At 45.4% G+C, this 72,089-nt stretch overlaps 1 protein-coding gene across 2 annotated transcripts; it reads right to left on the reverse strand.

Moving 5' to 3' along the window:
- Positions 1–4,812: 4,812 nt before the first annotated feature.
- On the reverse strand, positions 4,813–49,881 carry MSANTD4 (Myb/SANT DNA binding domain containing 4 with coiled-coils). Of its 2 annotated transcripts, none has more exons than XM_088456743.1 (4): positions 49,529–49,881; positions 32,107–32,706; positions 28,965–29,066; positions 4,813–9,318 (listed from the first exon to the last, which is right to left on the reverse strand). In XM_088456743.1, exons 2-4 carry the CDS (start codon positions 32,584–32,586, stop codon positions 8,746–8,748), a joined length of 1,155 nt encoding a protein of 384 aa, XP_088312869.1. In that variant the 5' UTR covers positions 32,587–32,706; positions 49,529–49,881; the 3' UTR covers positions 4,813–8,745. The 2 variants fall into 2 exon arrangements, with proteins under 2 accessions (XP_088312869.1, XP_088312870.1); XM_088456744.1 differs by lacking the exon at positions 49,529–49,881 and adding an exon at positions 49,192–49,386.
- Between the last annotated feature and the right edge of the window lie 22,208 nt (positions 49,882–72,089).

Consider the following 72,089-nt stretch of genomic DNA (forward strand, 5'->3'; position numbering starts at 1 on the left):
ACATGAGAGGATGACCCGGTGTCACTGGGCAACAACAGAGCTGATGAAGCTGCAAAATGGGCAGCAGGGTTAAAAATGTTTTCTCCAACTGAAACAATGTCATTTCAAACTATTGATATGCTGAAATTAATTGAGATGCAAAATTTGTGTTCAATTCAGGAAAAATCCATTTGGAAGTTCAAGGGATGTGGGCAAGAGCCCTATGGGCTCTGGAGGGACGGACATGGTAAGCCAGTAGCCCCCAAGGCATATTACCCCAGCCTGGCTGAGGCAGCACACGGTCTGACTCATCTGGGTAAACAGGGTATGTGCAAGTTGGTGAGGGCATACTGGTGCACACCAGGTTTTTCTTCACAAGCAGAAAAGATAGCAATGTCCTGTTTGACCTGCTTGAGAAAGAACATAGGGAAAGCGATCCCTACCGAACCGTCCCACATTCCACCGACTGATGGACCTTTCCAGGTGATACAAATTGATTTCATCCAATTACCACCCTGCAGGAACCTTAAGTATGTATTAGTGTGCACAGACGTATGTTGTAACTGGGTTGAGGCCTACCCAGCGGCCACTAATACTGCTGCGTTTACTGCCAAGAAAATAGTTCAGGAATTTGTATGCAGGTACGGTATCCCTAAAATCATCGAGAGTGATAGGGGTACCCATTTCACAGGTGATGTTTTTCAAAATATGTGTAAGCTGATGGGTATTAATAGCCAACTTCACACCCCCTACCGACCGCAAGCCAGTGCAAAGTTAGAGAGGATGAACGGGACTATTAAAAATAAGCTAAGTAAAATCATGACTGAGACTGGACTAGGATGGCCAGAAGCGTTACCTTTGGTCCTACATAGCATAAGGACCACTCCTAGACCTCCTCTGAATCTGTCCCCATTTGAAATATTGTTCGGTAGACAACCTCATTTGATTATAGGTCCACAGGAAGATCTAAAGGGTAACAACGAGGTAACTGTGAAGTATCTTATATCAATGAGTAAGCAGTTAAAGCAACAGCAGCAGAAACTGAAATGGTTGTCTAATGATATGCCTGAAACGAACTGTCATGATGTTGAACCAGGAGAATATGTAATGATCAGAAATTTCTTGTGTTCAGGTTGTTTGACTGATCGGTGGGAAGGTCCGTACCAGGTGCTGCTGACGAATACTACATCTTTGAAGGTGGCTGAGAGAGATACCTGGGTCCATTCCACTCACTGCAAAAAGGTCAATCAACCGGTGGAGAAACAAGTCGGAGACAAAGCTGATAGCGTGGACCTGTCGCTCGCGAGCTTGTTCCGGGAGGATTGAAAAGGTCGTAGTAAGATACCTGAACTGAGAGAAATTTGCAGGTCTTGTTGTGACAATGGATGGGCCTGCTGTGTTCATTTTCATATTCTCTTTTAGAGTGTTCACCATCCTAGTCAGTCCGGGGATATCCAGTGTCTGTGATGGGCGACCGATTGAGGAAACGGGAGCTGATGGCAGTGTTGATGGAGTGGAGTCAGGAGGAGTGCAATGCCAATCAGGGGAGTGTCTGACCAATCTTAGTACTGTTATTGTTAAGAGAACTGTCATTCCAGATACTCGGGGAAGGTGTGGAGGTTTATCGTCTGAAGATTCCTGTATTTGTGAGCTTTGTGGGTCCCTAGTTGATGAGAAGTGTATCCAACGGTGCCAACCTAGATATAATCTGTACTGGGGTGGGTATCCTCTAGAGGATTATCATAGCATGGTAGGCAAGGTGTTAAATCAAACCGATTGCTGGGTGTGTTCACATGTGCCACATAGACAGCATAATGTAGGGTTGGTGCCATTTCCGCTGAATATCACGGAAATTTTGGAATTGCAAAAAGGGAAAACATTGGATGGAAAATTCCTCTCATCCAAACCACCTCATTTCAAACTCCATCAATTCCAAGTAGATAGATCACTTTTGTGTCTAAACATAACCAACCCCAATAAACTCGGGAGTTGGGAAGTGACGGGGAATAATCAGACGATGACCTTCTCACAAAGAGCTGATAATGAGTCCATAGACCATGACCTGCTGCGCTCCATTAAGTCTGGTGGGAAACATTTTAGGTATCGGTATACATTGAGTTCCACCAAAGAAACTATTGGTAAGGTGCCAAATGGTTATTGTGCTAAAATAATACAGCCAGAAACTTGCATGTACCAGATGGAAGAACCAAAAATAGGATTGTTTGCAAGGGAAATGTGCTTAATGATAATGACCGGAAGATGGATGAAATTCTGCAGCTAAAATGGGAATTTCGTAAGAACCATAATGCTTCAGTGGCTGAAGTAGGGGAAAAGATATAAGGATGGGTGTCTTGGCTGAACCCAGTGAAATGGTTCTCAGGTCTAGGGGAATGGGTCCAGGAAGTGATCACCAGCATAGGCAAATTCTTAATCCTTATACTAATTGTCATCATAATAATTGGCATATGTGTCCGGTGTGTTCCTATGGTGTTGAAGTGTGGAAAATGTAAAAACAGAGTGAAACGACAGAATGAAACTATGATGGTGGTCAGTAATGACAATATGTATACCGAGGTAAATATAGAACTGCATTACAACTCTGAACTAGGAAATACAATCGTTTGATGTATTATATTTAGACGTGCATAGAATGTATTATTGAAATGTTATAGAGCACCTCAGATAATGTAAAGTCTCAACTCCCCCTCAAGACTGCTATTATAAGACTGGTGCATTCCCACACCTTTCACATGATCTTCCAAGATCTGCGGTGTGCGTATAATAGTAGTTATATGTCCCCACCCAGAGACACATTATTGATGGATTAAGAACCACCTTGTGCCATCCCATAACACCATATATTATGTAAATGTAAGCCTAAATTAAATTCGAATAGCAGATTGTGATAGCATGTTGTTTGCTATCAAAGGGTGGACTGTCGAAGCTGAATAATTGGCTGAGACAAGTTCAGTTTAAAATTTAATCGCGATGACGCCATCTTGCGACTGGCCGCAAGACACCATCTTGAAAATGAGATCGCAAGACGCCATTTTGCGAATGGCCGCCTAAGCGCCGTTTTAGATAAACTCACATTTTAGTACATGTGGCGATGATACTATTAGCACCATGCGATTGCATTTTTCACCATTTCTCATACACACATTAATACGCACAATTGCGCTGTTAACTAGTCGCATATTAGCGAATGCATAGGACTTTGTATGAAACCGCTGTTTTATTAGTTTTATGCACACGCATCTGCCCCAAGTTAACTAGAGTCCTTATATCAAACCCTGAATACCCACACATTACATATTCACACATAAGGTTCAATAAGCTTTAAAGTGTATGATTTAAGTTGGTTCAGTTAGTTTAAATGCTGAGAAATAAAGATATTTGATAACTAAGGTATTATACATGCTAAACAAGTCGTGTTTGGTCTTGTACTGATGCGTACTCTTTTTACAGTATTCCGGTGTTATCGGTGGGGAGGTCGCATCATGCAAACTCAAGTTATGGATCGCTGAGCCTACAAGCAACAAAATGTATATTTCATGAACAACTGTTAGAATGTTGCAGGGGGCGTGAAGAGGAAGATCCCCAGCTGTTAGAGGCAGGGAGAGTCTATTTGAACCAGCCTGTTAAATGTGCTGTAACAGATGCTTCTCCCCTGGGAACCAATGACATCAGCAACAAACTTCCCTATTGTCCTGTTTATTCTGGGGGGGTATAAATATGTGTGCACGAATGCTGGTTCTCAGTCTTCGTGCTGAACGCTGTATGACTAGGGGTCTCTTGCTGATGACCTATCTCCGGGTCCGGAAGCGCCTGCGTATGTATACTGTACTTGGGTCTGTATAATTTTCCTTTTGCGCCTAAATTGTGTCTAGATCAATTGCGTGTAACTGTCTGAACTTTTACCTGAATAACACTTGTGCTTTGGAACCACAGATTCCACATCTAAGTCTTTATTTATGATATGACTGCATACGCAAATTAGCGTCATCCTCAGAAGGTATAGGCAGGATATTAGAAGGTATAGGCAGAACATTAGAAGGTATAGGAAGGTGTGTATAGAGGTTCTGATCCAGTATCGTTAGACTTTACATGCAGTCGAAAAGCATTGTGTCCGACTTCCAGAGACAGAGACTACCTGGATTTTCAAATACTTGATTAGTTTTTCATTTGAATTTCCTCCCCTCTGCTTGGTCTGCCTTTCCTGACGGAATCGGTATGAAATACCGCCGGACGATTCCCGGCAGCTCCTGGCCGACAAAAGCAGAGTTCCCGGCAGTGGAAGCCCGACAGTGCTGGAAATCCTGATTGTCGATAGGTAAGTACTTACTAACCTAACTCCCTAACCCTCCTTAGGGGTGCCTAACCCTAATCTCCCCCCAAGTGCCTAACCCTAACCCCCCCCCCTTCCCCGCTGCCTAACCCAAAGTCCCCCCCGGGGGTGCCTAACCCTCCCGGGGGGGGGGTGCCTAACCCTAAGTCGGTATTATGGCAGCCAGCTACCCAATTGTATACCTTCCTGACACCCCCCTACCCCCTCCACTATGTCCTGCCTCCCCTCACCGGTGTATATACTTAAGCTTCTTGGAGAAGGGCAGTGCCCTGAATAAGGTCTGTCCTGTCGCTCGCTGCAGTGGGAAGGTGCGGCCTACTGCGAATGCATGTAGGTGACAGATTATCGTATAGATATATACTGTGTGTATACATACATACATACATACACATAATAATAAACATAACATGATCATACATGTCTTAGTCATCATTGTAATTCACAGACAATATTGATCAGGCATGTGCGTTTGTTTACATTTTTTTATTTTTCAATTTCTAAACAGAACAGGTGCACATTATTACAGAACATTCCATGGTAGTAAGCTTGCATCTATTATACTGCATGATATCAGTCTACAGATGAGGATACATTCACAGCTTAGAAAGGTATAATAACTCTAACAAATTCACAACTCGGAAGGTTTAGTGTTCTAGTCAACATATACATATATATGTACATATATATATATATATATACATACATACGTATATATAATAATCATTCACCACATGGAATACTGCACCCTTATCAGCTTATTGGTTAATACTAATGAAAACACATATCGTGGTGACATGTTTTGGCCTGGCTAAGATGATTATCTATTTCGCAACAAACGACGCGCATCATTTATGACTTTCAGCTATGTCAGTTATCCACGGTTGCTGCAAAAGGTAATCTATCTAGTTTTCCAAACAGTCTTATATTAATAATAAAATACTCTAAAACAAAATAATTCCTAAACTAAAAGTATTGAGGCCAACTGCTCAGTGAAGTTGCACACCAATAATATATGTACAGGTACCTGTAATTTTACAACATTTCTATAAGAAACCCTAGTACCAGATGAACATTTTCCCTCATACAAAGTGATTTATTTAATAATGGAGTCCAATGTGCTTAAATGTGCACCAATCACAGCCAATCAGATCTTTGCTTTCATTTTCCACTAGAAAAATAACAGCTAGAAGATTGTTGGTTGCTGTTGATTACGGCACATTTGTGTGTATTACATGTTTGTAAATAAGCCCCACAAAGTGTATCCTTACTTCTAGACCTATCTGGAATATATACTGCAATATCTTTTAGCATAGTACTGCAATGATTTCATCAGTGCAGTTTTAATTGCTTTTTATTTATTTTTTTTATGATACAACTATCCCAGTGGTTCCCAAACTTTCTTGAATCGCGGTACCCTAGAGTGTCAGCATTTTTTTTAATGGCTTCCCTAGGCCAAAAGTTTCTTATTGGGAAATTCGTAAATTGTGTGTACCGGTCATCCTTAGCTTCCGTTATGTGAGATTGGACAGAGTTGTACTTGTTTGTCCACACATTTTACCACTGGCATTTTACCAGCACTTGTTTTGCCTATCACATTAACCATAAATAATTTGATTTGGTCCTGGACCACCAACCTGTGGCACCCCTGCAAGTGCCCCATGGCACCCCAGTGTGCCACAGCACCCAGTTTGAGAACCACTTAACTATTCTATCCTCCAGTCCAGATACCCAATCAGCATTTTCAATACTTTTGCACATTTTGTTGGATACGTTCAAGTTGACCAGGGTGTCGACACCTGGAGAACTGACCATTAGGCAGCTAAGATAATACACCAGTACTGTGAGGATCCTCGAGAAGGGAACCCATGGTGTTTTGCTATTTGGAGGTAGGGGGTTGTTAATATTATTATTATATAATGTATACAAACATGTGTGTGCACTATTAGTTTGATAATACATTAAACTGGACAGTATGGTGTGGTGCGACTACAGCAGGAAGAAAGTCATTGATTAGTGTGGCTGCCTAAATGTATGGCACATCTTTAGTTGTGATAACGAATAATATCACAAACAGTATCTATTTGTACTTACTACAGAAGATCCTTTACTAAAGTAAAACTAGTACAATTAACTAAGATCATTCTAGATACGTCTATCGCCCGCATTAAGAAAGGAACGCTGCTTTACATCCAGTAGTCTCTTTAAAGAACAATAAGCATAAAAAAACAATTGTATTGGATGTATTTTATTTTGCACTTTTCTTCTTTCTCCGACTGATATTATTTTGTCAGTACCGCAATCTCTAGTGCACATATTGGCTTTTTAAACTGTTCCTTATTTGGAAATACTAACTGGTCAAGAAAAAATGGGCATGGTCACCCTTACCGGAAAGGAGCGCATGCAATGGGTGTAACATACTTTTTGATTACCAAAGAAATGGGGAATTAGAATGGGTTTTCTTTTTGCTTTTCTTTTGTCCAATATAAAGTTGTACGTGGAGTGGATTAAGATTGGATATAAATAAATACAGTTCTACTTAAACTTTAGGGCAGCAATCCACCATTTTTGAGGTGCCCCCCCTAAGGCTGCAGAAATACCACATATTTTACCCTTTCCGGACTTTGTGATTTACACCTCTATAACCAAGACCGTCTTCATTACAGCATCACCGGGAAGTTTAATCTTTTGCCCTTCCCAAGGAAAGTTTATATAGTTTCTTTTAGGATATATATACGGCTTAATTAGCTAAGAAAATCCATACAAATATCCCAACAAATATATTTTTCCATTTTAGAGCAATATTAGAAAATTAATAGTAATGCTTATTATTGTACAGTTGATTCAGCTACTCCAATCAGGGACCCAGACCTAGCCCCCTGTGATTAAATCCTTAGTGATGTCACAAGATGATGTCACTTTCATGTCTTGTCACAATGTGGACGCACTTTGGTGCTATCGCATTGCGGAGACAGCATTCACTTCATCTAAAATACGACTTTGAAATTAAAAAATAAAGTGTTTGTTGTGGGTAAAATTATGCTTTAATTACTTTAAATATTTCAGAGACTTCTTGCAACAATAGCCGCAGTAGTTTGTAACAATCAGCAGATGCACCTAACAATTTCTACGGCTGGATTCAATTAGCTGCGGTAATTAAATGCGGGCTAATTGATTGGCCGGGGCTATTCAATTACAGCCAGCGGCAGCATGCGATGAGCCCACAGGCTGCACTTTACATAGGTTTCTTTTCAACCCTGAGGGAAGCTCCAACAGAAATCTGCGGTAAGTGCTCTTATCGCAGGTATCGCCAAAGAGCTAACCCATAGCTCCGAGTACTTATCCCGGAACCTATGGGTTAACGCATGTTAGCCGCAAAGAGAAAGGAGGTGTTCAATGAAGAGCCTCAGGCGTAAAAGCCAGAGGCTACCACTGTTTTCCTCACGCGGTAACTACTGCGGTTAATTGAATCCACCCTTTATTATTTTATTACTTTCAGATACTATGGCGGACATAAATCCATTTGGTAGAGGTTTAGTTCATATTTAATATGTTCTCAAAAAGCACCAAAGAACAAACTGAGCTCTTCTTAACATTTTAATTGACATAAAAAGAAAATATGTACTAATGATATATAAAAATATTGTACAGAAAAATAATGCGTTTTGTTCAGTGATGCTGTTTGATGACTGAGTGTAATGTTCTAACAAATACTTTTTTTTTTTTTCCAGACGTAAATGTATAATTTTTTTCTTTCCAAGCTTACCTTTAAATCAAAGAAACGTTTTCTCTTTGTTTGTTTTTTGCTTTTTTTTTTACCTGTGACCTTTGCAAGTCACGATCATCTAACGTGTAATAAAAATATCACATCCAGGTTGGAAGAAAGCTGAAATAAGAAGCAAAGCCAAATAGAACATATTACAACATGTACTAGGTTCCTCAAACTAGATGCTTAGATGGTTCTAAATCTTTTCTTAGAACTAAAATACTAGTGTGGGATGTCTAGTCAAGCACAATGGGGAAGATTTATCAAGCAGGTGGAGAAGTTCGCCATGGCAACCAATCAGCTTCTGCCTATCATTTGATAGAATGTACTTGATAAATGCTACCTCAAAGCTGACTGGTTGCTATTGGCAACTTCTTTACTTGCCCAATTCTCCAATCTTTACGCAGCTTGATACAGTACATCTCCCCAATAGCTTCATACACTCTTACTATACAGGCACATCGAAGTGGATAAGATCACCATTTGGCTGCACACTGACCTGTCTGCCGAGAACAGCAGAGGAACATACCTACATAAGGCCCTGGTGGTCTGCAGAAAAGAGATCCAAGTCTACGGACTAAGCAACAATAAGACAATGCTAGACCAAAGTCACTATAAAACTAAACTAACCGCCTAAACTAAACGCCTTTTACTTTTATTGTAAGTGCCCCTCTCTCTGAATTCGTAGACGTTCCTTTTCGACCTGCAGGCGTTCCTTCTCTATGTGAAGCTTCTCGGACTCGAACTTTAAGAGCTGAAGCCTTTCCTTCTCTAGCTGCAGATGTTCTCGTTCCAGGTTTAGCTTTTTAGCTTCTATGTCCAAAGGCTGCAAAACAGCCTTTTCTGCTGGTGCAAAATCACTTTCCATGTTGGCCTTCTCTGCGTGCATTACTTGAAGCCTCAGCTTCTCTCTTTCGATTTGCAGGCGCTCTTTTTCCAGCTGCAGTCTCTCGTGCTCCATGTCCAGGTGTCGCAAACGCTCTCTTTCGATTTGCAGTCTTTCTTTCTCTACTTGGAGCCTCTCGGCTTCGATGCTCAAGCGCTGCCTTTCCATCTCCAGTTTCTGCTTCTCCAGCGTCACAAGCAGGTGAGAATCCTTGTACGGGATTCTGGCTAAGGAGCTTAGGGTTCCAAACTCCTCTATTCGGGGGAATTCCTCAGGGAGGTCATTATCTTCTCTTGAGTCTGGTAGGACCGTTGACAGCATTTCATCTTCTTCCATCTCAAACTAAAAACAAAACAAATGTTTTACTTTAATAACAGAGAAGATATCCAGATATATGTAAAATACATTGCAGTACACAGATCACACGAGGTAAGTTGATTAAATAGACCATTGTAAGTAACCAATACAAAAGATAACGTTAATAACAGGTGTTTGGTTTTCTGAACTAAAATGTCTATGTTTAGTAGCCATAACTATCTATCTTACAGGACCTCTAAACCATAAAGGAGAATTTCACCCCAAAAGTCTAGCTTTGGCTGGAATTAGGTTATGTTGAATAATATCAAATAATAAAAGTGTTGTATTGGCACTGCCCTGACCTGGCGGAGAAATCATTTACAGTTCTGGGCAGGATTTACTCTCCTATGCTACAAGTGAAACAATGCAAATTCATCAGCATAGGGATGAAAAGCCTTAACAATGCTGCTATTTGTAAAATGCTAGTCCCTATCTCTGGTTCACACAATTATGGGCGTATCTGAACCCACCGGCATGGGTAAGTTACGTTGTCTCATTTAATAAATCGCGCCAAAGTTTTGGAAGCAATACTACTAAGAACTGAACTAAGACAAAAGAACTACTAGGGGTAAATTTACTAAAGTGAGAGTTTTTAGACGTTGAGATGTTGCCCATAGCAACCAATCAGATTCTAGCTGTTATCTTCTAGAAGGTGCTGGTTAAATGTTAAGTAGAATCTGATTGGTTGCCATGGGCAACATCTCCACTTCTAAAAACTCTCATGTTTGTAAATATACCCCTAGTATAAGATTATCAGATACGTACTGTATGTAAACATTTCGGGCAATTGTTAGAGCACATACAAGATAAGCTGTAATCTCATGGGAGGGCAGACGTACTGAACAACCCAAATAAAGAACATTACGGAGATCTCCTCTGAGTCCTGTTTGACAGCTAACAAAGGGCAATAGTTTTCACAGCCGCAGAACAAATGTTAATGCAACATCAAGCATCTCAAGGTCGTCAAGGAGTGGAAAAGTGTATATATTATTAATGCAGATACCTTTTATTCAGAAAGTTTCAACTTGTAAACTCTCTGAAAGTACATTGTTACTGTGACTGCATGTATCTTTTATTTTGTAACATAAAAATATATGTAAGAAAATAAACAGTGAATTAGCAAGTATAAGCGTAGTAGGTATTCTGCAGCAACTCCACTGAAAATGTGTGTGATGTATAGCATACTTGCCTACTTTTGAAAACTACTTTCAGGGAGATTGTAGATGGTAGTAGAATGCGCAGCGCGCCGCCAAGGGGGCGTGATCAGCTCCGCCCAAAGGGTGTGTCTAGCTCCACCTATGGGTGTATCCATTTCCACTAAGGGGTGTGTCCTATAGTGGAAGTTGAAAACTATAGTACTATGAGCAGCATCCTGCCAGAGCAGATGTGTGTATGGGTTGTTGTAACTAAGGACATATAAAAACCTGGAATTTATACATCAGGACTATTAAAGTCATAAGCATATGTGTATGCAATAGGTTCCAACCACAACTCTGCTACAGTGTATACTGTACATCACCTAGTATCAAATCATATAAGCCTATAGTCTGATATGTGGATGAAAAGCGTGCATCTCCCATACAAGCAAGTGGCTCTGGTTTTCTACAAGTGCTCAACAATAAAAACAGCTGGGTACACATTAGACGATGTGCAAACGTTGTGATGGCCATACCGATTTCCCTTGAACTGAAAGTTCTGAGATACAAACAATAGTACATACACACTGAGCCATCTTCAAAACCACCAAACGATATATATCTTGCATTGTTTGGTCTTTAGATCGTTAACTACAGTATATAAAGTTAACATATTTCGTGGCTGTCCAGTAGTGTGTACACACTGGACGATTTGCGGGAAATAGTTTACGCATTTACCGCATATCTGAAGATGCGAAGGACGACACGGGAGTGCGCATAGTGCATAAACAATTTGAACAATTAGGCGTCCTGATCTGTCGGAAAATGAAAAATCGTTTAAAAAATCGTCTAGTGTGTACCCAGCTTTACACCTGCGATCTAACAGCAGTTTGTACACAACCAGTAACACGGGTGTAGCTACCCAAAGTCAGCAGAATAAAAGCATATGAAACGGGGTCTCGGGAAATGGAAGTCTCACCTAAGTCATTGCAACTGTGGTAATCTCAAATCTGACACATGCCCCCTCCCCTCCTCATAAAATCAGTTTCCAGATCTGACATCCCCTTCCTACTCATTTTCAAATCAGACCCCACATCAGTCTCCCTCAATTATGATCATACTCCACAATTGACAAACCGCCTCCCTCAACTGGAAACATACCCTAGTCCTCACAATCACCCCCCCTTACTCAATGTACCCTATAATCAGCTCAAACCTGACAACTCCCTCAATTAAAATTATATCCCAGAACTGCCCCCAGACCCAACAACCCCTTCTCCCTCAACTAATAGCATGTCCCAGCAGTGCCCCCCTCATACCAGACAACCCGCTTATCCCTCACCTAATAGCATGTCCCAGCAATGTGCCCCCCTCATACCAGACAACCCCCCTTCTCCCTCTACTAATAGCATATCCCAGCAGTGTCCCCCCCTCATACCTGACAGCCCCTTCTACCTCTCCTAATAGCATGTCCCAGCAGTGTCCCCCCCCTCATACCTGATAGCCCCCATTTCCCTCTCCTAACAGCATGTCCCAGCAGTGCCCCCCCATACCTGACAACACCCATCTCCCTTTCCTAATAGCATGTCCCAGCAGTGCCCCCCCCATACCTGACAGCCCCATCTCCCTCTCCTAATAGCGTGTCCAAGCAGTGTCCCCCCCTCATACCTGACAGCCACCATCTCCCTCTCCTAATAGCATGTCCCAGCAGTGTCCCCCCCTCATACCTGACAGCCCCCATCTCCCTCTCCTAATAGCATGTCCCAGCAGTGCCCCCCTATACCTGACAGCCCCATCTCCCTCACCTAATAGCATGTCCCAGCAGTGTCCCCCCATACCTGACAGCCCCCATCTCCCTCTCCTAATAGCATGTCCCAGCAGTGCCCCCCTATACCTGACAGCCCCATCTCCCTCACCTAATAGCATGTCCCAGCAGTGTCCCCCCCCTCATACCTGACAGCCCCCATCTCCCTCTCCTAATAGCATGTCCCAGCAGTGTCCCCCCCTCATACCTGACAGCCCCCCATCTCCCTCACCTAATAGCATGTCCCAGCAGTGCCCCCCTCATACCTGACAACCCCATCTCCCTCTGCTAATAGCATGTCCCAGCAGTGCCCCCCCTCATACCTGACAGCCCCATCTCCCTCTCCTAATAGCATGTCCCAGCAGTGCCCCCTTCATACCTTACAACCCCATCTCCCTCTCCTAATAGCATGTCCCAGCAGTGCCCCCCTCATACCTGACAACCCCATCTCCCTCTCCTAATAGCGTATCCAAGCAGTGCCCCCCCTCATACCTGACAGCCCTCATCTCCCTCTCCTAATAGCATGTCCCAGCAGTGTCCCCCCCCTCATACCTGACAGCCCCATCTCCCTCTCCTAATAGCATGTCCCAGCAGTGCCCCCCCTCATACCTGACAGCCCCCATCTCCCTCTCCTAATAGCATGTCCCAGAAGTGTACCCCCTCATACCTGACAGCCCCCATCTCCCTCATGTAATAGCGTGTCCCAGCAGTGCCCCCCCTCATACCTGACAACCCTCCCTTCTCCCTCAACTAAAAGCATGTCCCAGCAGTGTCCTTCCCTTACCTGCCACACCTTCCCTTTCACCCTCAATTAAAATAATTTTACAAGTGCTTTAAATTATTGAAAATTACATTTTAAATGAGACCTCAGTACTCACCATCCTTCTGCTGCTGCAGTGGTCTGACTCCTCCCTCCTATCTCTCTGACTCCTCCCTCCTATCTCTCTGACAGCCCCATCTCCCTCTCCTAATAGCATGTCCCAGCAGTGCCCCCCCTCATACCTGACAGCCCCATCTCCCTCTCCTAATAGCATGTCCCAGCAGTGTCCCCCCCCCCCTCATACCTGACAGCCCCATCTCCTTCTCCTAATAGCATGTCCCAGCAGTGTCCCCCCTCATACCTGGCAGCCCCATCTCCCTCTCCTAATAGCATGTCCCAGCAGTGTCCCCCCCCCTCATACCTGACAGCCCCCATCTCCCTCTCCTAATAGCATGTCCCAGCAGTGCCCCCCCCTCATACCTGACAACACCCCCAACTAATGGCATGTCCAAGCAGTGCCCCCCCCTCATACCTGACAGCCCCCATCTCCCTCTCCTAATAGCATGTCCCAGCAGTGCCCCCCTCATACCTGACAACCCCATCTCCCTCTGCTAATAGCATGTCCCAGCAGTGCCCCCCCTCATACCTGACAGCCCCATCTCCCTCTCCTAATAGCATGTCCCAGCAGTGCCCCCTTCATACCTTACAACCCCATCTCCCTCTCCTAATAGCATGTCCCAGCAGTGCCCCCCTCATACCTGACAACCCCATCTCCCTCTCCTAATAGCGTATCCAAGCAGTGCCCCCCCTCATACCTGACAGCCCTCATCTCCCTCTCCTAATAGCATGTCCCAGCAGTGTCCCCCCCCTCATACCTGACAGCCCCATCTCCCTCTCCTAATAGCATGTCCCAGCAGTGTCCCCCCCTCATACCTGACAGCCCCCCATCTCCCTCACCTAATAGCATGTCCCAGCAGTGCCCCCCTCATACCTGACAACCCCATCTCCCTCTGCTAATAGCATGTCCCAGCAGTGCCCCCCCTCATACCTGACAGCCCCATCTCCCTCTCCTAATAGCATGTCCCAGCAGTGCCCCCTTCATACCTTACAACCCCATCTCCCTCTCCTAATAGCATGTCCCAGCAGTGCCCCCCTCATACCTGACAACCCCATCTCCCTCTCCTAATAGCGTATCCAAGCAGTGCCCCCCCTCATACCTGACAGCCCTCATCTCCCTCTCCTAATAGCATGTCCCAGCAGTGTCCCCCCCCTCATACCTGACAGCCCCATCTCCCTCTCCTAATAGCATGTCCCAGCAGTGCCCCCCCCTCATACCTGACAGCCCCCATCTCCCTCTCCTAATAGCATGTCCCAGAAGTGTACCCCCTCATACCTGACAGCCCCCATCTCCCTCATGTAATAGCGTGTCCCAGCAGTGCCCCCCCTCATACCTGACAACCCTCCCTTCTCCCTCAACTAAAAGCATGTCCCAGCAGTGTCCTTCCCTTACCTGCCACACCTTCCCTTTCACCCTCAATTAAAATAATTTTACAAGTGCTTTAAATTATTGAAAATTACATTTTAAATGAGACCTCAGTACTCACCATCCTTCTGCTGCTGCAGTGGTCTGACTCCTCCCTCCTATCTCTCTGACTCCTCCCTCCTATCTCTCTGACAGCCCCATCTCCCTCTCCTAATAGCATGTCCCAGCAGTGCCCCCCCTCATACCTGACAGCCCCATCTCCCTCTCCTAATAGCATGTCCCAGCAGTGTCCCCCCCCCCCTCATACCTGACAGCCCCATCTCCTTCTCCTAATAGCATGTCCCAGCAGTGTCCCCCCTCATACCTGGCAGCCCCATCTCCCTCTCCTAATAGCATGTCCCAGCAGTGTCCCCCCCCCTCATACCTGACAGCCCCCATCTCCCTCTCCTAATAGCATGTCCCAGCAGTGCCCCCCCCTCATACCTGACAACACCCCCAACTAATGGCATGTCCAAGCAGTGCCCCCCCCTCATACCTGACAGCCCCCATCTCCCTCACCTAATAGCATGTCCCAGCAGTGCCCCCCTCATACCTGACAACCCCATCTCCCTCTGCTAATAGCATGTCCCAGCAGTGCCCCCCCTCATACCTGACAGCCCCATCTCCCTCTCCTAATAGCATGTCCCAGCAGTGCCCCCTTCATACCTTACAACCCCATCTCCCTCTCCTAATAGCATGTCCCAGCAGTGCCCCCCTCATACCTGACAACCCCATCTCCCTCTCCTAATAGCGTATCCAAGCAGTGCCCCCCCTCATACCTGACAGCCCTCATCTCCCTCTCCTAATAGCATGTCCCAGCAGTGTCCCCCCCCTCATACCTGACAGCCCCATCTCCCTCTCCTAATAGCATGTCCCAGCAGTGCCCCCCCTCATACCTGACAGCCCCCATCTCCCTCTCCTAATAGCATGTCCCAGAAGTGTACCCCCTCATACCTGACAGCCCCCATCTCCCTCATGTAATAGCATGTCCCAGCAGTGCCCCCCCTCATAAATGACAACCCTCCCTTCTCCCTCAACTAAAAGCATGTCCCAGCAGTGTCCTTCCCTTACCTGCCACACCTTCCCTTTCACCCTCAATTAAAATAATTTTACAAGTGCTTTAAATTATTGAAAATTACATTTTAAATGAGACCTCAGTACTCACCATCCTTCTGCTGCTGCAGTGGTCTGACTCCTCCCTCCTATCTCTCTGACTCCTCCCTCCTATCTCTCTGACAGCCCCATCTCCCTCTCCTAATAGCATGTCCCAGCAGTGCCCCCCCTCATACCTGACAGCCCCATCTCCCTCTCCTAATAGCATGTCCCAGCAGTGTCCCCCCCCCCTCATACCTGACAGCCCCATCTCCTTCTCCTAATAGCATGTCCCAGCAGTGTCCCCCCTCATACCTGGCAGCCCCATCTCCCTCTCCTAATAGCATGTCCCAGCAGTGTCCCCCCCCCTCATACCTGACAGCCCCCATCTCCCTCTCCTAATAGCATGTCCCAGCAGTGCCCCCCCCTCATACCTGACAACACCCCCAACTAATGGCATGTCCAAGCAGTGCCCCCCCCTCATACCTGACAGCCCCCATCTCCCTCTCCTAATAGCATGTCCCAGCAGTGCCACCCCTCATACCTGACAACCCCATCTCCCTCTCCTAATAGCGTGTCCCAGCAGTGCCCCCCTCATACCTGACAACCCCATCTCCCTCTCCTAATAGCATGTCCCAGCAGTGCCCCCCTCATACCTGACAACCCCATCTCCCTCTCCTAATAGCGTATCCCAGAAGTGCCCCCCCTCATACCTGACAGCCCTCATCTCCCTCTCCTAATAGCATCTACCAATCTATATGCTAGCAGCCTGGCCCTGTAACGCTGCATGTCAGGAGGACTGTGGAAATGGCAGTACCCTGGGAGGCAGGCAGAGAATGTTGTTTGGCTACTGTAATCGCGGTTGGGGAGCGTCCTTTGCCTTACTCCTAGCCGCAGCCCCAAATCCTTCACAGTATACCAGCCAGTAGGCCGTCTGCCGGGGAGGAGAGACGCTACAGCCGCTGCCATCATGCAGATTCGGAGGGCAGTGACTCGCTGAATGACAGTAAGTCACAGGGGCAGGGCTAGTCAGCCACCACTACTTGCAACTCCTCGGTGGCCGGCCCATCAAATTACACGTAATGACGTCACACGTTGTGACGTCCTCACGCCTAGGACCCGTCCCCGCCACAGCAGACTTGCTCATGCACAGTATGTACTTAAACAGGGCAGTGTGGAAATCCGGGGGATTCTTAATTCTTTCCGGGGTAGGGGGAGCTCCCAGCTCATTTCGGAAGGTTCCCGCGGAATGCGGGAGGGTAGGCAGGTATGATGTATAGTAGACCCTGGATAGAACTGTCCCTATACAAAAGAGTAGCCAACCTGCTGTGAAGGCTGATTTTTATTGAACACGCGCCCACCAACCGTCATTACGCTGCCCTTGTGTGTTAATGCTGTAACAAGTCCCAGGGTATTAATGGCGCAGACATTTTCAAATGCTATGAGGTTGGCACACAAAAGCTTTACTGTATTATAAAAAACTAAGGAAAAAAACAATAAGTACTTTATTATTTGGTCTGACTTTACTTTATTATGTTATTGAGAAGAGAAAGGGGACAGGCCAGACTCCCCAATTTCATATTGGGTACACAGATTCACAGAGTGCAGGGAGTTTCCAAGCCAGGGTTTAATTATTATTATTATTATTAGTAGTAGTTTAAAAAAAAAAATGGAAATATCCTTTAATAGTTTTGCCTGTAATACTGTCCATTTATGAATATCCACCTTAAAATAAGTGCTCATTTATGTCAAATATTTTTTGTTAATCCTATTAATAGGTAACATAGACTAGCATGTAGCTACTGGGTCTTATATGTTATAGGGAAACCAGTAGTAGCCATGTTCTTATGTTCTTCCTGTGGGCAGAATAAGGATGGCGCTGGTTTGAACCAGTTAACCCAGTGATGTCACAGAAATGTGAGAGGAGCCATTAGATACATTCAACTAATGAGTATTTTTAACCAACAATCAGTGACAAGCAAGAAATTATTTTGCATTAATGTACGGGCAAACTCAATTAGCCGTGAATAAGGTTGCACAAGTTTATACAGAGGTAAAAACCTAGGGGTAAATTTACTAAAGTGATAGATTTTAGAAGTGAGTTTTAGAAGAGATGTTGCCCATAGCAACCAATGTACTTAACATTTAACTTGCACCTTCTAGAAGATAATAGCTAGAATCTGATTGGTTGCTATGGGAAACATCTCTTCTAAAACTCACTTCTAAAAACTCTCACTTTAGTAAATTTACCTCCTATGGGTAAATTTACTAAGAATCGAGCCTGGTTGAGTTAGCAATCTCTGGAGAGTTTGCGCATTTTTTTCCACTCGCAAATTTACTAATGTAAAACTCGGGAGAGAAATCTCCTTTGCTAGGAGAAAATACTGGAGAGTTAGCAAACTCTCTTCAATTCACCATCGGCTAAACTCGGGAACCTTTTCACTAGTGAAGATAGGATTCGGGAATTCACCAAGAGGAGAGTTTCTAAACTCTCATGAGAACGGACAACACTCCTGTAAAAATTTGTGAAATCAATTCACCTGCCTGTGATCTGCGAGTTTGGCAGAAACATACACAGATCAGTGTGATCAATGTATGTTTCTGCCTGTAAATAGAAGAAAAACAGTAATTTTTTTTATTTTTAAAAATGACGTAGGGTCCCCCAATCCCCTCCCCCCACCCCAAAAGCATAACCAGCCCCGGACTTGTCAGCCAGTCCTGGTTCCAAAAATTACAGGGAACAAAACGAGTAGGGTTTCACCGTAATGTAGGCACCAGGCTGCAGGGCCTATTACCGGGTCTCCAGGGCCAAAGCATTCTCACCCCAAGCCGGGGATCTCAGGGGAGATAGGGACCCCCACAAGAAGGGATCCTCCCTCTCCCGAACCCCAGGCTTGGTCTGAAGCCCTGGGCTCTTCCCTGCACTCCTGGAGCGGTTGGTACATGGGTAATAAAGTGTAAAATCAAAGTAAACTATTGTATTTTACAGTGGAACTACAGGTGCCAGCATGCCTGCCCTTTGGCACTTGTGGAACTACAAGTGCCTGCAGACGGCTGGCACCTGTACCTCCACTGTAAAAGAAAGAGTTAAATAAATACATAACACACACACCTTAGATAGTACAAGTTTATTACACACATACATCAATCACACATACTTACCTGTACCACCAGCCAGTCTGTCCTCTTTTCCAAATAGAAATCCGTGTGCATGAACCTGCAAAAAAGATCGTATACTCACCTCCATACTGGCGCTGCTCTCCGTAGCATCCAGGGTCTTGTTAAAATAAAAAAACGACTTACCTGAAACCATGCCGAACAGATGTAAGCATTACATACACACCTCGCAAAATGACAGATGCCAGAAATCATCTATAATATCTCACATGCTGCTAGCCAATCAGCGGCCGCTTTACATGTCTTTATTTAACTCCTTTCTTTTACAGTGGAGGTACGGGTGCCAGCTGGCACTTGTAGTTCCACAAGTGCCAAAGGGCAGGCATACTAGCACCTGTAGTTTCACTGTAAAATACAATAGTTTACTTTGAGTTTACACTTTATTACCCCCGTACCCACCGCTCCAAGAGTGCAGGGAAGAGCCCCAGGCTTCAGACCAAGCCTGGGGTTCGGAAGAGGGGAGACCCCTTCTTGTGGGGGTCCTCACCTCCCCTGAGATCCCCAGTTTGGCCTGAGCGGCTTGGGGTGAGAATGCTTTGTCCCTGGAGACCCGGCATTAGGGTCTCCGGGCTGTGGCATTACACTCCAGGCTGTTTGGATCCAGTGCTGGTTTTAATTATAGGCGTCCCCTATGCATTTTTTTCCCCCCTATAATTAAAACCAGGACTAGCCCTGCAGCTGGTTCCTAAATTACGGTGGAACCCTACTCGTTTTGTTCCCAGTAATTTTAGGAACCAGGACTGGCTGACAAGTCCGGGCTGGTTATGCTTTTGGGGGGGGACCCTACATATTTTTTATTTTTTTTTAACAATTAACCCGTTTTTTTAGAGGTACAAAACACAAGCTGCCAGCACATATCTCACTGATACTGTTTGTGCAGGCTGCTTGCTCGGGAGAGTTTTGCAGAGAGAAAACACTGCAATCTCGATTGAGTAATCTCCTTCCAAACTTGCTGCGCGGGGGAGATATCTCGATCTGCTTCACCATCGGCCAGCTCACTCTCAGCTAAACTCACTTCTTAGTAAATTTGTGTGTTTCAGGAGCCTCAAATCACCAGAGTTTTGGCGATGCTAATCGAGTTGAAATTGCTAACAGCCACGCACGCTATCAGTGCTATGGCTGCTTATATCTACGCAGTGGACAATTTATGCACGCCCCTGCAACAGCGTTGCAACGCGCTGGCACACCTACGTTCGCCCGACCACCCCCCCATAACCACCCACAAATGGCACTTCCCGTCAGTCACACTGCCATGGGTCTGCGTATCCTCTGCGATCGTAGTTACAAATGCAATTGCTAGTTCGCGCAAGTGCACTGCGATGCATACGCATGCACAGTACGCAACAATTGACCTATTGCATGCGTATAAGCATCTGCATTCCTTGCTGAATCAGGCCCAATATACTTACAAGTGTTTAAAAAGGAAACTATGGCCAATAGAGACACCTATTTTTAATGTAAAAACGCAGGAAATGGGTGTAATGGGTGGGACACGTATGGGGGTGTTTTATTGATGGAAAATGTTTTTTTGTATTTGAAGATTTCAGCTAAAAGTGTTTTTACCCCAATATTTTACTAACTTGTATTTACATACATAGATACATTTAACTGTTACTGAAATACACATGTTGGTTATCATGTTTCATTGTTTTATAAAAGTTGAAAATTCAACCCAGTGACACCTTTTAACAGCCTCCTATACTTTGCTTAAGGCTACTAACAGCCTCCTATACTTTGCTTATGGCCACTCACAGCCTCCTATACTTTGCTTATGGCCACTCACAGCCTCCTATACTTTGCTTATGGCCACTGAAAGCCTCCTATACTTTGCTTAAGGCTACTAACAGCCTCCTATACTTTGCTTATGGCCACTAACAGCCTCCTATACTTTGCTTATGACCACTGAAAGCCTCCTATAGTTGTTTACGACCACTAACAGCCTCCTATACTTTGCTTATGACCACTGAAAGCCTCCTATAAGTTGTTTATGACCACTAACAGCCTCCTATACTTTTCTTATGACCACTAACAGCCTCCTATACTTTTCTTATGACCACTAATAGCCTCCTATAGTTTGATTATGACAATGAACAGCCTCCTATAGTTTGATTATGGCTACTAACAGCCTCCAATACTTTGCTTCCGCTACTAACAGCCTCCTATACTTTCCTTATGGCCACTAACAGCCTCCTATACTTTGCTTATGGCCACTAACAGCCACCTATACTTTGCTTATGGCCACTGAAAGCCTCCTATAGGTGTTTACGACCACTAACAGCCTCCTATACTTTGCTTATGACCACTGAAAGCCTATAAGTTGTTTACGACCACTATCAGCCTCCTATACTTTGCTTATGACCACTGAAAGCCTCCTATAAAGTTGTTTACAACCACTAACAGCCTCCTATACTTTTCTTATGACCACTAACAGCCTCCTATACTTTTCTTATGACCACTAACAGCCTCCTATACTTTGCTTATGACCATGAACAGCCTCCTATAGTTTGATTATGACCATGAACAGCCTCCTATAGTTTGATTATGACAAAGAACAACTCCTATAGTTTGATTATGGCTACTAACAGCCTCCAATACTTTGCTTATGACCACAAACAGTATCCTTTATTTATATGGCACCACAAGGGTTCCATGCGATTTGACGTTCCAATTTGACCAATTTTGATGTTCACTGTACAGCCCATTATTCTAATTTCCATGGAATCCTATGGACGGCTGTTCTAGTGTGTATGGTAGCAACGATAAATGGTATATGATCTGACGATATAATATATCTTTAGATCGTATGCGATATTGGACAGTGTGTACGCTCAATATGGTATGTTCTGCCCTCAAGGGAAATTGGATATGAAATCGGTCCGATTACAAGTCGTTCAGGCGTGTAGCCGGCCTTAGTCACATCAAGATGCAAGAAGGACGCTTGTTGTAAGCAGAGCCCTGTTTGGTATGACTGCAGCAATAGTGTATGAGGACACATCTGTTATCTCTCTCCACTTTACCTCTCTAAGGGCTCTATTTACTACAATCCGCAGATTGTAGTGTGATATTACCGAGTGAATTCACATTGCGAATTCAGGCAATATCACAGAGATTTACTACAAATCCCTTGCAGGGACAGAGCTTGCGAGAAAGCTCTGTCCCTGCGAATCCCCTCCGCACACTAGTCACGGTATTTTCGCAAAAAAATACTGTGACAAGTGCCCCGCGCATGCGCCAACCGACCGCCGCTGCTACCCCCCGGCGCTAAGCCCCACCCCCATCACCAAGCCCCGCCCCCTCCCCTCCACGACCCCCCTCTCCCTTAATTACACTTACCTGCATGATCCGGTGATGTCCTCCATGTCCTCCGGTCAGCTGACATCCCATATTGCACTGGGACCCTGTCAGGTGACGACCGGGCCGCAGTGCAGCATGGGTGACCAGCTGACCGGAGAGAGGACATCACTGGAGCCCCGATCACCGGTCCCTGGAATCAGGTAAGGTTGGTTTTTTTTTTACTTTTTAATTCTTTACTATTTTTTACAGTGTATCGGCATGTGGTCTATTTAGACCACACAACTGATTACTGGGGCCGGCTCAGGGCTCTGCTCTCCCCGTCAGAGCGGAGCAGGAGTCCGGTAACCGGGGAAGACCCTGGATAATGCCACCTCCAGGTGGCGTTATTATCACAGGGCTTCTCCCGGTATTTTTTCACAATATATTTTTAGTAACTTTGGCCAGATAACATTTCCCATTACAATTATGGGAAATACGATCTGATTACTAAAAATAAGTGATACTTAGGGGTTGGAGTAGAATTTTATGAATTCTACTCCAATTGCCCTTTAGTAACTGTAGGTGAAACTAAAATAATGTGAAAAGGGTGTGAAAACACCCTTTTTCGCTTTATTGTAGTAAAAATAATGTTAATAAATAGAGTTCTAAGTCTTGATATATCTCCCCTATAATCTGAATATAATACCTTGATCTTCTACCTCTTGCCCTTTTCTAACACTTCCCTCTATGATTACTAGAAGAAGCGAGACAGCATCCTGACCCTCCTCTTCCCTGAAGACTTTGGCTTCATTGACATGGTGGCATCCAAACATGTTCTATATGGGACTGGTCACAGACTGTAAGCTCTCACGGGCAGGGTCCAGTACCGAGCGTCTCATGTCTGTCCACTCTGTCGCCCCTTGCCTCTCCCTGTCATATCTCCTGCTGAAGTGCTTCTGTCTGCTTTGCGATTTCTTCAGTTAACTGCTTCCATGCGTTTATTATTCTGCCCATGAATACGTTATTATGTTTACTGTTTTCACATATATGTCTTATCTGTGCTAGTATGTCAGGCAGGCTAGGAAATCAGATCTGTAGCCCTATACAAATAAAAGGTGATTTTGAAAAATATATTACTTTATATGTTTGAAAAGTTACAGTTGGGAGCAGATTGGCTGGAGCACCATTATCATACGCAGCAAGTTTTATCCCTCGTTGTGAATGATAAAACTCGTTGATGAATAAGGTCCATGTAGTGTTACCGTATATGCAAGATACCCCCATATGACGAGTCTCACACAGACGTTCCTGTTCACTTGTGTCTCACTCTATTTTATTTTTTGTAGGTGGATTTAGGGGGTGAGTCAAAAGGTGGACGGTAGTAAAGCGCCTGATTTTTTTACCTCAGTGTATGCGTCTGAGACGCACTGCCTGCGAATGCATTCCATTGGTCACCGCAAGGAGGTCCAGGAAACTTCCATGGCCGTTTCTGGGCGGTAACCAGGGAAGGCAGCAGTCAGGGGCTGTGTTGGTGTCAGTAACTGCGTCTAATGGCGTAGTTCCACTGACACCGGTCCTTATACGCACATCGGCGGGTTTGCACCGTAGCTGGTGAGCGTCTCAGCAGGAAGCCCATCGGCCGCAGCTTTAACATAAAGAGCCAGTAGCGGCTGCGTCAAAAGACACAGCAGCTATTTCAAGTAAGTCCACCTCTGAGTCACCTCCTTAGCCTGTACCCCAAGGACAATTTTAATTCTATATCAAATTAATATAAAGTGTGGTATTTAAATAATTTATTACGTGTGCTCAATTATTTAGTAAATAATTACTACTGCTATTTATCAATTTACTGTAAGGGATAACAATTTATGCACATCTCCCAACCATCCGATATCATCGGGCAGTCCCTATTGGAGGGGAATGTCCCTCCGGCAGGCGATCGGTACATTTGTAAAGTTGAGGCGCGTGTCTGCATTGCGTGCGGCAATAAAATGTTGTTGTTTTTTGTTTGGGTGCGTAACCGCACCCACTGTGACACAGATACACACCCAGCATGCCACAGCGATGTCCCACTGTTTTCAGACTCCAAACTTTGAGATATTGGTAGGAATAATATATGGTACCATCACACTTTGGGGTAGATGTACTAAGCATTCAACCAATCAGCTCTTTACAGGCTATGTTTGAAAAATTACTGTTAGGAGCTGATTGGTTGGTACTTTATCTCTCTCCACTTTTACCACCGCTGTAGACATAACTCCACTGCCACCGCTGTATGTATAGGTGTGTGCTACCTATTATCCGCACACCGCCTGCTTTAACCCCATACATTCCTGGCTGGATCTGATGCACCTATTATATATGCCTACACTGAGTACAGTACCTGTTGTACATACCAGCATTAACCCTGGGTCTCCCCTACAAGCTGCTCTGCCTGCTTAAGAAATCTAAAACCTTGTTAAGTTATCTAATGTGTTGAATGATCTCCATCCCACACTGCTGGCACCTATATCAACGCCTTTAGGATCTGCCAAATGCTTTATATGTCTCAGGATTTTTTAATTATTTATTATTTTTACTTTGTGCTTGTCTAATGTAAAAAATGGATTGCAGAAGAATATCCTTGTTAAGAAATATATACCTAGCTTCTATGATGGAGCTAGAATGCCTAATTGAAGAAGTCACTTTTCAGCACAGTTCCATGATTTGCTTTCTTTGCCCCACAAGGTGTATCTCTCCTCCCAGAGCTCTTCTGCCATTGCAGTGTGACTGTACTTTACAATACCACGGATTGGAGAGGGTGGCATAATGACAAGAGCTATTGGACACCATTGTGAGTTCATATCCTTGAGGAATGGCTATGGCAAAGAGCTCTGAAAATGGGTTGGGTATGGGATCCCAGCAGTCAGGATGCCGCTGGTCAGAATACTGACAGCAGTATCCCGACAGTCATAATCCCGACACCATTAGGTATGTAAGGTAAGACTAACCCTTACCCCTAATCATAAACCTCCCTCCCCGATGCCTAACCCTAACCTCCCCTCGCCAGTGCCTAACCCTAACCCTCGCACCTTAGTGCCTAACCCTAACCCTCACACCTTAGTGCCTAACCCTAACCTCCCCTCACCAGTGCCTAACCCTAACCTCCCCTCACCAGTGCCTAACCCTAACCCTCCCACCTTAGTGCCTAACCCTAACAATCCCACCTTAGTGCCTAACCCTAACCTCCCCCTCACTGGTGCCTAACCCTAACCCTCCCACCTTAGTGCCTAACCCTCCCACCTTAGTGCCTAACCTCCCCCTCGCCGGTGCCTAACCCTAAACCTCCCTGCTTAGTGCCTGCCCCTAACCCTCCCTGCTTAGTGCCTAATCCTAACCTCCCTGCTTAGTGCCTAACCCTAACCTCCCACCATAGTGCCTAACCCTAACCTCCTCCTCCCCGGTGCCTAACACTAACCTCCTCCTCGCCGGTGCCTAACCCTAAACCTCCCTGCTTAGTGCCTAACCCTAACCCTCCCTGCTTAGTGCCTAACCCTAACCCTCCCTGCTTAGTGCCTAACCCTAACCTCCCCCTACCTAGTGCCTAACCCTAACCTCCCCCTACCCGGTCCCTACCCCTAACCCCCGATACTTACCTTTGGGATGCCGGCGATTGGGATTCTGGTGATGGGATCCCGACGCTGTCAGGATTTCGGCGCCAGTATCTCGACCATCGGCATCCTGCACACCGGTATGCCAACTACATCCCCAGAAAATATGACAGCAGGCAAGCAGGCAGGCAGGCAAAAAGATATCAGACACTTATGTAATGGCTAAGAGAAGGAGAGGTATCTGTTGCACTGGGAAGTTTTAAATAGTACAGATGTGTCCACATACATCTATCCTACGTGCGCTACAAGTCGCGTTACACATAACGTGGGAGCTCAGTGTGACTCGGTAGCATCAAACATATTTTCATGCAACTTTTTACCTTCAGATGCGTCTTAAGGCTCATACACACTAGACGATATGCTCCATGAGCGATATCGTCAGTGTTTGCCCTTGAACTACCGGGCCAAACTACACAGTGCATACATACTAAATGATATCGCTAACAATATTGTTCAGTGACGTCATCCTGCCACATCACCGAACAGGCAGTTCCTGACGATATAGTCAGATTGACCTGCATGTTCTGATGGCAGCAGTCATCGTTATCATCCCGTGGGAGAGCGATCGTTGGTCGTTAGGACCATACACACTTGACAATATGAACGATATCGTTATCGCTCATATTGTTCACTTTTGACGTCTAGTGTGCACCGCGATGTGAATAGGATCGCACAACCAGCTTCTGATGATCAGAATGATATGCGTCATGCCTATGTTCTATTTGCGACTGCGGCTGTATCTGTGTGCAAAATGCTACGTTACAGTGTCAGCGGCTGTGACACTAACATATCACTTTGCACGCAGATACAGCCGCAGTCACACATAGAACATGCCGCATATCATTCTAATCATCAGAAGCTGGTTGTGCGATCCTATTCACATATCAGTGCATCTGACGGTAAATATTTGCACACAAATAGATGCTCAGCGTTCATAAGTCACGTCACGGCATGGTGCGACTAGCAAGGAGGCTAAATGTATGTGGACACATCAACTAAGCCTTGGAGAGATATAACGTGGACAGAGATAAAGTACTAACCAATCAGCTCCTAACTGTCATTTTTCAAACACAGCCTGTAAAGTGCCAGGAGCTGATTGGTTGGTACTTTATCTCTCTCCAAGGCTTAGTACATAGGCCTTTCAGTCTGTATCAGGTGCACAGATTAAATTGTAACCTTTATTTATTTTGAAAAAAAAAAATCAGCAAATTATCATAATAGGCAGCAAAATATATTTTAAAAATATAGTGTGAAGAATGTGTGCAGAGTAAATAAATGTGAATTCCCATTGAGGACAGCATGATAGAGTTTAGTCATTGTCCTGGTGCCACTTATGAACAAAGGGGTCTATTTATGTAGATGCTGAAATGGCTAACGGTAATTACCACTATATATCGCATCCTATTAATGTGATATATAGTAGTGTTATGTAGCCATTCAGTAAAACCCACCTTTATGGCAACGTCCTCCAGTAAACAGTCCCTATGTGATCACGGGAAATAGAGCAAAGACAGACATATCGGGGGTCACTGCACATGTGCGAGCTGTGCCACGGTCAGAGGAGCAGTGCAGCGCATAGGACAGACAGAGGACAGTCTGGGTCAGCAGTGGGGGTGGTGGAGACGGGGTGCAGCAGTTGGCTGTCTGGATCAGTAGTAGGGGCAGAGCGGGTCAGCAGAGGGGGGTGAGAGGGTGCAGCAGTCGGCAGTGTGGACCAGTAATGCGGGCAGAGCGGGTCACCAGAGGGGGGAAGAGGGAGTGCAACAGTCAGCAGTGTGGATCAGTAGTGGGGGCAGAGTGGGTCAGCAGAGGGGGGAGGGGTGCAGCATTCGGCAGTGTGGATCAGTAGTGGGGGTAGAGCGGGTCAGCTGAGGGGGGGTGCAGCAGTCAGTAGTGGGGGCAGAGCGGGTCAGCAGAAAGGGGGGAGGGGGTGCAGCAGTCGGCAGTGTGGATCAGCAGTGGGGGCAGAGCGGGTCAGCAGAGGGGGGTGTAGCAGTCGGCAGTGTGGGTCAGTAGTGGGGGCAGAGCGGGTCACCAAAGGGGGGGGTGAGAGGGTGCAGCAGTCGGCAGTGTGGATCACTAGTGGGGGCAGAGCGGGTCAGCAGAGGGGGGGGTGCAGCAGTCGGCAGTGTGGATCAGTAGTGGGGGCAGAGCAGGTCAGCAGAGGGGGAGGAGAGGGTGCAGCAGTCAGCAGTGTGGATCAGTAGTGGGAGCAGAGCGGCTTAGCAGAGGGGGGTGTAGCAGTTGGCAGTGTGGATCAGTAGTGGGGGCAGAGCGAGTCAGCAGAGGGGGGGTGCAGCAGTCGGCAGTGTGGATCAGTAGTGGGGGCAGAGTGGGTCAGTAGAGGGGGGGGTGCAGCAGTCAGCAGTGTGGATCACTAGTGGGGACAGAGCGGGCCAGCAGGTGGGGGTTTGGGGAAGCAGTCGGCAGTCTGAAATGCAGAAGCAGAAAGATAGCCATCACTGCATCTCTCGTGCTGAGTAGCCCAGGCACCCCTGATGGACTAACTGTCTTCCCTGCTCTTCTCCCGTCAGGAGTCTCATTACACCAACCTGAAAAGGCAAACTTTTTTTGAGAAGTACACACTACACAGGGGCACCGCTGGAGAACTCTGAGTTTTCTCCACAATAACCCCTTCTCTGAATAGGACGAACCAGTGATAAGTCCTTTTATAACAGATAAAGGACTTTTCACTCTACATGAATAGACACCCAGATCTGCTAAGGCAAGATAACCTGAAAAAAATAATTGTATACAGGGTAGTATCAGCTGCTGGATAAGGCAGGACATCCGTGTCCCAAGAGCCTAACGAGGTTGACCAAGTGGCACCTGAATGCGGTGTTGGCTGTAGTACAATTTAGGCTCCTAGGTAACTTCTCCTTGTCTTTGATGCTGCAGATAAGGAGATAACTTTATTAAAAATCGAAATCGATCAACATCTATGTTGCGTGTCTGCGGCTAAATCGCACTTTTAATAATACTTAAAAATTGATATTAAAAACTCCACTGTTCGTAAATGTGTGATTTAGCCCCTAAAACACAACATCGATGTTGATCGATATAGATCCGATTTTTAATAGATTAAAATTGACCTTTTTGGAAATTTACCCCAAGATGTTTAATGATACAATACAGGTAAATACTTTGGCCTGTGCTGGTCTTTTTTTTGTGGTGTGTTAGATTCACATTGATCTCTCTAACATTAAGGGTCACATACCTTGTCATCACTAGGCGTCTGATTATACACAATTCTATTGTGACGGGAGTTGAACTGGATTCCCAAGCAAGGATGTGACATTCTCTTTTTCCAGCTAGGACCCTGTAATGTCAGAAGAGGTCAATGTAGTTTTCCTGTCTCATAGAAGGTTTACATATGTAAGTGTAATGGGCTGTATTTTGGACAAGTGGTCTAGGGCTGACATAGTAATTACCATACAAGGCTTGCCGTGTTAGTAGAAGGGGAGCGATCATCATGTCTGGGTGTTGAAATAATAAAATGATAACTTCTATAAGCTAGCTGGGGTTGTGTATGAAATACCGGCGCTGCAAGTCTGACGGTGCAGAATCCCGACAGGTGAAGGTAAGTAACCTAACCCTCCCCTCTCCCTCTCCTAAGCCTCCCTTAGTGGTGCCTAACCCTAACCTCCCCCCGGTGGTGCCTAACCCTAACCCCCTCTTCACGCACCCTAAGCCAAAGTCTTAACCTCCTCTAGGATAAGCACCTCTCATAACCACCTCCAAGACTTCTCCCGTGCTGCTCCTGTTATATGGAAGGTCCTTTCTGCCTGACCAGAATCTCTCTAAACTTCAATGGTTTACTCAAAATCCTCCCCTTCACCATTACCTCCGCTCACAACTATCAGGCTACTATCCGTCCCCTCTAGATTGTAAATTCCTGTTGTCTCAGTGTTACCCTCTTAAATATATGCACTCGCAAGAAGGGTCTTCTCTGTCTCATGTCTCTGTCAACCTCGTTTATGCTTGTTGTGTTTCTATGTGGGACTTGCATTTTGTCCGATTTGTTATACCAACTGTCTAGTGTTGTTAGTAGAAACTTAAATAAATGCAGATATTGAGGTATAGCATCTCATTCAGACCCCACCCACCCACCACAAAAAAAATCAGATTATTTAATGAAAATAATAAAAGTAAAGAAAGCAAATTAAACTAATTTGTAAAACACTACACAGCAATTTTCAGTCTCAAAGTAGATATGCTATGCTACACATTCCGGACTTCAGAGGTGGTCGCTCCGGCGATAGCGGATGCAAGTGGCTGATGGTTTGTTTTATCTGCACATGCGCTGGAGCCGCACTGCACATGTGCAGATCTAGTCCCTCGTCTTCGGAGACGCAGACGTCGGGTGAGGGGGGGTCTGCAGCCATTTGGGTGCAAGGAAGTGGTTTCACAAAACGGGGGGGCGCGTCAGCCCCGTTTGCGAGGCGTGCCGAAGCCGGTGTCTGTGTCTCAGAATGTCCGATGGTTGGCCTATGGTAGCGGATCTGAGAAAATGTCAGTGGGCGTCTTTTAATAAAAAAAAAAAAAAGGTAGCTGCGGCATTAGCATATATGCACTCAGATCCGCTGCGACAGAACAAGCAGCACCGATCCACACAGCGATCACCTCTGAATCAGCCGCTTTGTTAATTAGAATGCTGGTAACACGCAAATACTATTGTTGGATTATATGGAAATGCAAATATACGTAGTTTGCTTCCTCACATTGATGGGAGAACACAGCAATGAATGACTTATATGGGCTGCTAGTTTTGGACAATCTCCTTTGTCTCCTGTCTCACCAGGTGCAGCAATCAGGGGAGAGGAGAGCTTGTGACACGGAGAGCCATACTGCACTGCGAACTCACAGGAAGAAGCACTCTAGTAGGTCTAAATTGAAGGAGTAGCTTCATGGGGACAGGAGAAAAAGGGGCGACGGGGACATTCAAAACGGAAGAGTTCCTTTAATCCATGAGTTTGAGATTTAAAATGATCAATTTACCCTCAAAACTCCTCCAAATGGTTCACAATTAAAAATAATTGTATTCTAATTTCAGAATTGAAAATTAGGATTTATTTTCATAGTAGTTTTCAACCACTCTTTAGTTAAACATACGGCCACAATTTATTATACAAATAGATGTTTATATTATTGTGGTTTTAATTATATTAGTAGAGGCTGCTACAGTATCGATTTTTTTTTTTTTTTAATAAATTAAACATCAGTCATACAGAATATCAAGAATTATCCACAAAACTATCTAACTCCTTTCTGGCATCACTGCAAACCTGTATTTTCCATGCAAAATATTGCTTATATCTCAGAAAAAGTTAGCCATTTGCTCTGTCACAGCAAAACAACATTGAAAATAGCTCACAATTAACACTCTAATATACGGCTTTAACTGACATGTCTATTTACTAAGCCTTGGATGGAGATAAAGTGAATGGAGATAAAGTATCAGCCAATCAGCTCCTAACTGTCATTTTTCAAACACATAGCCTCTGACGTGGCAGTTAGGAGCTTTATCTCCATCCAAGGCATAGTAAATAGACCCCTTAAACGTCCCATATTATGTGATGATCAGCAATGTTCTACCATCAAATTTTCCAGCCTGATGATCTTACCAAATGATCTTTAACCATGCATTTGTGACCAACACTCTTTAGAGGAAGCCAGTTTGTGGGTATTACTATACTAGGAACAGTGAAGCAAATTTGTAGGCGACAGTAACGGCAGCCATTTTGTGGGTTGATCCAATGCTAAAGAACAGTACTAGTACAGTTTACTAGTGGATTAATAGGCTCCATTCTCAGCCCACAAAATGGCTGCATCCTGTGTATGATAGCAACAGGTGCACACACTAAGAGCCCATGCAACATCACAATTGCTCTGTCTCCAATTTTTATTGTATAGCCAAAATAATTCAATTACTATGATGTACTACATAGAACAAAAGAAGGTAGAACATCTACTCATAGCACTGTTTTAGGAACAGGCCAAGATATCAAACATTGGAACTTCAACTATACACTAAAACCACCCTAGACCATCCAACTATTCTGCCATTGATACCTTTTATTTTAGAACTAGTACAGGCCGTAAATGATCATTTTGAGAACTAACCTCGTGTCCCTCTGACATATCTCCCCTCAGAAACAGCAAAAAGATAAAAATAAGAAACATAAAATTCCCACTGATACACAGTGGGTCTGTCCAGATGGGCGTGAGCGAAATGGTCCACAATTAAAATGATGGATGCTTGTGACCAAGTACTGTGTTATATTTACGATTCAAAATAGGAAATGATGGATGCTCAGGAAATAGTATGTGATAAAAGACAGATGGAAACTATTTCTTACTTCAAAACTCTGAGGTTCCTCATCCTCTTCAACTTTGATTTCGGTCATCGAGTCGTTTGCTTCTCGCATATCTGGCCCATTTTTCCAATCCAAATTGGACTCGCTCGTTAACACACTTGGTTTCTCATCCGTGTCGTCAATTATAGAGTCCAGATCAGACAGTGGCAGGTGCATTGCAGAACTTCCCAGTTTCACATCAGAATTCAGGCTCTTTCTTTTAATGAGGGACCTCCAGTCAAGATACCTTCGTTTAACCTCGGTTCCTGTCCTCTGCTCACCTTCCCCCAGTGCGTTGACGCACTCGGCTATTTCTTCCCAGGCTTTGCGTTTCATTTCATTAATTGTGGTGTTGAGTTGTTTGGAGAAGATGACATCTCTCCTCTTTTTTATCTCTGTTAGCAAAGTCTGCGTTTCCTGGACACTGAAGTTACTTTTCCTCTTCCTCTTTAGCTGCTTGAGCATTGAAGGCTGCAAGGTCATTTTTTTGGCATCAGCAGAAATGCCAAGATGAGTCCTAGATGGAAAGATCTGCGGCAACTGCTTCTTCCTGCCGAATTTTGCCAGGTTTACGGATAAAGTATTTGCTTTTCCTAGAGAATTCTGGAGACAGAAAGAGAAACACCTTGTTAAATATAAAATAATGGTGAGAATTGGAAACCATGTGTGATTTTTGTAGCATGTCCTTATAGTGCGCCCTTCATTTACAGTGTCTATGGTGGGTTGGGTATGGATTGCTGGTGGTGGAGATGCCGCTGGTCAGAATACAGACAGCGACATGCCAACAGTCAGAAACCCGACACCCATAAGGAAACAAGGTAAGTCTAACCCTAACTCCTACCCTAGCTCTCCCTCCCCGATGCCTAAACCTAACCTCTCCCCTAGTGCCTAAGCCTAACCTCCCCCTCTCCGCTGCCTAACCCTAACCCGCACCCTAACTCTCCCACTAACTAACAATACTTACCTTCAGGATACCGGCGGTCGTGATACTGTTGTCGGGATTTTGCCACCGGTATTTAGAGCTTCGGCATCCCGCACGCCGGGATGCGTACTACATCCCTCTATAGTAGTGTCATGGCTCTCAATCTGTGCAAGTGCGCGTCAATTTCCAACTAAGGGCTTGATTCAGAGATGTACATTCATCCGATGATGACTGTACATCTCCAATTTTTTGCGTCTGCGCAGGACTCATTCTGCGCATGATTACAAGAGCCAGGTGCAGTGTCATTCTGTATTGCTTGCATTCGGCAACTCTCAAGAAATCACTTTGGGAACCTATACTCAAGGAAGCAATCTGTGTCTGTGAGACAGAACTTGGCTCACTCTGACCATTGGTCAGTATGGCTTAATATACAGACAGCAGTAATGCAGAACTGCAACATATAACAAAGTATAATGTAAATCTCTGACAGGGTGGGCAGGGCCGTAGCTAGGGTAGTGCAGCCGGTACCATCGCACAGGGCACCACAGGTCAGGGGGCGCCGTTTGGGCCTGTCAAGTTTCTGTTTATTATCATTCTTGCTTGTAGCTTCCTCTTATGTCATCCCCAGCATCTCCTGGCCTCTCCTATCTCTTCCCTGGCCCTTCCCCATGAAGCCATGGCCCTTTTTTGGGTGCATTATGTCCCTTTGAAAAATGATGGGGGCGCCAATGCTCTTTCTGGCACAGGGCACCAAAAAGTCTAGGTACGGCTCTGAGGGTGGGGATTGATAGGTGGAGAGCAGGAACAGCGAACTAAGGAGACAATACATCATCAAGTGTAACAGAGATTTGTCCCAGTTATGTTAGTAAAATAAAAGATGCTATAATAAAGTTTTCCAAGGAAGTGGCCATTGCTGTAAGTGCTAAAATACAACCAAACTGCTTGTAAGAGAGAGAGACAAAATCAATCATTGGAGAATTCAAAATCATATAAAGCTAGTCTACAAGATTCTAGACACAAAATAAATCTACGGTGCAAAAAGAAAAATGACATAGGGGTCTATTTACTAAGCAGTGTTAGGAGACAGAGTGAAAAGTGATAAGGTGCAAGCCAATCAGCTCCCAACTGTCATTTTTAAAACACAGCCTGTGAGATGACAGTTGGGAGCTGATTGGCTGGCACCTTATCACTTTCTTATCACTTTTCACTCTGTCTCCTAACACTGCTTAGTAAATAGACTCCATAGTTACCTAATAAATATATTGTCACATTTTTATTAATGTCTTTGATGATACAATGAGTTGGGCCATTCCATAGAAGGTGAAACCAAACTGACAAAAAATAAATTTGCAAAATCACAGCTTTTTCAAGCTAAATTTGGTGTAAAAAACATCAGTGTGTCCTGTATTGATGAAGGGGATGTGGTCATTATCCCGAGTGCTGGGATTCCGGTGTTCAGAATTCTGACGCCGGAATCCTGACACTTATCAGAATACCGGCGCCTACATCCCAACCGCCGGGATCTGGGCTTAGGGGATAGGGTTAGGCACTAGGGGTTAGGTTTAGGCTGCGGGGGGGAGGGGGGAGGTTAGGTTTAGGCTGCGGAGATAGAGGGTTAGGGGTTAGGTTAGGCTTACTTATCTGGATGCGTCGGTATTTTAAGCTGGTCGGGATGCCAGGGTTGTGATTCTGATCGCCGGAATCCCGATCGCAGGTATGCCGTACCCATCCCCCGGTGAAGAAATATGTAGCAACTTTAGTATTTCTAGAAATGCTAATCCAGAAGCCAATTACTGTTGGAAACAAATACATGTGAATAGCAGTATTTCAAGAGGAAGTGTAAAAGGTTTGTTATGACTCAAGAATGGAATGTAGTTTAAATTCCGGCGGTCGGGACGCCGACGCTTAGAATGCCAGTACCGAAATCCTGACACCAGGCAGAATCCCGGCACCGGCATCTTGATGATAAGTATAGGGGTTATGGGGATGGTTAGGGTTAGGCTGTGGTGTGGAGGTTAGGATTAGGCTGCGGGAGGGGGGTGAAGGTTAGGTTTAGGCTGCAGGCGGGGGGGATTAGGTTTAGGCTGTGGGGACGGAGGGTTAGGTTCAGGTGTAGGGTTAGGGAAAGGGTTAGGAAACTTGCTGACAGGTGTTGGTGTCCTAACCCTGTCGGGATGCCAGCTTCAGAATTCGAGAGTCGGTATCCCGCACCCAACCCCCTCAATGGTAATATACATTTTTGTACATTTACTACTAATATGTATAAAATAATTAACTGTGTGACTTACATTTATGCTACATTAGACAATGAAAATGCACGTCCCTTTCCGTCACACTGGATGTCCCACTCAGTCACCAAAACAATTGTTTTTTCTTTAGTATCAAGAACAAATGCACAAATATTTATATTCATACATTATTAAACTATTGGGTCTGCTTACTCTGTGCAGGAAAAATCAGAGCCCAGTTGAATGGATAAAATTTTGGTTGCAGGATAGAAAGCAGAGAGTTGTAGGGAAATGTTACCAGTGGAGTACCCCAGGGATCTGTACTTGGGCTAGTGCATTTTAATATCTATGTTGGTAATATTGCAAATGGTATTGAAGGGAACCTATGCCTTTTTGCAGGTGACACAAAAGTATGCAACAGGGTAGACACACCAGGAGGGGTAGAACAAATGAATGACTATCTGGGTTAGACTAGAGGAATGGGCAAGTACATGGCAACTACAGTTTAATGCCAAAAAATGCTTAACCATGCACTTAGGTCTCAATAACCTAAAGCAGTGATTCCCAACCTCGATCCTCAGGGACACTATATTGGAAAATACAGAGGAGGAAAGGGATTTACGAGTCACCATTTCAGATGACTTGAAGGCAGGCAAGCAATGCACCAAAGCAATGAAGAAGGCAAGTCAGATGATTGGTTGCATAGGGTGAGAAATCAGTAGCAGGAAAAAAGAAGTGATAATACCACTGTATACGTCATTAGTACGGCCTCATCTAGAATACTGCGTTCAGTTCTGGAGGCCACATCTCCAGAAGGATATAGACACATTAGAGACTGTACAAAGAAGGGCAACTAAAATGGTGCATGGCCTACAGCACAGAACTTACCCAGAAAGATTAAAAGATCTTAATATGTAAAGTTTGGAGCAGAGAAGGGAAAGGGGGGACATGATAGAAACTTTCAAATACATGAAGGGTTTTAACAAGGGACAGGAGGGAAGCATTCTTCAGAGGAAGAGATGTACAAGAACACGAGGACATGCACTGAGACTGGAGGGAGGTAGGCTCAGAGGAAATTTGAGAAAAAATTACTTCACAGAAAGGGTAGTGCATAAGTGGAATAGCCTCCCATCAGAGGTGGTTGAAGCTAAAATGGTGGAACAATTTAAACCCGCTTGGGATAGACATAAGGATATGCTTAAGAGAGACATAAGGAGCAAATAGGGTGGAAGTTCCCAGAAGGATAAATGAAAAGGTGCAGACTAGATGGGCCAAGTGGTTCTTATATGCCATCAAACTCTATGTTTCTATCTTTCAGCCCGGTCTAATTTCACGGAAGTTTGATGATATGTTATCTTGGGAGGATTTTGTATTTTGTCTGATGGGCCCCATACATTAGCGACGGATTGCCGCGATGCTGTAACCCGACATCGCAGGATCGCAGAAATCCAACATGTTGGATTTCGGCGATTTGAATATCGTGATCAAAAAATTGACAAATCGCGGACATTTAACATGTCAAATGTCTGCAATCCAGCGACGGATTTTAACTGATTTATGATAAAAGAAAGAAAGTTCTAGATTCATTATTCAACCTTATTCATGGAATGGGACTTAATTTTAAATTTACCAAAACGTCTCATTCTGACACATGGAATGGCCCACATGTAACATAGCTGATATTCATAAGGGGTAAAACAAGAAATTGAAGGGCCTAATGATTATTCAATTCTACCCTTAAAATATGTGGAAATTGCATACAGTATGTACAGTGGCGGGCTGGGCCGGGGGGCAGGGTGCCATCTGCCCCCCGGGCCGGTATAATTGTGCAGCACTAGGACCGTTACTGCACTCTGTAGTGCATATACAGTCTACAGTAGTATAGACAGGAAAAAAAAATCCTATCACCCACCAACAGCAGTCCAACCTAAGCCCGGCCCATCTTTTCACCATTTGACTGCCTGAAGCATTGAATCGCGGGTTCCCCACCATCGGCTTAAGCCCCGCCCACCGCAGGGTTGCTTGAAGCTCCGCCCCCAGACCTTCCAAAGCTCCGCCCCCGTTCTTTCACACCTGGCAACCTGAATAGACTCACTGACTGTCGGGCACTGAAAAATAATGAGAAACTCACCACCGCTGTGCACAGGAAGGAGCAGCAGGTACTTGCTCTATGTAGTCCTGGAGAGACTCCAACATATAAAGGTCTCATGGAACTAGTCGTTTATTACCTGTTTCTGTACTTAATCACCACCACTATCCTCAGTAGTAATACAGGTGATGACGATTCATGCAGAGCAGAGGGAGCATGTATGGTCCGCACAGTGAATGGGGTTCTGCTGCCAGAGATTACTCGTTTTTCTTCACTGGTAAACTATTACTGTATTTCCTGATGATCTTATAAATACAACCAGAAACTCATAGTAGGAATGGGAATAGGCATAATAGGTGGGAATAGGCATACTCATATTCTGCTGTCCCTTCTCTTAAGATTGTCTCTCTTTTTTTGGTCTAATGTATACATCTGTATAAACTATAAATATAAACCTTTTTTGGCTCCAACATCATCTGATTAGCCCTTTCTTTTATAATAGCACTCACCTTATATATTTTGACTGGTTTAAGTATGTTACTGTTTTCATAACTTTGGTGATTAGTGGGGTTGGGTGTGAAATCCCTGCGCCTGAATAGCCACAGTTTCACACCGGAAGCGCGAACAATGAAGATGCCAACATGGGTGTAAGTAGCCTAACCCTACCCCTTGTCCCCTTAATCCTAACAGCCTCCAGGGGGTGCCTAACCTTAACCTCCACCCAGGGGTGCCTAACCCCCCCTTCCCACACCCTAACCGAACCCTCCTCTGGAGTGCTTAACTCTAACCCTCCCTGAGGGATGCCTAACACTAACCTCCCCTTCCCGCACCCTAAACCTAACCCTCCCAAGGGGGTGCCTATCCCTAATCTCCTCCCAGGGGTGCCTAACCTTAATCCCCCCTCTCCGTAGCCTAACCCTAAACCTCCCCGGGGGTGCCTAAACCTAATCTCCCCCTGTGGTCCCTAAACCTAACCCTTCCTCCCCCACGGCTAACACCTTATAGCGCCCCGCTTGCTTTCGTTCAGGATGCCGGCTGTCCGGATTTCGTCGTCAGGCTAAAGAAAGACATCAGGATTTTGCCGCCTATCTTTCGTCCCGGTCGAGATTCCGACGGCCAGCATCCCGACCAGCGGTAAAATAACCACATGTCGATCAGTGCTGTATATGCTGTATGGGATAATACACCACTTGCTGTAAATTATAAGTACAGTAGTATATTAGGAGTAGGGATGTGCGCCGGACCACTTTTGCCGGATTTGGATTTGGTTCTAATTCGGCATTGGATTTGGATTTGCCAAACTGCGGTGACTGGATTTGGATTTTTTTTACAAAAATTGACAAAAAAAGCTAAAATCACATAAATTGGTCTTTTTTTTCTTCCTAGAGTATTATTAACCTCATTAACATTAATTTCCAGTCAATTTAGACCATATCACAGCTTATAATATTGTTTTCAACATTATTGGCCAAAGGTTGCAGTGAGCCGACTGGTTACTAAGCGACAAAGCAGCGGCACAACGACACAGACACCACAGTATAAAGCACATCTATGACACATTGCCACACAGCAGTGGCAGAAATGAAAAGTAGTGCACCCACCCAGTGGGGTACGGCCAGCAGAGTCACAGTACTTGTTTACATAGTGGGCTACGGCCCAAGGAGTCACAGTGCACAATCTTATTCACATTACACCGCACATAGGGCCTGATTCACATTACACCATAAAGTAGTGTCTCTTATTTATGTTACAACACACAGTAGTGCCCCTTTTACACAATGCCCACAGTAGTGGTGTCCCTTACACAATGCCCCCAGCAGTGGTGCACCCTATGCAGTCCCCTTAGTAGTAGGGTCCCCTATGCAGTGCCCCCAGTAGTATGCCCCCCATTAGCAGGCCCCCCCAGTAGTATGCCCCCCATTAGCAGGCCCCCCCAGTAGTATGCCCCCCCAGTAGCATGCCCCCCCCCAGTAGTATGGCCCCCCCCAGTAGTATGGCCCCCCCCAGTAGCGGGCCCCCCAGTAGTGTGCCCCCCCCCAGTAGTATGGCCCCCCCCTGTAGTATGGCCCCCCCGCACCCCCAGTAGCAGACCTCCCCAGTAGCAGACCACCCCCCCAGTAGCGCCCCCGGCCCTTACACAAGTAAAAAATAAATAAAAACTTGTATCCCCGCTCCTGCGCCGTCCGCTCTGCTGTCACACGCTGAGGAGGGAGCCGGAAGACGGAGCTCATGTGTGAGCTCCAGCCGGCTCCCTCCGTACAGCAGCCAATGAGAGTCTGTGTGACTCTCATTGGCTGCTGTAACAAACACACAGCTGCTGCTGGCGGCGGCTGTGTGTTTGTGTCTGTGTAGGGCAGAGCGCTATCACAGCGCTCTGCCCTACACAATAGGAGCCCTGATGTCGGATTCTCTAGTGAGAATCCGACATCAGGCGGCCGCTGTTCGGCCCCGAACGGGGATCTGAGTCAGGCGGTGAACACCCGAACAGGGTTCGGGTGGACTCGGATCCCCAATGTTCGGAGCGGTTCGGATTCCACAGAATCCGAACCGCTCATCTCTAATTAGGAGTCATGGAGTCATCTATCTCATATCTCTCTATCTCTCTCCTATCTATCTATCTATCTATCTATCTATCTATCTATCTATGTATTCTTCGACAACCAGGAGAAAAAACCTCTGAATGTTTTATTGCAGAATTAAAACAACAGCATGGTAACTTCGCAGCCTGCTGTTGTCGATTTAATTCTGCAATAAAATATTTGGTATACTTTTTATCACTATGAGGAGCATTCCCTCTGTGTTTATATATTTGGAGGTTCTTTCTCCTGGTTAGTGAACATACCTGCTCCATCCGAGTGAATATTTAAGATATCCTCTGTATAACGTCATGACTTGTACCAGGATATCATGAATATATGGTTGAGAGTTTCTTGGACGACTAAAGATACCTTTTGGAGAACATCACTAACCTAGATTAGATGAGTTATCACGCTGGTTCTAACATCAACATGTCCATATGGTAATATAATCCATGTGCGAAACCTTTTTTCTCATTTTTGAGCATAGAAACAGATACCAGCGCTTGGTGGCCATCCTGTATTTTATTGGAGTGTATATGGTGTGGTAAACCTGTTTGGACTCTTGTGACTGAAGTGGGCGCACAGGTTATTCTGCCTATTTTCGTTAACTATGGTCAGGGCCTAAACTAGGATTTTGGTCACCCGGGGCAAGACAGTAATTTGGCGCGCCCCCCCCCCCCGGTAATTCCCCCATAGTAATGCCCCCTGCAGCAGTGCCCCTATAGTAATGCCCTGTGAGGTAATGCCCCTGTAGTATTGCCCATATAGTAATGTGCCCATATAGTAATGCCCCTGTAGTAGTGCCCATATAGTAATGCCCCTGTAGTAGTGCCCATATGGCAATACCCCCATAGTAATGCCCCTGTAGTGCCGCTTACACAAAAAAAAAAAAAACAATACTTACCTTAAACCTGCTCCTGCGTCCGTCGCCGTCCGATCTGCCCGGCTGCTCCTCGGAACTATGGGAGAGACTCCCATAGTGCCAGTGGGGAGAGCCGGAAGCTGGAGTTCAGGAGAGAACTCCAGCCTCCGGCTATCGCGGCGCTGCAGGGAAGGAGCCGGGCGCCCGCTGGTAATAAAATCTCAGCGGGCGTCCAGCTTGGAGCATCCCTGCGATGCAGGGCTGGAGGACACTGGCGGTGGGTGCAGCAGTGCAATCGGTGCACGTGCACCTCCAGCCCCCCCCCCCCCTAGTTGTGGCCCTGCTATGGTTAATTCTGTCAGTAGTCAATAAACCTACCAGTACACTGTATTTCTAAAGCGCCATCATGTCACGCAGTGCTGTACTTTAAGGGGGCAATATTGCCAACAAATTACAAATTTAATTTATGGAACAGGCCCACTATAGATTGCATAAGCAAAGGTCTGCTAATTAACAGATTTGTAATTTTTTTGGAGGTTATCTAAATCCAGCCCATTAGCGTTATTGTGAGAGAATCCACAAGTTACTTAAGAAATCAATTGATGCTCTTCTTTCTATTATCTGATTCTGGAAAATATGCTATCAGCTTGGGGTAGGGGTGTTCGAGGCCGCTGACCAATAGGAAGCTGCATGTTGCGACATTGCTGGGTGATCCCATTGGTCTATGGGATCACCCAACATGAGGCAGACTTCTTAAGCTATGCTAATGGTAGGTACCAATTATGGGACCCATTTATCAATGAGTTTTATCATGCGCAGCATATGATAAATGGTGCCCAAGCCAATCCGCTCCCAACTGTAAAAACAGATGAAAGTTAGGAGCTGATTGGCTGGAGCACCTTTATCATATGCAACGAGTTTTAAAATGCATTGCGCATAATAAAACTTTTTGATAAATAGGCACCTAAATATGCTGTTCTCAAATGCATGGTACCCTCTTATTTCCTTTGTTTCGTCTATGTGCACATTTCCTTGCTCCTATGTTTTATGTCCCCAAGTTTCCTGATCCACTGTCCAAAATGTACCTCCTTCTCTACCTGTGACTTTTCTGTACTCCTTTGTGTAATAACCAAACCCCTGACATAGAAGCTGCTCCTGGTGTCCAAAAGCTGTCCAGCACTGACGGATCGGCTGTGAATAATTTTAATGAGCCAGAAGGTGCGGCTGATGTTGAGAGCCGCCCGATGCCTTGCTCCAGACTGTGCACTAGCCTCTTACATGAGCAGCGCTGCACAGCGGCAGGGTGACTTTCCTCATTCCTGGAGGTCTGCTACACACTTAGTACCAAACCTCCAGGAGCAAGGAAAGTCATGCTGCCGCTGTGTCTGACGCACAGACTGGAGTGCACCAGAGGCAATGGAGGAGGTAGGGGTGCCCCCTTTGAAACTGGCAAATGGAGGTGACCGACTCCATTGTCTCCAATAATTCTGCCTCTGGCTGTACATTATGCTGTACATTGATGTAGTCCTAGTAATGTGCTACTGTGCAATCTCCACATAGGCCCTGATTCAGAGCCGGACGCTCTGACCAGAGCGCCCGCTCTGAATCAGGGCCCTCCTCCATTAATATGGAGCGTCCTCCTGGACGCTCGTATAGCTGTGGGTCACCACCCACAGCATATACGAGCGTGCAACAAGATGGTCGCGATGGTCTTGACCATCGCGACCATCGGACTTGCGAGTGAAACCCTGTGGTCGGGTTTCTCAACCACAAGCCCTGGAGTGATTTTGGCTCTATCAGAGCCAAAATCACTCCCAATGACATCACTAGTGATGTCAGTGGGGCCGGCTTCAGACGGTAGGCGTTCCCATGGGAACGCCTCCGTCTGGCAGGCACGCCCCCGGCACGCCCACCAAAGGGGGCGTGCTGTCAATCAACATCGACAGCACGCCCCCTTTAGTGCGAGACCGGGAGCGATGGAAAGTCCTTCGCTCGCCGGGTCTCGCGCATGCGCACGATGGAGCTCCCTCCGTCGTGCGCATGCGCAGTGGGGACCATCGACCCACTTGCGAGCGCACTGCCGCTCGCGAGTGGGTCTGAATGACCCCCATAGTTCCATATGGGAGGCTTCAATCCAAGATGGCCACCATTTGGTCTGTTGCGCATGCGCTGCGCCATCGTTTCACCGTAAAGGAGTGCCACAGCGGGGCACGGACGTATTCCACTTAGCTCAGTGAAAACACTGCATTCTAAATCGATAGAAACTGCTTGTATGCTGTACCTCTTCCTAATTACAGTCACCATCTGGTAACATGGAGATGGTGTTACCCTAACGGGGCCAACTAGCTCCAGAGTGCTTTACAATGTAGTGGTAGAAAAGCTGGGGCCACTTGCTTGTGTTTGCCCCCCAGGCTGAAAGTTGCCAGCCAGCCCCTGAGTATGTACCACATAACTTCTGCTTTCCATCCTCCGGCTCCCGCAGAAGTCGTCCACATAGTTTCCTCTGAGACAGACAGAGGGCGATGTCATTTGCACACCAGCCTGCGAGTGCCGACTTATCTCTTTACCAGCATGTGGAGAAGATTCCTCTCAAGGGAAGGCACGGAGCAAGCGCCAATCTCAAGTTTCTTTGTCCCTCACTCTCTGTACAGGGGCACATCTATAATGGGTGCAGGGTGTGCGGTGCAAATACCCTGTACTCATTTATTAAATACTAACCTCTCCAGCTGTAGCATCGCTGTACAAATTGCCTAGAAAATGGCAGCCGCGGCCATTTTCCTGGTGTTTTGCGCAGCCAGTCTACTCTGGTACCTGGAGTCTGCTGTGCTCAGTGCACTGCCGGACCTGATGGAGTGCACAGTCCTCTCTTAATAAGCCCCTGCCATTATATATATATATATATATATATATATATATATAAATAGCAGTAGTGGTAAGTGTCACTCTCCGGTCTTTTCATGTACGCAATAAGATGCCAAGAGCCAGTCGCTGGGTCATCGTTTCGAGTTTATTGTAAATTCGTCATCAGGACATACAAGTACAGTACAACCAACCTTACCTTAAATACCCTTATGGTGGGTACACACTACACGATATGCTCCCTGAGCGATATCGTGTAGTGTTGTCCCCGGCAGGCTGTGCTCAATGTCGTTCATGACATTGAGCACAGCCGCTGAACGATATCATTAACGATATCGTTCAATGTCGTTCATGACATTGAGCACAGCCGCTGAACGTTATCATTAACGATATCGTTATCGTTCAGTCGTCCACTTTATCGCCCAGTGTGTACACACCATTAGTGTCACACCTCGCGTATCGGTCACCCCGCGGCTCTGCTTCCGGCTCCCGCTCGGTCCGCCTCACCTGACGCTGACGTTACTGAGGCCGTCACATCACCCGGTCAACAGAATACACACTACTCACTAACATTGAAAAAAACTTTATCAACTATGGACAATACAAACAAACATTAAAAGACATGGTGGAATTGAACTGCTGTCCACCGTGAATCTATCTCATTATATCCATATCACATCCATGCATTTCGATTATTGTATCTTAAATTATGAGCGTAAAGCATATGTGTTGTATATATATATATATTTGTTTTTCACAGAAGTTACTGTTGGCAAGAACGATACATGCACAATGTTTATTTATTATCTCCTTTCTCATGCTACCCAAATTTGCACAAAGATTTCTGAGGTAAAAGATTCTCAAGCGGATGGTTTCTGTGACCCTCCATCATGTCTGTGGGTGCATGAATAACAGGGAGCTAATATTCTATTGAAAACTGGACATTTCCCTATTACATACTGGCGCAAGTCTTTGTTTGACATACCCACTTTAACTGGTCCCCTAACTAGACTATAAACACATTTATTTTACTAAACCATGCTTTTTTATATATATATTTGGTATAATTTTTAAATGACTTGCTTTTCTATTGTTATGTGTTTCCTAATGTTTTACCTGAACCCAAATGTATTTTTTTTTCAATCCTGTCTAGAACAGGTCTATGTGCAAAATTGTACTTCTAGATCTACTGTCTATGGACCATATTCAGTTCTCCACAATATGCAGCTGCACACATCACTGTAAAATATGGCAGCCCAACATTATTATTACATTTTATTTATAGGGCGCCACAAGTGGTCCGCAGCACCGTACATACAGTAAATGGTACACAGAACATTACATTACAATACAGTAACCAAAATATAAACAGAACACAAGTAACAATTAGCAACACAATTCTCCATACACAGTACAGCTCTGAAGGTGAAGGCTGTCATAGAAGTGATAGAGAAGAAGGCTGTGAGACAGTGGGGAGGAGGACCCTGCTTCTAGGAGCTTACAATCTAGGGGATTGTGCAAACATTGCCAGTTACCCCTATAGGCTGCTATGGATAATTGGTGGTGGTGTTGTTGGTCAAGAAGTACCTACTATTATGATGGTGTTACGATGGCACTTCACAGACATTGCCGAAATGGAATACCTCCCTTTCTGAATACTTGTGTAATCCTGTCCTCCTTGTAAATTATCTTGCTAGATGGTGTTCATCTACTGTAATTAAAGAATTTTATTGATCGATTGAATCTCCTATCTGTTATTTCTCTTATTGGTTTTGATCCAGCTCTTTGAACGCGGTTCCCTATTTTCTGGGGAACACCTGCTTTATTTTCAATTGTATCTGTCAGTAAAACTCCTCCTTTCCCCACACAAGTCATGGCTCATTCGATATCTTATCCTTTACCCCTGTATACCCCAGTAATCTCTAAATGCGTCTTAAGCTGCGTATCCACTTGCCGATTAAAATGAATGATAACGATATCGTTATCATGCAATCGCTCACTAATCGTTCATGAATCGGGCATGAAACTGTAGAAAACGACCAGCGATGCACGCTCCCGCTGGTCGTTTACGACATCAATCATCGCCTGAACATGCTGGTCAATCTGACGATAACGACATATTGACCATGTCCAGGGATGAGGGAGGGTGCCTACACTGAACGACATATCGTTCAGTGTAGGCACTGCAGGAGAAGAGGAACAACTGTACGAATACAATGTTGTAATCGTACTGTCGTTCCACTATCTGCTAGTGGATACACAGCTTTACATTCCTTTTTAATAACTCCTCATTTTAATGGATCTGATGCTATAAAACACTGTTTCAGAGTCAATGTTTTGATTTCCTTTAAAGAGCTCTAAAACGTTAGTAATGACTAGAGATGTGCGGGTTTGGTTTTATTCGGTTCTTATCGCCAAATTATCGCAAGTTCGGATTAGTTCGGATTTCTCTTATTGGCTATCCAAAACACTTGACAGCCGGATTGCCAATATGATGCCGTTTTTGAGATCCGTGTAAAACCGAACCCCACATCTCTAGTAATAAGGCATATCAAACTCATTTGTTATACAGTTTTACTAGAATTTTTTGAATTAATAAAAAAAAGCATGTAAAACCCCAGTGTGTATGTGTCCTTAGATTGTAATCCCATTTGGCAGAGTTTGCTGTACCTCTTGTTTCAGTGCTTGTTACTAGTATGTAATTTATTTGCAATACATCCTGACAATGGGTCTGACTCAAAAACTTACGGTAAAAACAGTCGCTGCATCTCTGTACCCATATATAAAATATATAAAAGCTGCAGGAGGCGTCTTGTGCTAAAAGGCACCCCCATTGCCAGGTTCTGTGATCCAATGGCTGCTTCCGAAAAAGCAGCATCGGATTCCCTGCATGAACATCGGGTCGGCCATAGAACATCTGTGTAACTCTCAGGTTACAAAAAGAGGGGAATTAACAGTCCGAACAAAGCAATATAATCAAAACAATTATAAAGTAACCAACAATTTATCAATACATATAGACATCAGCTACTTAATCATACTGTTGGTGGTGCATCAGAGTCTCATCCCCACGCATTACTTGCTCCCACTCACGGTTACAGTACTTTCTTCGGGCTGCACCCACTCTATGGAATGCCTTACCACGCACAATAAGACTTTCCTCTAGTCTCCAATCCTTCAAGCGGTCCCTGAAAACTCATCTCTTCAGGCAAGCTTATCAGATTCCAGAATCGCCCACATAACCTTCATGGCTTCCATATCTAATTACATCCCCTTTCACAGTCCGCACATAACCTCACTCATTGTCTTTCTTTCACATCCTCCTGATATTTGGCCAACATTCCTGTGTGACTGGATCATGCAGCCCACCAAGAAACTCTCCATTCTGGCTGGACCAATAATGCAATATATAGCACCTATCCTTGTGTATCAATGCCTATTTCCCTATAGATTGTAAGCTTGCGAGCAGGGCCTTCCTACCTATATATCTGTGTGATATTACCCATTATTGTTCTATTTATCTTTCCAATTGTAAAGCGCAACGGAATATGCTGTACTATATAAGAACTGTTAATAAATAAATAAGAAAGTATCAAAATTGCAAAAAAAGAGGAAAAAAAAAAAGTCTCTCTCTGTCTCTTGTTAGCAATTTTAACCCTCAGGGGCCAATGAATCCCCCCCCCCCCCCCCATTTTCTGGAACGCTCCCCGTTGCCACTCCCAAGCTCCACCAACATCATGCTGTGGCTCTCGGGACACTACAAATGACGTCGCAGGACCAGATCAGCGCATGGCCGACATGGCTCCTGTGCATGCATGGAGAAGTATAGTATCAGAGATTTGCATGAAAATCAAAGTTCCATAAAATCTTTGAATCAGGCCCAATATTGTGCAGTGCTGCAGAATATGCTGGCGCTTCATAGATAATAATAATATTATTTTAGGTTTAGTAGTCTCTCAACATTTGCAATACTTGGGGTGATTCAACTTAGAACGATCTGCAGGTGATGCCCACAATGTACAAATGGTTAGATGTTGGAATGCTGGCAACGTCACCCTTCGTTACACTAAATTGTGCATTTTAGTTTGTAGCCAAATAGAGGTAAAGATTAAAATTCAGGAAATATGGGATAATGTTAGCGATGCTGATGTACAAACTACATAGCAGGTTTGTTACCAATACAGGCACTGTTCCATAAAAACTGATGATGTCTGATCCAATAGGTGTAGAGCTTTGAAGAGCTACTACATTGTACATAGATTGACCAATTTGATTGAATTGTGTAAACTAACTAATCAAAATCAGTCTGGCCATTTTATTTAAGGTCAACAACACCAAGATATTTACAGCAGAAAGTGGATTTGTGATGGAATAGATTTTAATTGCTCTGTCCACACCATTGTATTGTATTACATTTAACGTAAATAAATGAAAATTCTAATTATAACGGTCATTCCATGTTTTGCCATATTAATTCAAAATACGACAGATCTCACACGGTGCAATCTACATATTTCTCTGCTGCGTTGCAGCTAGCACAGCCTAATTATGGCCATTAGGAAATTATATCAAACCTTTACAGTAGTGTCGTCACATAAGTTAAAGATTCCCAATTCATCTATTAGTCTATTTCTACAGGTTTCTACTCAATACGTCATTGGTTACACCTATATTTGTTTTTGATTTTTTTTTGTATCTTGTTACTATGTAGTATCCTCTGTTTTACTAAACAACACATTTGCAACTGATGTGAAAAGATAAAATCACTAGTAATTCAGATGACCAACACAATATAATACTAGACATCACAATACTCCTTATTCAAGGGGGTTACGGCTAAAACCCTGCACTGTGCTTGATGCATGGTCTGCATGACTAATAGCCATGGTGTGTAAACTAATAGTTAAACGGCCATCTATGTGTATAATCTACAAACCTCCAAAACCATACAGAAAACACAATCTACTTATAAAGCCTTAAAGATCACTAGAAGAGCAAAATTGACTTAAAAGAGCCTTGTTCCCAGTGCAATTCCCATACCTTACTAAAATGTTACATCTGGTCTATTACAGACACCAGACATTGTAGCAGACACAAAGGATTGTAAATAATACACATATCATCATGTGTGTTATCCTGTACAACAAACAGCACAGTATGCAGGAAGGACCTGTGCAGCAGGCAGGCAGAATACCCAGAGCTGTGTGTAAATACAATAGCTGCAACCACTGCAGTCATATGTAATGTACTCATTGCAGAAACTCCTATGTAATATTAGAAAAAACAAGACAAATGCAATGTACACGTGAAGCCTGTCTGCAACTAGGATATACAGAATAATCAGAACGATGTGTAAATACAATAGCTGCAACCACAGCAGTCACATGTAATGTACTCATTGCAGAAAACCCTGTGTAAAAAAAAAAAAATAATAAAATGAAATAAAAATAAATCCAAGGAGAATGCAATGTACATGTGTGAAGCCTGTTTGCAAATAGGACATGACAATGGCATGCAAAGTATAGTTGTGCTATTTAGGTTTAACTTACTATAAGATGCTGTAGTAAAGTCAGCTAAATAGGAGTATAAAGCTCTATATTCTAAGAGTTGCTTAGCTCTGCAGTATTCGGCTTTGTGTGCAATGTGCATGATCTGTGTTACTGCAAGCCCAGCAGTGTGCTGCTGCTGCTGCTGCCAGCTCCTTCCCCCTACACACTGTTGTATCACCGACATGATCCACTCACTGTGCAAAGCAGAGAAGAACTGAGCTCTGCCTAGCAGGCAATATGGCGGAATGGAGCAAAGGGAAACTGCCAAAAGAACACATACAGGCCAAGATGTGATCGGTGCAGGGAGCAGAAGGTGCGACAAAAAAGTTGCACTTACCTGCAGGGTCTGCGCTGCGCTTCCCCCAGAGACGCAGTGCGCTGAGTAGGATTAATCCCTCAGAGCTAAGGGGGATGCCCAGCCCCAGATAATGGCAGCAACAAGGGGGTGGGGGGCACTGCTAGGCACCAGAGCTGGCTGGGAGAAGGGGGGGTCTGGGGCTGAGCCACACAGCAGCTACAGAGGAGGAGAGGGCTGGGAGACAGGCAGCAGTGCAATGGCTGGCATTGGGAGGAGGAGGAGGAGGGAGGAGGACAGACCTCTCACAAGGAGAGACTACTACAAGTAGGGAGAGGATGAGAAGAGAGGGGTGAGGGAATCATGGGTCTGTGTAAGGCAGACACAAAGGGGAGGCTGCATGCACAAAGAACAAGGTGAATACTAAAGTAATGGCTATACTAACACACACACATACAGGGGCTGCAACTGTATCACTGGCTCTTTGTGCAGCAGCTACATACAGGATACTCTGTTTGAGCCAGCACAGCTGTTGTCCTGTGTGTAACACTCCTGGCAAGCAGCTGCTCCACTGCAACCCTGAGCAATGGGAGAAATAACCACCATGATTGTATCAGATCATTATTATTATATTATTCCAGTGTGGTGATGCCACTGACTTTCATTTTGGCACTTGTTAGCTCACTTCTAAAATATCAGTTGCAACATGTTCATGTCACACTGCAATTTACAAAGATTTTTTAGGGAGAGGATTAGTGCAGCTAAAATCGTTGCAGTGCTGCAATACACATTTATCATTACACTGTTTCAAGGCACTGTCTACTGAAGATTGGATTTTCCAGCCATGAATAGATGGGGTTATTGTAATGGGTGCTGTCAACACAGTCCCACCCCTTAGGATATTCACTAGGCTCTTCCTCAAGACCAGGGTTTAGCAAACAGTGGGCCTGATTCAGCAAGGATCGCTATTGTGATCGCAATAGCGATTACGCATGCAGTCTGACTGCGAAGACATGCTAATGACTGCAATCGCAATGCCATACGCAGCCTCACATAAGGACGCCCACTTTACCTTACACACATCCGTAATACTTAGCAAAACCATCGGTAACACTGAGTACAATCGGAGCCTCACGCACACGTGCACAAGCTCTGACCTTACTCAGGAATCGCTAAATTCATCGCACACAGTGAAAGCCCAAGCTGTGTACGGCATCGCAGAGGCAAATTTATGCACGCCCCTGCAACGGCATTAAACCGCACTGGCACGGCTGCGTTTCGCTGACCACCCCTTTCGTCACCTCCCCCAAACTGTATTTCCTGTCAATCACTCTGCGATGGGTCTGCATAGTCCCAATCGCAGTGGAGTGTTCGCGCACGTGCACTGCATGCGCAGAACGCAACAATCAGCCGATTTCATATATCGATCCTTGCTGAATCAGCCCCTCTGTCCTCGGCACCCCGACAGTCCTCGTTTTAAGTATATGTTTGTGCACAGATGTTATACTCAAACTGACTGAGGTATAATTAGGTCACCTGTGCTTAAGCATGGATATCCTAAAAAACTGGACTTTTAGAGTACCTTGAGGGCCGAGTTTGGGAACCACTACCCTAGACTATAAGCCCTCATGGGCAAGGCTCTCACTACCTGTCCCTTACCCTGCTCTATCCTTCTCTCCAGTGCGCACTCCCCCCCCCTACTCAGCACTGCCTGTTTTCTCTAACAGGACACTGAGGCCCTGATTCAGAGCCGGACGCTCTGACCAGAGCGCTCGCTCTGAATCAGGGCCCACCTCCATAAATATGGAGCGTCCTCCTGGACGCTCGTATAGCTGTGGGTCACCACCCACAGCATATACGAGCGTGCAGGATGATGGTCGTGATGGTCTTGACCATCGCGACCATCGCCACTGCGAGCAGAAGCCTGCGGTTGAGTTTCTCAACCGCAAGGCCAGGAGTGATTTTGGCTCTATCAGAGCCAAAATCACTCCCACTGACATCACTAGTGATGTCAGTGGGGCCGGCTTCTGACGGTAGGCGTTCCTTTGGGAACGCCTCCGTCTGGGCGGCACGCCCACCATCGACAGCACGCCCCCTTTGATCAGACACTACGAGCGAAGGAAAGTCCTTCGCTCGTCGCGTCTCGCGCATGCGCACCATCGACCCACTTGCGAGCGGACAGCCGCTCGCGAGTGGGTCTGAATCAGGCCCTGAGTCACTGACGCTTACTGTTATTAGGGATAGGCAATGGTTCCATATTTTCTTTCCCCCATGAAGATCGATCGTCACACACAATATTTCACAATTTCCAGATCAACCTAGGAGACTTGATGTATCAATCGGATCGATCCTAAAATCACAATGCTGCCTGCGATTTTTCTTAACTGGTCCTCGGTATCTCTTCTTTCCATATTCTTTGATAAATATGCCAGTGCCTTATGCACTATGGGTTTTGTGTACAGACAAGTCATATCACATGAAGGATCATGGAGGCATTAAACATGCATTTAAGGGGCATGTGGGGAGGTCTGATGCGAGGTATCAGATGGGCATTCATGTGGGGATGTGTGGTGGCATGTGGGGAGGTCTGAGGGGCATATGGGGAGCTCTAAAGCAAAAATTATGATGGGACCCAGAAATGGTCAGGTAGGACCCCATATTTTTAAATTGAAGGGTCCCTGGGATCCACTTATTTTGTCACTCGGGCTAATTCAGCAGTGCACGCAAGTTCACTGCTGAACGCAGATTCGCGATTACCGGGAATCTGCACATCCGCAGGACCCATTCTGCGAGTGTGTAGAATGGCTCCTGCTAACACGCACTCTAGCCCTTGAATGCCTCTGCCTGATTGACATTGTGGTGGTTTGTATAGCATCTCCATCTCTAAGTGTTGGTGTGTGTATCACTTATTTAAAAAGCTATTATCACTACTACTAAGATCCTGCTCTGCTCCTGTGAGTCGCCTATACCCGCTGTGTTTACTGTGACAAACAGACAATGGCTAAAACCTAATCAATCCACTATTTGTCTTGTGCTGAGCCCAGTGTTATGCGTCGAAGTCCTGATCCAAAGTAAGCAGTCAGGAGGTTCCAGCTACAGCAACCAGAATCTTTGTAGCAGGTACACCCCACCCAGAAGCAAGCGATTACAGGTACTGGTGAAGAAACCTGGTGGCAGAAGTGGCTGCTCTCCTATAATTGGGAGTGCCACATTGGTTGACAATTGTGTAGGGTTGGCCAACGACCACCAATGGTTTACTATCTATTGATGGCCAGAGGCTGATGGTGAGGGTTTTTTTTGCCATTGATGCTATAATATTGATAGCTGAGCTCGATTGTGAAGCACAAATGCATTTTGCACTTGAGCAGCTGCCGACTGCACATGAGCAAAACACAAACCATTGATGGCTCACCATCGATGATTTCTGTTTGATGGTTTAAAACCATTGATCAATGGTGGTGGAGCCGTTGATGGTCACCATTTCATTTGGGGATCTGGTGGCCAAGCTGCACCAGTAGGTATGGTCTGTAACAGCAATCTGTAAAACCCCTGGCAGGGTGGCAAAATAGGCCTTTCCCAGAGACATAATGATTTGAGAGATTGATAAAGGGCATGATATGGAGGTGTTATTGATAATACACAGTATCAGGATTAATGACTTGATGATGAGGAACAGGACACACTCCCTCTGTTGACATGACGAATGCTGTGGCAGAAGATGTCCCTTCTACAAAGTTTTTGCCCAAAATCTTTTAGAGACGTCCTGCTCTGCATCCTTGTGTTGACAAATCACCTCCCAAATGAGATGCTGAAGGTATAAAGCCAAGTGAAAGGGGATGTAGTCAGGATGCCGGCGGGCGGAATACCGACCACCAGAATGCCAACACTGAAAGCCCGGCATAGGACTAAAGATAGGCGTCTAAATACCAACGCCTATCATTAGCCCGACGCCAAAATCCTGATGCCCGGCATACTGAACGTAGGTAAGCGGGGCGTCGAGATCTGTTAGCCATGGGGGGAGGTGGGGGAGGGTTAGGTTTAGGCACCCCTTGGGGAACTTAGGGTTAGGCATCCCCCCGGGAGGGTTAGGCTAGGGCAGGGATGGGGAACCTCAGGTCCCCGGAATCATTTGGTCTGGCCCTTGGAGCTTTTTTCTGTTAGCCTCATCTGGATAGCAGGGTGCCTATAATGGCACCCTGCGGCCAGAATCTATGCAGCAGTGCTGCTTGGAGTGTCCTTAGGATGCTTCAGACGGTCACACGGCTGCCCTTACAGCTCCCCGGAGCATCCTCAGGATGCTCCAGGCATTGCTGTAATCACTGGCGATTGTGGCCCCGTGCCTGTGTGACATCACACGGAGGGGGTGTGGCCTGCAACGAGCCCGCGAATAAGGTTATATATATCAAAATGGCCCTCGGCAGAAAAAAGGTTCCCCACCCCTGGGCTAGGGGAAGGGGGGATTAGGGCTAGGCACCACCTGGGGGGACTTAGGGTTAGGCACCACCCCCGGAGTCTTAGAGTTAGGCACCCCCAAGGGAGGGTTGGGGGGGAGAGGGGAGGGTTAACTATACTTACCAGCCGGCATCTGGATTTTCTGCTGTCGGGCTTCCAGTGTCGGGATTTGGGTGGAAGGGATGCTGGAGACTGCAGGTTACAGTATGCAATGTCAGTGCTTGAGAAGTTCTTTAAATTGTAAAGATCAATTTAAAGGGGAATCCACACAATGATGTTCTGCTCCATGTTAGAAAAAGAAGTCTACATTAAAACTGTTTACAACCTATCTACATGTGAGCTGGATATTTAGCTGATGTCTATTAAGTGAGTTTGGGCTCTCATATTCACTCCCTTCTCCATTCGCTACAATGGAAGTTGGAAAGCAGCCACTGCTAATTTGTTGTAACAAATTTACATCTCTCTACAGCAGTGATGGGCAGTAAGCGGCAACCCAGCTGTTGTAGAACTACACATCCCAGCAGGCCCTGCCACAGCTTTGCTATTTGGCTATGCTAAAACTGTTTCAGTGCATGCTGGGATGTGTAGTTCATCAGCAGCTGGAGGGCCGTTTATTGCCTACCCCTGCTCTATAGGGTGCTTAAACCTTGGTGCAGCAGAGATGCTAATAAGTTCAAATGCTTTTCAAGACAGCAAAAAAGGGAATAACAATTTGTACAGATTCTCTAGCATCTTTTGACATATCATAAATTATTTCATTAATATTTGTCTAATCATATTCTGCCCTCTCCCTGAAAGTGGAAATCTCTATGATATAGCATTTGTACATGTGTGTGTATCATGTCGGTGCATGTTCTATTTTGCTCAAGTCTGTTACTTATGGAATCCACATAGCAATATAATGGTATGCACAGGAATCATTATTACCGATGATATACAGTATCATGGCTATTCTCATCAGGGAATGAGATCATGGAGCTGACATGAAGAAAAATGGTGTCTGGAATGGAACGCACTTAGGAGCTCATCCAGACCCGCTCGCTAGATGCTTTCGCTTGCTCCCAGCGTATGCAAATCGAACGCACACCCAGCAAGGCAGGTGATCGTACGGCAAGGCAGTAGCACGCCCACTATGTCTTAGCGTGCGATCACTTTGTGTTTGCAGACGCCCACCAGCCATTCATAGGACGCCCAGTTGCGCACAGGGGCGCCGAGAGGGAGGGGGAGCGGGTACTGTTTACCCGGACCCAGGCTTCCTGAGGGGCCCGACGCCACCCCCCCTCCCTTCTCTCTCCCACACAGCAGCCACAGCCAGTGGTGTAACTATAAATTTTGCTCCCCCCTGCCAAAAATGTCTCTTTCGCCCCCCCCCCCACACACACAGCATTTTGGTAAAATAATTACAGGACCATTTATACGCAATTTATCTCCCAGTGCAAAAGTAAAAAATGTGCTCCCACCCCCATAGACAGTTTACAGTATTTTTCCCTCTTGTAGTAATGCCCCTTACCCATTATGCCACACACCATAATGCCCCTTACACATTATTCCACACACCATAATGCCCATTACACATTATGCCACACACTGTAATGCTTATTACCAAAGTGCCACTTACATATTTGCCCCCTGTCACCATTTTATGCCCCACAGTAAGGCTTCTAATTACTTTTAAATTACCTGCTTGTCAGGGGTCTCATGCTCGTTGTCAGGGGTTTTATGCTCATTACAAGGGGTTTCTTGCTAGATGCACGGGGTCTCTGGGTTACATACTTGTTGCCAGGGGTTTCAAGCTTGTTGTCAGGTGTTCAATACCCGTTGCCAGGGGCTCCATGCTCATTGCCAGTAGGACCTCTAGCATATGTCTCCTCCTGGCGGAGGCCATTTTTGGAGGGCCATTTTCAGCAGATTTCATGCGGACGGCTAGTCCGCATGGAATCTGCAGCCCCCTCGCAACCGTGCCACACAAGCCTCCGCGCCCCCAAGCCACCTCGGGGTCTGCGGGGGCGTTATTTACTCCACTGGCCACAGCATTCTCCTATGCCAGTGGGGGGAGTGATCACACTGATCGCGCCCCCCCTGGCTTTGTGCCGGGCTGAGGGGCTCACAGCGCCCCCCTCCGCGGCACGCAGTGTTTAATTTTATTTTTTTTGTTCAAGGGGGCGTGGCCACACCTCCTGCAATTAGGCCACGTCCCCTCTGTACGTGGGCCTCTCTACGACCCTGCTTGCGCACGTCATCTCCTGGAAAAAGATTCTCCTGCATCCGTTTGCATTGTTGTCACCCAGAAATGCCTATTTAGTGGTCACAGAGAAACGTTTGAGAGCCCCATGGCGCATGCGCAGTTTGCTAAAAATCGATAGTTGCGTCCGCATGCAAACTTGCGGGGGCCTTAGAGAAAGGCCCATAGTGCAAATGTGGTGATAGAGCAAGTGACTGTGGGTCTGATTCAGCAAGGGACGCACGGATGCGGACGCACACAATCGGCCGCTGCTAGAATATGCTAATGAATGCATACGCACGGCAATCACAGCAGAATATTCAGACGCCCAGCACTACATAATACCACCCACTTCCCTTTACTTGCATCCTCTATACCTGGCAAGACAGCGGAAACATCGGTAACATCGAGAACCATCGGACCCATACGCACAATAGTGGTTGACCTGACCCTCCCGCAGACATAGCGAGACTTCCTGTGTGCAACTAGACCTCAGGCTGCGTCCACTGCTGCAAGGGCATAATTATGCACGCCCCTGAAACGCCGTCCAAATGCACAGGCACGCCTGCATTTGCCTGACCACTGCCCCATCACCACCCACAAACGGCACTTCCTGTCAATCATTTGTCCCTGCGTACGCATACTCCATCGCTCTGGCTAGTTCGCACATGCGCACTGCGATGCATGCGCAGAGCAAAACCATCGACCGATTGCGTGCGTCTGCAACCATGCGTTTTCTTGCTGAATCAGGCCCTGTGTACCTGGACAAACCATGTTGCAATGCAAGGGGTGCAAATACATACATTTGTTTTGCATGCAGGGTACATACTGGCTGCTTTTGCATGTATAGTAGCCCACAAATGCTGGACAGCTTTATGTTTACACTGCAATTTAGATATCAGTTAGTTTAACAACCCACAGGAAAAAACGCCATAAACAAGAGTTGGTTGTGACAGGCGGGATAGCACAAACCGCAGGCAGCCTGAGGTATCTTATCTATTAGAATGTGATACTTGGCATCGGTTAGAGATGAGAGACGACATCTGATTGGCTGGCTGTCTATAGGAGGTTTTAACGACCATTAACTCACTGTGTGGTAGGATCAGCAGCTTCTAATGGATGAAGATGGATCATGAAAATAGGTAATTAATAACAATTACAGGTACCACTATACTATGGAAAATATTAGAGGGTAACAATTTATTTTTTTTAGATGCTGTGGGGAAAAAATTTAATCTAACATCAACTAAAGGGGCACGATTAGTTACATGGCGCTATTCATTCATAATTGTCATCTGGGGCGCTCTTCATTTGCAATTATATATGCTACATTGCATTGGGCCATGCAGGGCAGACTGTGGGCCTCATTTATTAACGAGTTTTATCACCAAAACGAGTGATAAATGTCACTGTGTATGATAATGGTGCTCCAGCCAATCAGCTCCCAGCTGTCAACTGTTAGAAAAATGACAGTTGCGAGCTGATTGGCTGGAGACGCATTTATCATACACAGTGAAACTTATCACTCGTTTTGGTGATAAACTCATTAATAAATAGGGGCCTGTGGGCCTGATTCAGAGCCGCTCGTAAGCGGCCGCTCGTTCGCTCCAAGCGATGTTCGCACATCTGCACATGCATATGGGTTGTAATGCGCATGCGCCAACCAGTCAGTGCGGTCGGAAATCGTGTGCTCGCAAAATAGCGAATGCCTGCTAATTTGAGTGACAGGATGAGGCGTTTGTGGGTGGTAACAGGGGAAGGTGCTTGAAAACGAGGAGTGGAGATCCGAACGCAGGCATGCCAAACGGGCGTTTTAAGGGTGTGCATAATTAACAAAGCAGCATCATCGACCACGTCACTTGGTTGTCTTTTAGCCTGAACTGCTCGCATGATTGCGGTAGGAAAATGCTACCACAAGAATAGCGAGCAGTTCATACGCCTTTCGATGTACTCGATTAATCTAATAAATAGCGGAGATGACTTATGATGCGAGCGGCCAGGGGGCGTCTTTACAAAATAGCGAGCGCATGTTTCGTTCGCTCGTTCAGACATAGAGGCGTCAACAGACTGCAAAGAGCGAGCGCTCTATTTAAATATCCGGCCCCTTTTTCTGAATGAGCAAGCGCAAATAGCATCCGGCTCTGAATCAGGCCCTGTGTCCCCTAGAGAACCAGGACCGATGCTAAGTGTCTGATTCAGAGGTGGGCACTGCTGCATCCACTGTTGCGTCACATGCCGGAGTTGCGGCTGCTATATGCAAATGCTTGTGTCAGCCCTTCCCCTGGTGTAGTAGCCTGCGTCTGAGTGTGCAAGCAAATAGACTGGTCCCCGGGGGCAGTCCGCATCTCCAGGACCCCTGGAGTGACTAAAACAGGTGTTCGACCCATGAGGCCACACCCCTACTCATGAGGCCATGCCCTGTTTTTACCAGTGCGCGGTTAAGCCACAAACACTACAACTGTATCTGCATTGTGTGTATCCCTCGGAGAGGAACGCCACTGATTTGAATGCAGAATCAATAAAAGTTGTAAGCTTAAACCATTTTTTCCCCTCACTGTCCCTGTGTGAAAATGTTCTGTAGCAGTCGCTAACAATGTCCTCTAGGTGGCGAGGCCTGATTACGCCACCAGACCGGCCCTGCCAGGGGCGTTTTTCGAGGAGGGGGCCCGTGTGCAGTCTCCGACATGGGCCCCCTCCTCTCAGTCTGGCGGCCGGCAGCGCACTGAGCTATGAGTGTGCCCAGAGTCTATAGAGTATGCACAGGTCACTGGGAAAATTGCCACGGCGGGCATTTTCCCTCTACTGCACATGCACAAATGGGGAAATGGCTGCGGCGGCCATTTTACAGTAGTTTTTACAGCGCCGGACCGCCGCGCCGACGTGGGACTCCGGAGAGGTAATACTATGGGTGCAGGGTGCGGGGGCCCCCGGCACCCATTATAGATACGCCCCTGGAACCAGCCTGCAGCAGCAGGTCTCCGAGCTGCTCCCGGAAAGGATTTACACCTAGTCAGTAAGTATGAAGTATGCACAGTGGCCGCCAAATTCAAACTGATCACCTGCACCCAGTATAGGGCAGGTGTAAGTGTCGATGTAATGAGGAAAGGCTACCCTTGCGAATGGTGTAGTTCATATGGTAGAGAATTTAGGGCCTGATTCAGAGCCGCTCGCAAAAAGCGAGCGCTCGCTCTGAATCAGGGCGTGTGCTTTTTTTTTTTGTTGCGACCTCTCGGCCTCTCGCATAGCTCTGGGTTACCACCCACAGCTTATGCGAGCGGCCATGACGATGGTCGCGATGGTCAAGACCATCGCGACCATCGACTTGCGACGAGACCCTTGCGGTAGGGTCTCGTTGCCGCAAGCCCCAGTGGACTTCCTGCACTATTAGAGCAGGAAGTCCACCTACTGACATCACTAGTGATGTCAGTAGGGCCGCCCACAAATGGCAGGCGTTCGCATGGGAACGCCTCCGTTTGTGAAGCCACCCCACCGCCACGCCTACAAAATGGGGCGAGCTGTCGATCAACATCGACAGCCGCCCATTTTGTAGTGAGTCCCAGAGCGAGTGCATAGCGCTTGCGAGCGGGTCTGAATCAGACCCTTAGACTGTAAGCTCCAATGACACAAGGGCTGACGTGAATGATTAAATATTCCCTGTATTCTCTATAAACAGGGTTGGACTGGCCCACAGGGGTACATGACACCCCCTTCTCTAGGTGTCATGTTCCAGACTGTGCACTGTGAATTGTACATTGTTACTTTATTAGAGAGTCAGTTACCTGGTCGATAAACATTTACATTTACCCACGGATAAACATTGGATCTTGGTTTGCTCCTATAGAAACCACACCAAAATTTGCCTAATGGTCAGACAAGCTACTGTGGTGGATGACCACACCCCTTACTCATGGGCCCCATCACTGCATTCCCCCGGTGGGCCCTTTATGCCTGCATAATATGTTAGTGCTATATAGATAAAGGATAATCAGTGAATCTGTGTAGAATGAGAGCTCATGAGAAGATGTTAATTTTAACACAAGGGTTAATTACTGAAAGGAGTGTCCATTTTCTATAGGTCTTACTAGTGACTAATTAGGAGATGAGCTTGGAAAGGAAGTTAGTATTGAGTTTATATAATTTTTCCCAACTCCCCACCCCACTACTGGAGCTGGGCTGTTAATCATTCATGCTAATGATCAAAGGTGACACTGCGGAAAAACCCTGGAAAAAAACCTGAAAAGGCACAATTTTATGCAGAAAACATATTTGCATTAATCAACACCATTACAGGGTACTTCCACGCCCCGAGCCTGATCAACAACAGGGTGGCTGGGACCCCACACATAGCTACAACTCCTGGGAGGCACTGTGGCATAATGTGAACTGGGGTTTCTGTGTGGCATAATGTGAAATGGGGGCACTACAGTATTTTTAACACACTTATGGTGCTGGGAGTATTTACATATTATACTTTTTTATTAACATCGCCAGTATATCTTATTAATAATTTGATTGGTAGGGGCCCTTACAAGTTAGCTGCCCTGGGGCCCCACACAAACCTTAATCCAACCCTGCCTGCAATTTACCACCCCCGTCCTACAGTACATAAGAAGCATATCGCCAAATGCATCCTGAGGGCGCATCCAACTGGAGGCAGGTGCCACAGGGCCCTCACGGCCTTGCCATGTTTGGTGGCCCGCTTGCACACGTTCACGTTTCAAATAAAGTTTTTGTAAACATTGTAGATTGCTTTTAATGTTGATATGATATATAACAAGCTGTGTAGCGTGAACTGTAATTCTGAACAACCGATCATTAAGAAAAAAGCTATAATTTTATTTTATTAGTTGTCAAGGTTACATGCAGTTATGTGCGTCTGATATGACAACTGCTGGAATGCATTGAAACTCAACTACTTCTATAGATTTATTAATAGCTTTTATTATAGTGAAAATAGCACTCAAATGTACCCTATAAGCAAACATTTGCTTAGCTGAAATAGACAATGACATATTTTTACATACATTTATGTCTTGTTGGAACATTTCTACTCATCGCATTTGTTAATACTGTAAACTAATCCAGGTTGTTTTGACCACTTACATGTCAATCTTTGGAACACAGAGAATTCTTAATCACAGTGAAAATATCAATACTAAATAAATCTCAATGTTCCACACACGTGTATTTCACAGGTATTCCAAAAAATATTAAGTAGCAAGAAAAATACGTGTGCACTAGATAGCTTAGCATTCTACATTATAATATGGTTTTCATTCATTAAAATAGGTGTTTTGTGTATTTTATTTTAGGGGCAGACTAGTACGTTTTTATAACTTTAGTTTAGATATTTAAACCCCTATATTAAGAGAGTATAAATAAAGGTTACATTTTAAAATTATATTATCTTTACATCTTAACGCAACATAAGTTTTCATACAATGTGTATTTATTCACATTTTCCTAGGGAGCACTGCCAACTACTTCACTCATTTAAAGTATTACATTTATATCTTAAAACAAGTTGGTTTATAACATACTGTCACATTTTAGTCCGGTGCGGGATCATCTCCAAACGATATTGAGTAACTACACAGTAATGCCCTTTACAGATTATGCCACATAGCAGTAGTGCCCCATATAACACATTATTCCACACAACAGTAGTGCCCCTTACACATTAAGCCACACAGTATTACCCCTTACAACATTATGCCACACAGTAATGCCCCTTACACATTATGCCCCCCCCCAGCAACTCACCTCCACATGTCCCCCCAGCAAACTCTCACCTCTCCTGTGTGCCATTAGCAGCCAGCAGGTATCGATTTGGTGCCGGGCCGCCAGCTAATTACAGCTGGATCACCGGCCAGGGGTGTATCTATAATGGGTGCAGGGTGTGCGGGGCACACGGGCCCATGGGTCCAGGGGGGTCTACACTGCACACCTTGCACCCGCAGTCAATTATACTTACCTCTCCACCGTTTCCCGAAGTGCTGCTCCACAGCGCCGGACCGGCGCTGTAGAGCAGCAAACACTCACTGGAAAAATGGCGGCGCCCATTTTCCCAGTGATCTGCGCATGCGCAGAAAAGACGTCCCCGGGAAAGTAGGAGCGGGCGCCATTTTCCCGGAGATCCACGCATGCACTGTAGATTCTGGCATGAAGTCAGAATCTACAACGCTCAGTGCCGTTGAGCCGCCGTCAGAGAGGAGGGGGCCAAACGGAGGCTGCACACGGGCCCCCTCCTCTCCTGGCACCGGCAGACATGGACAGACAGCGCCGGCACAATTTGAATCTGGCGCCAGTCACGAGGAGTCGCCACTGCTGATTGGTTGCCGGTCAATGAAGTCTGATTGCAGTTTCTTCATGTCTGCCTGCTGGTGCACCAGCTGTAATCAGCTGACACCCGGGCCCCCCTTGGTGGCCCTGACTGGACCGGCCCACCTTGATGTGCGTGACTGTGTGCAGTGGGAGCGGCAAGGCAGCTCAGGCACCATAGCAGCAGCACCCTTTGCACCCACAGTAGTTACGCAACACTGTATGCATGCATGTTAGCAAACAGTGGGGTCCATTTCAGAATCAATGGAATGAGGTTATAGATGAGGACAATGTAAACAAATAAAGGCTGCAGGTGTACTTAAGGGTCCAGTCTTCAACCCAGGCAACGCCGGGTATCCCGGCTAGTGTAATATAAAGAGAAGATTGCATTAAGTTGTTTGGGACAATGCATCAGAGACTGTACATACAAATTCCAGAATAAATATATAGAACATATAGTTAAATATAAATGGCAGAGTTTCCATATAGGTTGCATATAATTGCAATGTTATATTCATAGCTAATTGCAGAGTTCTATATAGGGAATCATTATGATTTACCGCCGGACCCCTGGCCGGCGGTTCAAATCCCGACAGCGGCAGGCCGACAAGGATGAAAATCCTGATCGTCCTAAAGGTAAGTAGTCACTAACCTATTCTACCCCCTAACCCTCCCTTAGGGGTGCCTAACCCTAACCTTCCCCCCCAGTGCCTAACCCTAATCCCCCCTCTAAGTGCCTAAACCTAACACCCCCTTCCCCGCTGCCTAAACCTAAGTCCCCCGGGGGGGTGCCTAACCATAACCCTCCCTCCCACTAGCCTAACCCTAAGTCCCCTCGGGAGCCCAGAGCTCTTTGTGCCCATCTAAGCACAATGATATTATCACACATACATACATACATGTACTTTGCATGTCACAGGGGCTCTGCTAGAGCTTACACCATGGTCATTGCTGTTACATGTGCTAAGATAGCATAACTGCACCTACTTCAAAACAGGATGTAGTCAGGAAGCCGGCGGTCGAAATGCTGGCCGCCTGCTTCCCGGCATGGAACTGATAGCCGCACGCTGAAATCCCGACGCCACGCATATCGAACGTAGGTAAGCTGGGCATGGACAGCCGCACGGGGTAGAGGTGGGTTAGGTTTTAGGGCTCCCGGGGGGACTTAGGTTAGGCAGCCCCCCGGGAAGGTTAGGTTTAGACTAGGGGAAGGGGGGGTTGTTAGGGTTAGGCACCCCATGGGAGACTAAGATTTAGGCTGCGGGGAAGGGGGGTTAGGTTTAGGCACTTAGGGTTAGGCACCGCTAAAGGAGGGTTAGGGTTGGGGGGGTAAGGTTAGTTAATACTTACCTTTAGAGCAGTTGGGATCTTCACTGGTGCGGTCTACCGGCATCGGGATTTGAACCGCCGGACATAGGTCCGGTGGTATTTCATACCGATCCCTTCTATAGTACTGTATCCTAAACTCCTTCAAAATGCAACCAACCCCATTGGAGAACTATTGTATTTAGTTATGCAAACAAACGAGATGATGTTAAATATTCGCGCCAAGCTGGCAGCTTGGGTTAGATATCCTAGGGAGAAGGTATCTATCTTCTCCAAAATAAGCACATAAAAAGATATATTAAGGCAGTGGTTCTCAAACTCGGTCCTCAGGACCCCACACAGTTCATGTTTTGCAGGTCATCCTGCAGCTGCACAGGTGTACTCATTACTCACTGACACATTTTAAAAGATCCACAGGTGAATCTAATTATTTCAGTTGTGATTCTGTCAGGAGACCTGCAAAACATGCACTGTTTGGGGTCCTGAGGACCGAGTTTGAGAACCTGTGTATTAAGGTATCCCACCGTAGCGCCAGCTCAAAATATATAATCAACAGATACTTAGCTTATACGTATCAGTGATGTCTTGGATTTCTCGTCTCCAAGTAATGATGAAGTATAACAAGTGTATACCATAACATGTAAAAGAAAAAAGGAAGAGAATCTAGTGCAGATAATTTGGTGATTATTTAGTTACAACCAAATATAGTGGGCCTTGTTCCAAAGGCAAGTTGTTCATACCGTGAAATAGACTGCTTTCATAAAGAGCACTTAATTAATAAGGCACATTTATTCAAGCAAAATTAAGAACATAAACACACGTACAATACAATACAGGAAATAGCTCTATGTGTACAATGAGCTTTCCTTAAGCATAAAACAAGTACATCATGATCACAGGTGAAGTTGGCCTCCTACCAGAATCCAGAAAAACAGATGCATTTAATGACTGGAGAGTTGTATCTGACCTGGGTTCAACCTCAGCTATCAGTCCTCATCTGCCCCGCAATGGCATGGGTTTCTAAGCCTTTTTTGATATTGCGGAGGTGCTCCGCGAGTCTAATTTTCAAAGGTCTAGACGTTCTTCCAATATAATGTTTATTACAGTTACATCCTATGTAATAAACAACATTTTTGGAGTTACATGTGGCAAAATTCTCTATTTTTTTTCTCAATACCATTTATTTTCACGCCCACACATTTCCTCTCCCCCTTGATTGTCTTACACATCATACACGTCCCACACCTCTGGAAGCCATTAGTCATAATTCTTCCATTGATATTGGGGGGTGAAAGAGCACTTTTAGTAATTTTGTCTTTGATGTTTTTTGCTCTCCTGTAGATGAAATTAGGTCTTTCTGGGAGGAGTTGTTTTAAAATCTGATCTGCTCTTAAAATGGGCCAATGAGTTTTTACAATGCGTTCAATCTGCTTATATTGTGAATTATAGTCTGTAATGAAAGCAAACTTAAAACCTTCTTCGGGATTTTGGATTTCCTTCTCCTGAGTTAACAATGTATCCCTATCAAGATTTGTACACTTTTCCATGGCCAACCGAACCTTCTCTTTCTTATATCCACTGTTATCAAATTTTTTAATCATACTACTTGCTTGTTCCTTAAAGAATTTATTTTCTGTACAATTTCTTCGAGGCCTGTTTGGAATCGAATCCAGTCAATTTGTATGATAGCAGCTCTGTGCATCTAAAAAGGTTCCTTAATCCTTAATTCCTTGTGTAATTGCATGTCATTATTTGGCCTTCTTGCACATAAATGGTTAAATCTAAAAAATGAATAATAGAATCACTAATATCGACAGTTAATTTGATATTAATGTCATTCCACATGTGTCGCGTTTCCCACATGCCCATGAATATATTCGCATAACTAGGGGCGAATCTGGTGCCCATGGCTGTCCCAACTTTTTGGATGTAAAAAAAGTCCTTAATATGAAAATTATTTTGTAAAATGAAAGATATCCCTTTCAATAAAAATTCTTTTAAAACGGTCATGTATTCACTATCCTCTAAAAACATAGATACTGCTTCCAAACCCAATTCATGTTGGATGATAGTATAAAGTGAGCAAACATCGGCAGTAATAAATAGTTTTCCTCCCATTTAATGGTTTTTAATAAATTTAAAACATCGAGGGTATCTTTAAGATGAGATCTGTTTTTTAAAACAAGGGGTTGTAAAAAGTGATCTATAAATTCTGAGAGGTTAGCTGTAACCGAATTTACGCCAGAAACAATAGGTCTGCCAGGAGGCTTATTTACATCCTTGTGGACTTTTGGTAAAGTATACAGTACTGGTATTACTGGTTTACTTCAGGGGCTCCTACATCCAGGGAGTACACCCACTGGACGGAATGGCTGGGAAGACGCGTGCCAGGTGGGACACATGGACTTGTTTATGTATGTGACCGGAAGTCAGATATGCGGCGACTTCCGGTTTGAAAATATGTGGCTTAAATAGATTGTTTGACATTTAATATAGATCAATTTTACATATTTATGATTAATTATTCTAGCGATTGATGTAATCACCTATGTATGGACCTATTTTTGGATATTTTATAATATAAATTGTAATGAAGATGGCTCCTCCCAGTAATATAGATCTTGATTGATAGGGGTATTTAGGTAGCCCAGAAGTAGCACACCCTCATTGCCTTGACAAAGACCTTATTGGTAGAAACACATTGGCAGCAGAGGGGCATCACAGGACCTACCCAGAACCATTGCAGGGCAGATGAGGACTGATAGCTTAGGTTAAACCCGGGTCAGATACCGTACATCTCTCCAGTTATTACATGCATCTGTTTTTCTGGATTCTGGTAGGAGGCCAACTTCACCTGTGATCATGATGTACTTGTTTTATGCTTAAGGAAAGCTCATTATACACATAGAGCTATTGCCTGTATTGTATTGTATGTGTGTTTATGTTGTTCTTAATTTTGCTTGAATAAATATGAGGGGGGAAGTTAAATTACTTTTCCCCAGCGGCTGCTCAGTTCTGCAGGCGCTGGGTAGGGGGTACTGCTTTGCTGACCGATCAGCAGTGATCGGCAGCACAGCAGACAGAGTAGGAGAGGGTGCTGACAAGCAGAGGGACCGGAAGGTCTCACTGAGAGCAGCAGCTGCCGGAAAATTCTCTTACTGCAGCAACCCTCATGTTTATCTGAACAAAATTTTACGTCCAGTACAGATAAAGAACTGCCTGGTGTGGACAGAAACTTACGTCCATGCCAGGCAAGTGGTTAAAATCTTCAAATATTCTGCCAAATATTACCTGCATTCGGGTGCAGAATATTGTCTCTGTCAGAATGTGTCTGTAAATATTCCATAGGGGAGCAGGGCCGGCTCCAGGAGGAGCCGTGCCCTGTGCAGAACGGGACTTAGGTGCCCGTTACCTGCGTGCGCCCCCTAAATTACACCTCCTTTTTAACGTCAGGCGGAGGGCGAGCACTCTGTCAGTAGCTGTGCTGCCCCCAGCCCTCTTCCTGCACTGAATGGATGCCACACGCATGCATGTTACGCCACACAGTAGTGCCTCTACGACACACAGTAGAGGCACGTTCAACCGCACTGGTCAAACGTGCCTCGAGCCAGCCCTGTGCAGGAGTTCCTCCATTAATTTTTGTTTTGCCCAGTCCCCTTAAATTAGATATAGCTACAAAAACCCAACTGAGGGATTTACTTAAAGGAAAAAAGGGAGGAATATAATTCCTATGTAATGCTTGAAAGAGCAGCTGAGCAGGAACTTCTATATGCCTCTTCCCAGCTGTATACCCACTTTCTAGCCCATCAGGTGAAAGTGAGAAGCAGGGGCATTTCTAGAGAGGTGGGGGCCTGTGCGCAGTCTCCGTCACAGGCCCCCTCCTCTCCGTCCATCAGCCGTCAGCGCACTGACCGGTGTGCAGCCACGCCGCACTAATAGACTCTGGGCACTAGTGCCCAGAGTCTATAGCGCATGCGCAGGACACCGGGAAAATGGCTGCGGCGGCCATTCTCCCTGTACTGCGCTTGCGCAAACGATGGGAAAATGGCCGTGACAACCATTTTCCAGCCGGTTTTTACAGCGCAAACACCTGCGTCAACTTGGGACTCTGGAGAGGTAAGTATAATATGCACCCTGCACCCATTATAAATACGCCCTTGGTGAGAAGGCATCATCTTAGTTCCACAGCCACCACCTGCATTTAGTACAAGAATGTCTCTCTCTGAGACATCCTTAATATTGTGATCGGCAGATTCTGTGGCACCCCCCAGATCCCGGCGCCCCTAGGCAGCTGCCTAATGGTAGAGCTGGCCCTGACTAACCCTACAGGTGACATTCAAAACATTCGCGACTAATATACTAATATAAAAACATTGCAGAATTGCATCTACACTGTCAGAACCTCACACCTGAAACAGCCCAGAGCCACTGCAGCTTCGCTCTCAGGTCATACTTTACTATTAAATATAGTTGCAGCGGAACGTCAGATTAACGTAAACTATTTATTTTGCAGTTCATATCTGACACATGGAGGGAACATTTAATGTACAGAAAACTAAAAGACTCTTCATAATTAGACTAGTACTATGGGGAAAGGACTACCAGGGAAAGTCGTAGTACATTTTATGGATGGCTTTCACAGTGTTTTGCAAGTTCTTTTGACTGAATACAATATAAAAGGCCATTGAATCATGCGGATGGTTCAGCACAGGACGGCTTTCATAAAATCTACCTCCATAAGTAAGGATGACCACACAGGCTGATTTATGGAAGTAGATTGTATGAAAGCAAATATAAAATGCTCATTTGGAGAACTTGGTTTTGAGATATAGCAATGATTCATTTACAACATTTGCTATGGGCAACGACTCCACTTCTATAAACCCACACTTAAGTAAATATACCCCTCTGAGACAGACAAAGGACGGAACTCGCGTATTGCAGCAAAATGCGCATGCGCAAAAGAAGGAAATCGGTGAATGCACATGCACCAGATCCAACTTAAACTAACTGACAGACGGCCTGATTCAGAGATGGACGGAATTGTAGAGCTGTACGCAAGCGGCTGCACAATTCCGTCCATGTAAACTGCTAATGCAGCAGGAGGTGTCTGTAGAAAGCATCTGTGATCCCAGCGCTGCAACCGAGATCACCATGGCGACCATCGGTCGTGATGGTTGCTCCTTTGGCCAGGCTGCGGAAGCTGAAGCTTACTGCAGCCTGACCGAGCCCTGGTCGCTTCCGAGGCCAGGAAATCTATGTCCATCCACGTAAACCCTGGCCTCGTCCCTCTCGGAAAATGGTGGAGAAAAGCCCACATTTCTGGGAAGGGTGGCCAGCCACGCCCTTGCTCGGCCTACCAAAAAATCGGGAGCCACTACCGGCCCTCCGGAAAGGCAGGAAAGCCTCCCAGCCGCCACCACCCCCAGAGGGGGGCCCCCGCTCTGCCAACAAATGACAGTAAGCTGTCCAGCCCCGCCCCTTTGCGCCAGTCACACACCCCTGCCAGGCCCGATCTGGCCGCTCCCTCCCGGAAGGGGCAGCCAGAATGTCGGCATCCATGCCCCCAAACGCCACAGCATGTCATGTGCAGGTTCCAGATATTAAAGATGACGGCTGCATCTGCAGATGGAAACCGAGTGGGTGGCATAGGCTTCCACTGTCAGTCACACGGATTTCCTGTGCACTTTGGCGGATTCTCTTATTAGCATAAAGCCATGGGATAAAGTAGTTGCTTGCAACACAGAAATCTGGGGATGTGCCTACAGTATGAATACTGTAGATCTATATAAATAAATAAAGGATAATAATAATCTACTTGTACAAATAGAGGGGCACTGACTGCCCACGTTTTTCACGCCAATAAACTTTCTAAGTTTATTACCTAACAGCATTTAGGTGCAAATTTACACAAAAAGAAAATGTTTATATAATATGTGGCAGCTAGGCAAATTAGACAATGAAAGTTCCCATTACGGGGTGCAAGGAAATATGAGCGAAGTGTGTCTTTGCCCGATCTCTGCCATGGCACTGTGCGCACTCGCTCTAAATCTCCCCCTAAGGGTTACAATTTCTAAAAATATTTTATTACAAAAGCAAAGTATTTTAAAATAATAAAAATAATATCATGGCCTGACTAGATCTCACCTACCGTAACAACAAATATTTTAGATGGGGCAACCGCCCTGGTAGATTACTAGCAAATTTGGTGAAATCTACGTCAGCACCTAAACCTATTTCCTCCATTAGAACTGACATGGGAAATCTTCGCTCTAAACCAGAGCAGATTAGCCAGACTTTTTTCGAATATTTTGAGTCGTTTTATAGGGAGTCTCCGGATCACCCGTCCTTGGGTGATAATTTCCTAGAAAAGGCTGGTTTGACAAAAATCACTGATGAAGATAGGGAAACCTTAACAGCTCAAGTCACAGATCAAGAAATTACACAGATTATAAAAACTCTCCCTGCGGGAAAGACACCAGGCCCAGACGGCTTATCTGCAGCCTATTATAAACTCCTTTCCCCCACAAATTCTTCCTCATCTCTCCAATCTATTTAATGCTATTACTAAGGGTGGACCTGCCCCACATGATTTCAATACCGCACAAATTATTTTGATTCCTAAACCAAATAAAGATCCCACACTGGTCTCTTCATATAGACCGATTTCTCTATTGAACCAAGATATGCAAATATTTACTAAATTACTGGCCATGAGACTGCAATCGATTTTTCCAAAAATATTACACCCTGCCCAGACGGGTTTCCTCAAAAATCGTCACTCTGTACATAATGTTAGAACTCTTATTGCAGCCATGATTAAAACCCATCAAGGACGAGAGAAGGGCAATATAGTTATTAGTTGCGACGCGGACAAAGCTTTTAACAGGGTCTCCTGGGCATATTTAAATAGAATTTTTTCCCATCAGAACTTTGGCTCAAAATTTATCCATATCTTTAACACTATATATCATGCACCGAGAGCTTTTTTAACTGTCAACAATCTAAATACTAAACCCTTTACACTTTTTCGCGGTACGAGACAGGGCTGCCCACTCTCGCCGTTGCTATTTGATTTGGCACTGGACCCCCTAATCAGATCCTTTTTCAATGATATTAGATGGAAAAGGTATTAAACTAGCGCAAATGGAAATCAAATGTTCTGCAATTGCAGATGATCTATTGCTATACTTTGCGGACCCACACTTATCAATACCATATTTGATGAGTCTATTTGACTCTTTTGAATTGATATCCGGATTTAAAATTAATTACACAAAAACTGTAGTTTTGGCCTTTTTTCCGGAGGCTAAATTAGGCTGGGGAGATCAAATACCTTTAAAATGGGCTACCGAGGATTACATCACTTACTTGGGTATCAAGATACCATTACACCCCACCAAACTATATGATACCAATTTCTCTCCCCTTTTATCGCGGACTATATCAGATTTTAATAGATGGTCACATCTTCCTTTGTCCTACCTGGGCAGATGTCACTTGTACAAAATGATTTGTTTTCCTAGATTTCTTTATGTTTTACAAATGCTCCCAATAATACCATCCAAATCAGACCTAGTAATTTTAAACAGAGCCCTGACAAAATTTATATTGGCAGGTAAACGCCCGAGAATATCGTTGTTTAAATTGCAGCAAAAACGGGACCTGGGAGGTATTAATCTGCCATGTCTCCGCACCTATGCTTTGGCGGCAAACTATAGAGTAGCACTTGATTGGATAGTAGGCTCTGATGTTTATATGAAGCGACATATAGAAAAGGCCTTTATCCCTGATCGTAACCTGATCTCCTTGTTGCACACACCCTCAATATCTTTCCCAGTCTCGATAAAGGAAAATCTCCTAATACAGTCCACATGTATGGCGTGAGATTAACTAGATCTAGTTTGAAGGTGTCAAAATCTAACTCATTATTTTTACCACTCTGGGGTAACCCAAATTTATTCCAAATGTTACCTCGACAATCTTTAAGGTGTGGCACGCGGCAGGACTATGTTATGTTTATCAGTTCCTAAATATTGATGATCTCTCCCCCATTTCTCGCTCACAGCTACAAGATAAATTCCCTCTTCTTCCAATACCACTATTTCCCTTTTTACAAGCGGTGAGTTATGCTCAAAAAGTATCACAAGGCTTAAAGTTAGATCAACTTTGCTCCCTAGACAGAATGTTGCTTTTTAAACCTAAAGACCCCCCTCTCCACCTCATCCATTTATGCACATTCACGTTCTACTCTAAATTTAGAAACTGGTTTGACAGGATTAT

This window comes from Taudactylus pleione, unplaced genomic scaffold (genome assembly GCF_031769625.1).
Source record: "Taudactylus pleione unplaced genomic scaffold, aTauple2 ptg000711l, whole genome shotgun sequence".
Classification (NCBI taxonomy): Eukaryota; Metazoa; Chordata; class Amphibia; order Anura; family Myobatrachidae; genus Taudactylus; species Taudactylus pleione.

Excerpts from the sequence above, each read along its gene's own strand:
- MSANTD4 (XM_088456743.1), bottom strand. The coding sequence starts at position 32,586 with ATGACCTTGCAGCCTTCAATGCTCAAGCAGCTAAAGAGGAAGAGGAAA. Across the intron at positions 29,067-32,106 it reads AGGAACCTCAGAGTTTTGAA|GGTCCTAGCTGGAAAAAGAG; the intron begins GTAAGAAATAGT and ends CTGACATTACAG. Across the intron at positions 9,319-28,964 it reads AGACGCCTAGTGATGACAAG|TTTGAGATGGAAGAAGATGA; the intron begins GTATGTGACCCT and ends TTTTGTTTTTAG.